This window comes from Camellia sinensis, chromosome 9 (assembly GCF_055761805.1).
Source record: "Camellia sinensis isolate YWXY chromosome 9, ASM5576180v1, whole genome shotgun sequence".
NCBI lineage: Eukaryota > Viridiplantae > Streptophyta > Magnoliopsida > Ericales > Theaceae > Camellia > Camellia sinensis.
Window position 1 is genome coordinate 49532187 of NC_138969.1, and position 72089 is coordinate 49604275.

At 39.1% G+C, this 72089-nt stretch overlaps 3 protein-coding genes and 1 pseudogene across 5 annotated transcripts; all 4 read right to left on the reverse strand.

Moving 5' to 3' along the window:
* Positions 1 to 12716: 12716 nt before the first annotated feature.
* LOC145798580 (uncharacterized) lies at positions 12717 to 14347 on the reverse strand. The gene is made up of 2 exons (XM_082886797.1): positions 13800 to 14347; positions 12717 to 13690 (listed from the first exon to the last, which is right to left on the reverse strand). Exons 1-2 carry the CDS (start codon positions 14269 to 14271, stop codon positions 12717 to 12719), a joined length of 1446 nt encoding a protein of 481 aa, XP_082742923.1. The 5' UTR covers positions 14272 to 14347.
* Positions 14348 to 26697: 12350 nt separating this feature from the next.
* Positions 26698 to 28717, reverse strand: LOC114320156 (syntaxin-125 pseudogene; annotated as a pseudogene). The gene has a single exon (XR_014339659.1). The product of XR_014339659.1 is annotated as a syntaxin-125 pseudogene (transcript).
* A 372-nt stretch (positions 28718 to 29089) lies between these two features.
* On the reverse strand, positions 29090 to 47423 carry LOC114320155 (B3 domain-containing protein Os07g0563300). 2 transcript variants are annotated; one of them, XM_082886800.1, is made up of 13 exons: positions 46813 to 47423; positions 42093 to 42174; positions 41815 to 41913; positions 41115 to 41454; positions 40637 to 40976; positions 40240 to 40336; positions 39852 to 40026; positions 39307 to 39386; positions 33059 to 33457; positions 32488 to 32537; positions 31806 to 31919; positions 30477 to 30547; positions 29090 to 30199 (listed from the first exon to the last, which is right to left on the reverse strand). In XM_082886800.1, exons 1-13 carry the CDS (start codon positions 46926 to 46928, stop codon positions 29442 to 29444), a joined length of 2721 nt encoding a protein of 906 aa, XP_082742926.1. In that variant the 5' UTR covers positions 46929 to 47423; the 3' UTR covers positions 29090 to 29441. The 2 variants fall into 2 exon arrangements, with proteins under 2 accessions (XP_082742926.1, XP_082742925.1); XM_082886799.1 differs by having other exon boundaries at positions 32488 to 32540.
* Positions 47424 to 64106: 16683 nt separating this feature from the next.
* LOC114320181 (protein FAR1-RELATED SEQUENCE 5-like) lies at positions 64107 to 66133 on the reverse strand. Its single transcript, XM_082888982.1, has 2 exons — positions 66068 to 66133; positions 64107 to 65018 (listed from the first exon to the last, which is right to left on the reverse strand). Exons 1-2 carry the CDS (start codon positions 66131 to 66133, stop codon positions 64107 to 64109), a joined length of 978 nt encoding a protein of 325 aa, XP_082745108.1.
* Between the last annotated feature and the right edge of the window lie 5956 nt (positions 66134 to 72089).

The window sequence follows — 72089 nt, forward strand, 5'->3', positions numbered from 1 at the left end:
AACACGTTCCAATGTAGAGAATGGCACAGCATTCTGAGCATAAGCGATTTTTGAAATCGAAAAAGGGTTTTTCAAACCGGGATATCGAGCCTACCACTGAACAGAGCGGAAAGGACTCAAATATAGGTACACGACCTAAACACAACGAGACACGCTCGGGAAAGACTAAAAACAAAAGACGAGACCGTCAAATGAAAGAGACACGACACACAGACGCGTAACCAAAGATGGGGGACCTCGGACCACGAGGAGCCAGTTCAATCTGGGTATTGTTTCCCACCCCTTCTTATTTGTGATTCTCACATCACTCAACTCTCAAGCTCGGATTTTCTCTCGAAACCCTTTTCCTCGCTTTTCTCTCAACTTACACCTCTCTATTCTTCATTCTCTCATTTTTCATCCCTCCCCGGGGTGATTGATGGATAAATGGAAAGGTGCGGGTTTATGCTCAACACCGTTAGCTCACGGCTATTCTTCCGGCAGGCAGAGTGCTCTTCTGGCAAGTACGTCGATGACGGGGGAGAGACAGAACGCCTGGCTCAACTGTGCCCCTAGTTCATCATTTTAACCATTTTTTTCGTTTTTGCTTTCTACTAAAACGGTTTTGATCGAAATGAGAGTCGGATTAACGTACTTGTTCGACTTTTGTTTTGAAAAGCATGCAAGTCAGGCAGCAAGCACTGAAAATTTTCCTTTTAGGTCCAAGACAATGGTCCGGTTTTGGAAAATGAAATAGTTTTCGAGAAAATAGTCAACCTCAGTAAAAATTTTCAAAAACTATTTTTCAAATAGCTGATGCTCAACAAGCATGAAACTTACCCTTCGAGATGCGCAACCTCGGATCGGAGGCAATGGAAAATTGCCCCTGGTTTGAAGGAGGGTGGGAGGCAACGGAAAGTTGCCCCTAGTTTGAAAGGCGGCTCACAGCGGCTCGTGGCAACGGAAAGTTGCCCCTTGTTTGGGATGGTGCCGCAGCAATTCACAGACAGTCTTCATTGGCGGTGGTCGAGCTCTTAGACACAGCGATGACGAAGACGGTCACAACACATATATGGACACAGTCACCTTGAAGGGTGTTGGCCACTGGACTTTGGAACGAAATTGAAACCATTGCATGGACTGAGACGCTTATGAAAGCGTTGGGGGCTGGACTTCATGATGAAGTTGCCTACGTATCCCAAACATGGGAATCAAGCCTTACGTAGTTCCGGTTAAGGTCCACTCGGGTATTTTAACCTTCACTTTGTTTGGCTCTTATTTTTGCCAAGGCGCCCAATGCGGGTTTTCGACCTTGCGAGCTTCTTTTCATTTTCTATTTCTTCTTCATTTCTTTTGCATTTTTCTTTTTCTTTTCTTTTTGGTATCTTTTGTCTTTTCTTTTCTTTTCTTCTTTTTTTGTATTTTTCTCTTGCTCTAACTTTTGCCTGGGTCGCCCTTCTGGGTTTTCGACCCAGCGAGCCTCTCAAAGGGTAAAAGTGTAGCAAGTCCATGCCAAATGGTTCCTGAACTGGAAGCCTCTCCGTGTCTAAGAGAACGGCTGTTGCACTGATTTGCGGAGAACCCATCAGGGTTACTCTACGAGCTTCTCCCGGCGAGATCTACTCCTTCTGATTCGGCCTTGATGCTTCTTGATCGAAGGCTACCTCAAAACTGGCCACACGGGCCTTTCATGGCGTTTGTCCGTTGAACTTTTTGAACAGTCTGAATGGGTTCAAAGTCGGAACGGGTTGAATCTTGAGGCTGAGAGCGATCCTAAGCTGCGCGATCTCAAGAACGATTCCACACAGGTCTTCACAAGGCCGCGTAAAATATTTGTTTTTGAAAGTTTTTAAGAAAGCGACGAATCGCTCGTGCCGAAGATAGTGTGGAACCAATCTGGATCAGGCCAGGGTCCTTCTCAGTACTCACGCCGACAAGCATGATTTCATTCATAAAAAGGCTTAGCACGCCTCTCTTTCTCTCAAAATGATCAAAATTTTACAAAACCCAAGGAATTCCTTCCTCTTCGTTTTCATCACCGCAGTGTTCAAAAAGTTTTTTTTTTTTGAAAAACTTAGGTTAATGCTATGAGTTTGGCGCGCAGGAGAGCAGGCGAGATGTACTGTCAGCCCAATCAAATTCTCTGGTCCTTATGCTGAAAGCAAGCATGAAGTTGAGATAGCAACAGCTATTTCAATCGGCTCTGTTGGTGTAACTGGCCCCTCGGCAGGAACAGACTCAAAACAAAAACAGATAATAATAAAACAAGACGGTGTTCGGGACAACAACCCCTGAATCACCGGGTATTATATACAACGGGGACTGACTCGATACAACAAGACAGACCCTTAAGCAAAAAAAGACTGACTCAAGACAAAGAGACAGACTCAAAACAAAAGACCGACTCGATATCCAAGCCAGAATTTACAAAACTCGGTTTCACCGATGCTCAAAAATGCGTGCCAAACGCTTCATCAAAAAATATACCAAATGTTGCCCGCAGGCGGTTCACTTTACATACTCGCAGTATCTGAGCCCTCGAAATCCAACAACTGAGTGGTGACGGGCTTGCCTGAGGTAGGTGGTAGGATAACCTTATTATCAATCAAATCCTGCACTTCATGACGAAGGCGGGAACATCCATCGGTGCTGTGACCGGACTGTTGATGGTACGCGCAGTACAAGGTAGCATCATGGGTGGCGGGGAGATTCTTCGGGAGCGGTCGGGGCTCCAAAGGCTTAAGATGCCCATTCTTCGCCAATATCAACAATGCCCTAGACAAAGGCATGTGGAGGTCGTGAAAGACTCTGCGCCCTCGAGGTAGGTACTTTGCAGTTTGAGGATTCTTGCCAGACGCGCTGGCGAAAGGATCAGCTGGCGCTGCCTTGGCTTTTTGAACCTTTCCCGGTGCAGGGTTGGGAACAACAGGAACTGTTTGGGCATGACGGGGCCCATCCCGGTTTTCTGCCTGGCTTGAACTGCCTTTGGTTGGAGCGGGGAAAGCATCATCTATAGCTTTGGTCACTATTGCGGATGTTTGTTGCTTGTTCATCCCTCTGGCCTTCAGAGCCTCGACTGCCCACAGCAGTTGTTCAATAGGGTCGGCATCTACCTTTGCCTTGTCCTTTCCTTTGGCCTCAGCCTGATCGAGGGTCGGGGTTAGTGCTGACATATCGTGGCTATAGCCAGAAGCCATCTCTGGCTGGCTGAGCTCTATCACAATCCGCCCCAGTAGCGGGGGCTCCTGTGGTACAAAATTCCCGGCATACGGTGCCGCTGGTGGTGAAGCCGACATTCCATAGGCGAGGTCTGCCACAGACCTTTGGAGATCGCCTATCATCCCCATCAATTCGAAGGTGGTGGGCTCACGAGCCTGGTATAACTGGGGAGCCCAAACCGGGTGCACAACGGGCGACCTGGGCGGATATGACATACTGATGCTGGCTTCATTCTGCGGAGTGGTTCCCTGCTCCGGTGCGGCTGTCATAACCACAATTTCTTCTGAACTTTGTGTCGCCATAAATCTTGCCTCAGCAAAGGGGAGACACTGGCTGTTCTGTATCAACTCTGCAACTCTCTGAACTGAAAGAAAAACAGACAGCACTTCAGCCCAAACTGATCAAACACGGGTGTAGCCGAACAACTGTTCCCTACTGCTGATCACTGTTCCCAGATTTCTGTTCCCCAAAATACTGAATCTGATACCCGCGGATAACTGATTCTCAAATTCTGATACCCATGCCCTTAGGCCTGATGCCCCAAACTTGCAAACTGGTATGTACATTCCTGTAGAGATACACTCTAAAAGCACATAGCAAGTAAGAGAGAGCCAAAACACCCCTATGTTGGGGTAGGGTTTCCCTGTCCTATTTTGTCAGGAACTAGGATTTCACTACGCACGCAGCGGTTTCAAACAACCTATAATCGGGTAAGCAACCTGTCCTAGCTTGGAATGGTCACAATGGATTCCGAATATGCACTAGGTCGAATGGTCAAAAAGGGTGCCCCGGTAAACCGGGGTTTGTGTTCCCATGCTGTCAGAGCCCATAGCCGGTCAGCCTTATGGACATGCCTTGACAAGACAAGCCTCCGGCAAACCGTTCAGGAATGGCAGATGGCAAACACTGTGTTCCTAGGCGCACCAATGCACATGCAATGCAAAGAAACACATAAATGAGATCAAAACAGGATATCACGAGTTCAAGTCAAGCTCTCTAAACTCCCCAGCAGAGTCGCCAGAAACTGTAACAGCGCCCGCGTGGGGACCTCGCTACAGCTCGGACTCGACTTTTCGTAGTCACGGTTCTAAATCTGAACCAAAGAGTCCAAATCTGGCAAATCGTTTTGAGAAACAGATTTTTTGAAAAAGTAGTGCCAAACATGGACTGCTTTGCCAGATACAGAGTCGCCACCTAAATATTTTTTTTATGGGAGAATTTAGGAAACCCTGACTCGGTGCCGAAGGCCACATGTCCGTCATCACCGGAGTTGTCTCGGCTCGGGAGCTTGGGTACGATCGGGGAAGGTCAGCTATGAGCACCCCCTTTCGCCCGGTCCGAAGACCGGCCTCTACTAACCATGATATCCGTTTTTGAAAACTTTACGTGTTCTTATTCCATTTATTAGCCTAGAATTACTATGTTATGCGCACAGCAAACAAGTATAGACTAGATTGCCTAATTTGGAAATAAACATTGCATATCCGTTTGGTTTGAAAATGCTTTGGAATTTGCTACTCGCAAGTAGGCTAAAATACGGATTTCAACGAGTTTTTCCAACTCAAACAACCCAACCTTCACCCACAGGCATTCAAAACAGTTTAACACATAAGCATCTAGCCACATGTTAAGCATGCTGTTATGGCAACATTCACACTCATGCGATATGCTAAAGCGGAAATACTTACATAGTACTCCGCGCCAAAACAAAGAACTTGTTAGTAATCATGCATGATCCAAGTCCATGTGAAGTGCCTAATGCATCGCATACAAAATGTCGCTAAGATAGGCTCGGCTATCCTAAACATGCCATGTGAAAATGCACAATTATCACGTATTCAGTTTGAAAATTGAAGTATTGATGCAATTAGCGTGATGTACCGAGCCTAATGCATGTAATACAAATGCATGGATGCACACATGCATAGCATAAGGTATGCTAAATTAGACGTGACCTAATACTAACCATCAAAGCAGGTAAGTAAAAGGGAAGAAAGACGTGAGGTTGGAAGACATACACACACTCACGCACACTTATTACAGATTTGCCCTCGCTCGGAGGGACCAAATAAATATTACAAATTAATTAACTACGCGAGCTAATTAAATATTACAAATTAATTAATTAACAAATTAACTAATTAATTAAAGCAGGAAAGCGTCTCGGGAAACGCGCCACCATGCGCAAGCTGCCTCTGTTTTCCTTCCTTTCCTCCTCTGGAGGTTGTAAAAACCTCAGGACTACATCCTTGGACAGAGGGTATCATCACCGGCTGAATGAAACTTCCACCGGCAGTGTAGTATAGCCATCGGCACAAAATAGGGTCTGTCGGCAGAGAAAAATGTGCCGGTCGGCACACTACACTGCCGGTCGGCAGAGTATTCCTGCAGAACCTGCAACTCACAGCAACAAAGGGCAAAACAAGGCATGGTAGCATATTTCAAGGCATGTATGCATCAACCATGTCTCTTATCATTGTGACGACTCAAAGGGACATGTGCCTCGGTTCTCGGACCACCAATCACGCATTTCCATGCATGATGGCCCAAAGAACCAAGTATGCAACTTTGGTTTCAAATGCAATGCACACCAATCAAACAAATTAGGCCCAATTCCTATCACCAATTCAAGGAACAAGGCATGCATGCAAAATGCAATGCAACCTAGGCACACAAGCTAGGAATGCAACATGGCATGGCAAAACACTTATGCAAGCATACAAGCATGCATATGGCAATGCAAATGGATGCAAAGATGGACTTAAACATGAATTAGGCGATTCTAAAATAGGCCTAAAACAGTAGCCAAAAGTGCTAAAGAGTGAGAGCTAAATGGCATGCACACACACATGCTCATAAGGACCAACACTTAAGCATGAATCAAACAACATTCAAGCACACTTGAAAGAAGGAAACATGGACAAATTAGCATGCAACATGAGCCTTAAAATCATGTTATAAAATGATGCCAAATCAAATTATAAACCAAGTCAAGCATGCAACAAAAAGTCCAAGTGTTCAAGGCAAGTTGATAAGGCATTGAACTACACTTATCATGACCAAACATGGCATGCATTAAACAACTAAAAATAGATTTTTAGCATGTTAAAACAAGGCCAAAGGACTCCTTAGATGGCATCTAAGTGGCCCAAATTCAAAGGCATGCAAAGGCACCAAAACATGGAACATTGCAAAACATGCTTTCAAAGCATTAAAGAGGCATGCGAGGCAATCAAACAAGCATGGAAATGGGACTGAAATGACATGTAGAATGATCCCAAATCACCAAAACAATGCAAAGATTGCATGCTACACATGCACATACTCAAGGCCAACAAACCTAAATGCAAAGGAGCCTTATAATGCATGCTAAAATCGACCCAAACGACTATGGACAGATCTAAAACATGGCAAAATAAGCATATAATCTTCACAAATACAAGCCTAAAACATGCTCCAACAAAGGCTAACAACCTAGACATGTTAAGGCACAAATATGGCATTACAAGGCAACTATGCTAAACATGCATAAGGTTCCAAAACCAACTTGAAATCATGTTATATCATGGATATATAAGCATGAAAAACAAACCAAACATGCTCAACACACACTCAAGCATAGGCTTCTTTAAGAGGCCAAGATGTGCCCTTTTCAAGGACAACAAGGAGAGGGGGTGGCCCTCTCCTTCTTGGGACTTCAAAGGATCATCTTCACCACTGAAATCCCTCAAGATTTCAGTGGTGAAGAGACCTCAACACCAAAATCCCGGAGCTAGCACAAAATGGCTCAAAATGAGGCCTTTTGGGGCCTAAGGGTGGTCAACACCCCTCAAACAACAAAACACTCTTAATAAACAATAAAGAGGGCTTAAAAATAGAACTTTTTTATGTTATACAATAATCACAAAAACAGCTCTAAGATAGGTATAAAATTGATGCAAGAATGGGGAATAAAGGTGTAAGTTTCTTACCCTTGTAGTCCTCTTCAACAAGGATGCTCCAATGGCCTCCTTTGGCTCCAAATCAGTCAAGAAGTTCAAGAACAACCCCTTAGAACTCTAATCTTAAGAGGAAGGTGAAACACTAGGTGTTTGTGTGCAATAGTAAGGCACAAAACACCTAGTGTGCAAAATGGGAGGGAAAGAGAGATAGATTGTGTATGTCTAACCCTAACCCTAGAAAACCAGAGCTCTTTTCTGTCTTTTTTTTCTCTCTAAAATGTCTAAGCCTCCCTCCTCTAAGCCTTAGAGAGAGCCCTCTCTATAAGCCTCTTGTAAAGCTTATTCAACAAGCTTTGCAAGAGGGAGATCCCTCCATACACGTGTATGGAGGGGAGAAAAAGTTATACAGCTGTCCTAAAATATCTGCAAAAGCAGATGAACAGCAATCGGCCGGCAAAAAATGCCATCTTGGCCAAACAAAGTGCCGACCGGCACAAAAAAGTGCTGACCGGCAACAAATAGTGCCGACCGGCAAACTATTTTGCCGGTGGCAGCAAAAACCAGCCGGTGGCCTCTAGCCACTGCCGGTGATGGGTGGGGATGGTCTACAAGCCCTACCCTGCCCTTCCAAGGCAAAACACAAGTGTTCGGTGCAAAACCGGACACTGAACGGTCAAGTTCGGAGATTCTGAGGTAGGGCGCGAGAGCCAAAACCTCCGGGAACTCCAAACAAACACAAACAAGGATAATCACCGAGTGTTCAAGCGGTGACGTCCGAGTCTTGAGGACGGTCAAAAATGGGGTGTCTACAGCATGTCGACTGAGGGGTCTATCCCGAGGAAGGCAAAAGAGCAATCTAGTGCCATTACTTTCTCCGAGGCTGATCGAAAGTATCCTTTTTCTCACAATCGACCGCTTTATGTGACTGTTTTTATTAACGGGGTTGAGTTCAAAAGGGCCTTTCTAGATCTATCAACATTATGACTCGCGCTACTCTAGAAAAAGCCAGAATCTCTGAAGAACGCATTGTGAAGCAGCCGACAGTCATCACCGGCTTCGGTGGAGAAAGGAGAGTTACTATCGGATGCGTAACAGTTGATTTAGCCGTTGGAGAGATTCGCTCGGCCACCAAGTTCCATATTATTGATTCTGAGGCAAATTATCACATCATTCTAGGGAGGACCTGGATGCATAGATATGGGGCTGTACCATCAAGTTATCATCAGTGTGTTAAGGCTAAATGGGGAAAGAAGACGGTGACAATTCAGGCTACAGAAAGGCCGTTCGAGATCCATGAAGCTCATTATTCTGATGCCATCTACTTCACCGAACTGGCTGTCGAAGAAGTTCCCACCACCTCTAAGCCTCGAGGGGTCAAAATTCCTCGTTGGGAGGATATCAAAGATGACAAGGAGCCAATGACAGAATCAAGTAAGCGGGCGATGTCTAGACCAGAAAGTCCGCCTATTCCTCGGAAGGTGATGAAAGTTCGAGAATGAGGCAAGATGGTGTATTATTTATGAAGGTGCGGGGAGTCGGTTTCTTCAGTCACCGACTCCGAGTCAAAAGAAGAGCCTCCTGACAATGATATAGTAATAAAGCCTGAAGTGGCTCCAGAATGTATGCAAGATGGGCCGAAGCCTCAGCCCGAACAACTTATTGAAATAGATCTGAGTGATGGACAAGATGCACCGAGGCCGGTATTCGTAAGTTCGAGCCTTAGCCCAGAAAAGCGGGAACAGTTGTTAAAGTTGATAAGCCGATACTCAGATGTGTTTGCTTGGTCATATAAGGAAATGCCCGGACTAGATCCTGACCTAGTCTCCCACTATCTTGATGTGTTCCCAAACTCCAAGCCAATTAAGCAAGCTGCTCGAAAATATCATCCAGATCTCGAAGAGAAGATTAAGGAGGAGATTGAAAAACTTCAACAGGCTGGTTTCATCCGGCCAATACAGTACCCCACGTGGTTAGCAAACATCGTGCCAGTAAAGAAGAAGAATGGCCAAATCAGAGTATGTGTAGACTTTCGAGATTTGAACAAATCTTGCCCGAAGGATGAATTCCCTCTTCCTCACATCGACACCCTCGTGGATACTACCTCGGGACACCAGATGTTCTCATTCATGGATGGATTCAGTGGATACAATCAGATTAAGATGGCTGAAGAGGACGCAGAAAAGACTGCTTTTAGAACACCTCTCGGAAACTTCTTCTATACAGTCATGCCTTTCGGACTCAAGAATGCCGGTGCAACTTACCAAAGGGCTATGACTGCAATCTTTCATGACATGATCCATCATGAGATGGAAGATTATGTTGATGATCTAGTGGTGAAATCCAAGAAAGAAGAAGACCATCTCCGAGACCTTGAGAAGGTATTCAAGAGGTGCCAGAAATTCAAAATGAGGATGAATCCTCTCAAATGTGCTTTCGGGGTGACGGCCGGGAAGTTCCTCGGGTTTCTCGTACATAGGCATGGTATCGAGGCAGATGAAGACAAGGTCAAATCTATCAGAGCAATGCCTCCCCCGCATTCTCAGAAGGAGTTAAAGAAGTTCCTCGGGAAGGTGTCTTATATTCGGAGGTTTATCCCAGCACTGGCAGAGATCTCTGCGCCTTTCGGCTCTTTGTTAAAAGGAGATGTCAAGTTCGAGTGGAACCAAGAGCACCAAAAGGCCTTTGAGAGAATCAAGGCGGCCTTGACCTCGCCTCAGACCATGATAGCCCCGCAGCCCGGGGTGCCTCTAATGTTGTACCTAACTTCAACCCCCAAGTCCATAGGGGCATTATTGGTCCAAGATGTAGATGGAGTAGAACGCCCGGTGTATTACATCAGTCGGAAGATTCGAGGAGCAGAAGTCCGATATACTCCAGTAGAGAGACATTGTTTAGCTTTGGTATTCACTGCCCAAAAGCTCAGACATTACTTCCTAGCACATCAGATTCAGATTGTTACTAAAAGTGATCCAATCCGATACCTCCTCAGCAAGCCTGCTCTAACCGGGAAGGTGGCAAGATGGTTGTTAGCACTGGGTGAATTCGAGATCACATGTGTAGCCCCCAAGGCGATCAAAAGCCAAGCCTTAGCTGATCTCCTTGCCCAATTTCCAAGTGGTGACTATGAACCAGTGAATGAAGAATTAAGAGGAGAGGTGCACGCAGCTATGGCTTCCGAGGAAAGCTTCTGGACATTGAGCTTTGACGGAGCAGCAGCCGGAGGGAAGGGAGGAACCGGGATAGTCCTTACAAGCAAAAGTGGGGAAAAGTTATATTTGTCTTATAAACTGGATTTCCATTGTTCGAATAACGAAGCCGAGTATGAGGCTCTTATTTTAGGCTTGATAGCAGCTGAGAAGCACAGTATCAAGAAGATTCGGATCCGGGGGGACTCAAAGCTGATAGTGAAGCAAGTTTCAGGACAGTTCGTCTTAAAGGAGCCTGCCTTGGCCACATATCGAACAACAGTCCAAAGGCTTCTTGACAAATTTCAGAAGGTCGAAATAGAGCATGTGCCTCGCTCCGACAACAAGTTTTCAGATGCCCTCACAACATTAGGGGCAAGAGTTGACATTCCAGAGGAAGAGGCAACAATTGTTATCAAGAAGAGAACAGAACCTTCAATAATACCCGAAGACAAAGGCCTTCCAGAGGACTGGAGAGGAGAAGTCCTCGAGCAACTCAGAAGCAAAGTTGGAAAACTGACTATGGCCAAGCTTGCCCAATTCACAATTATTCAAGGTGAACTTTACTTCCGAGGAGGTACTGGATTCCTAGCCCGGTGTATTGGCCAACAAGAAGCAAGCTTCCGACTACAACAGATCCATGAAAAGTCTTGCGGGGATGGGGATATCAGTCTGTATAGAAGAATCCAAAGACAAGGTTATTATTGGCCCGAGATGGAGAAGGACTCAAATCAATTACAGAAGGAATGCCCCAAGTGTCAGTCATACATCCGGGAGGATGAGAGTTGCTTTGAAATTGATACCCCTGACTGGAGGCAAGTCTACGTTGACTATCTCAAAGAGGGAACACTACCTGAGAGCCCGAGGGACATTGCACACCTCAAGAGGAGAGCGAGGCGGTACTTTCTTGATCAGGACAAGCTGTATAGAAGAAGTATTGAGGGCACTCCCCTGAGATGTCTCTCCAAGGAGGAGTCAGATCTAGTCCTCGGAAGAGCCCACGAGATTGAACATCAAGGAGGGGCTCGGCTGTTCGAGCAACTTATACACCTTGGGTATTACTGGCCGACCATGGAGTCAGATGCATCCCATCACGTGAAGAGGTACCAGACTTGTCAGAAACACGGAAATTTGATCCACGCTCCAGCTGTAGACCTGCATAGTATCCGAACGCCATGGCCGTTCCATACCTGGGCTTTTGATCTGATAGGGCCCATCTCCACATCTTCTAAGGGGTACAAGTGGATTCTCGCAGCCACAGAATTGAGTACAAAGTGGGTCGAAGCAATTCCTCTAAAGAACGCTACGGGGCCTGCAGTCGCGAACTTCATCAAGGAGAATATCATTTGCCGATTTGGGGTACCAAACACCATCCTCTCGGATAACGGCACTCCCTTCATAAACAAATATGTGAAGAGCCTCCTAGAGACTTACCAAGTGAAGCATCACAAATCCACACCCTACTATCCAAAAGGGAACGGGCAGGCGGAAGCCACAAACAAGACACTGATAAGGATTCTGAGCAAGATGATGGATGAGTTTGGGGGGACTTGGTCCGAACAGTTGATAGTAGCCCTATGGGCGTATCGCACTTCGAAGAGAAAGCCAACTCAAGCAACTCCTTACTCCCTTGTGTATGGGTCCGAGGCAGTGTTACCTATAGAGTTGGAAACGCCATCTGCTCGAATGGCTCTCGCCTCGGGGATGGTATTGGAGCCTCGAACCACCAGATTGGAAGCATTAGAGGAAAAGCATGACAGAGCTGCAAAAGTCATGGAAAGGTATCATGAGTCCATCGCCCGAGCCTATAACCAGACTGTGATACCAAGGAAGTTTGAAGAAGGTGATCTAGTATGGAAGATTGTAGACCCAATCATGCGAGGACAGCCTTTGCCCAAGTTTTCTCCAAAATGGGAAGGGCCCTACAAGGTGGTTCAGGCGAGCTCAAGCGGGTACTACAAACTTGTAAGGGTTGAAGACGGCTTCCGAACTGGCCCGCTCAATGCAAAGTTTATCAAGCATTACTACCCATAGTTGGACTCATCTATGATGAAATTCATTTTCACTTTCTTACTTTGTCTAAAAGTTGTATTTCCCTTACGTTATGAAGAAGCTGGTTTTCTCTATGGTGCATGTTTTATCCCATCACTTACAGTGAATCTATTATACTTTTGTCAAGAAAGTTGAAGAACTAATGAGAATATTTCAGCTTTTATAAACATGTGCATATGATTGTTCTTTCCATTGTATCATTCGAAATAAATATTTTATCAAGTAGAATGAGAAAACAATGCGAAAATATCCAAACAACAAAAATTTTGTCATTTCATTGCATTGTCCTAGATAAAACATTTTTATCGAAAGGGGCAAGAAAGTAATGATAAAAAAAAACTCAATCTTTCCTAAAGACACCCTCGAAGAAGCTGCCCGTCATATCTACATCTGGAGGACAAACAGCAGAGTGTGCCTCTAAAGTCTCCAAGGCCAGAGCATAACCCGACTCAAGTTCACGAAGAGTTGCCTTTATCTCATCTATAGAGGTGCGATAAGAGGCAAGCACAGACATAAGTTCCAGCTGATGACTGGCGTTCGAAGCTATATCCAGGCGCTTCCGAAGCCATGATAAGTCCACTTGGTGACGCTCCATGTCAGAGATCCCCTGATACGCCGTCTCGACTACTTTCCCATTAAGGTCACACAACCGTTGCCTGTCCAAGCTATATAAGATAGTGGCAAAAGACTCGAGAAGAGCAGTCTGAATGAGTGGACACTGGCAAGCAAATGAAGCAAAGGTCTCCGGGTAACTTGAATGCACAAGCTGTAGAACTAAAGCAAACTCAGGAGCTACCCAATAATGGAGAAATGATACTTTGCCAGAAGCTGAAGGAGGAATTGGGGTCGGAAAGCTGCTAGTCTCAGGAATCTCCCCAATGTCTATCGGGTTAGATGAACCACCCGGAGGGGTAACTCCCGGCAGAGGTCCCGAGCTTGAGAATGCCGAACGATAAGGGGAAAGACCAAAAGCATCACTATCAATGTGGAAATCACTAAGATTCAGATCCAAAATATTCGAAGGCACTGGCGATGAAGAACCTCTGGCAGTCGTCTCAAAGGCAGGTGTTCCCCCTTGAGAAGGAGAACCGTGAGGAGTTACAAAGAGAGTCGGAGAAGAGCCCGAGGCAGGTGAAGGCAGGACCCCGGTAGCAGCTAACACTGGAGCAGAGTCCGAGGCAGGTGAAGGCAGGACCCCGGTAGCAGCTAACACTGGAGCAGAGTCCGAGGCAGGTGAAGGCAGGACCCCGGTAGCAGCTAACACTGGAGCAGAGTCTGAGGTAGGTGAAGGCAAGACCCCGTTAGCAGCTAACACTGAAGAAAAGATAAGAAGGCCTTATTAGAGGTAGGGAACAGGAAAGTCATTTAAGTAAAGATTTCTCACAGATATAAGTAAATGACAAACTTCAGAAAGAAAGATTACCAGAGGGAGAATCAATATGCAAAGCAGGGGCAACTGAAGGACTCCTAGCATCAACAAAGTCACTTGGTCGTGTAGAGACCACCTGATCGATCTCAATGTCTGACGAAGCTTGAACAGTAGCAGTCATCCCTGAAGAAGGAAGGAGGGCCGGAGGATGAGAATCACCATAAGTGCCAGAGCGAGTCTCAGAGATTTCTAGCACATCCACCTCCACACCATTCCCAGAGGCGCACCTCGTCTCTACATTGCTTCTAGAAGCATGGCCTACGGTATCAATTTCTGTGGCATCAGTCCCTCCAGTAATCTCAACATCAGAACGGTGAGCCCCAATAACCTCGTCACCAAGATAGCGCTCCTCCTCAGCTACAGTAGGGCAGTGACGACGCATGCGTGGAATAAGGTCACAAAAATGGTCGGAGGACTCAGCCTCATCATCGTCATCATCTATAACTGCTATACGAGAGGTGCGCATCTTCACAAGTCTTGCAGACAAAGGGAGGGTGTCGTCCAAGTCTGAGTCCGGCCTGGGGGAGGCAGCACGGCCAGGAGCCACGGTACTAAGAACGTCAACAACCGCAGGATCCTACACAACATGGGCAAATAAAAGTTTTCATTTTAGAAGGTATAGTCGCAAAAAAGGAAAGTAGCTTCAAATCAAAAATTTCGGGTACCTCATGAAGCCTTTTGGAAAGGCGAGGAGTGGAAGGACTGGCATCAGAAGTCCTCTTGTGAGCCATCTTCTTAAGGCGGGTCGTCCGAGGACCAGAGGCCTTATTCAAAGGGACTGGCTCCGGAGAAGTAATCGCCAAGCTAGAAGCAGATGCCCGAGCAGAAGGGTCAGTTGGAGCAGATGAGGTGAAGAAACTCTCGTACATGTGGTCAGATTTTCGGCTCTCGGGTAGCCGAAGAGAAGAATCCTTCTTATAAATCGGCGGAGGCAAACATACGGTCGGTCTGCTCTGGACAAATGCAATAAACGCATCGATATTCTTCTGCCAATACCGCCTGAAAGAGGAGGTGAAACTCCCTACTCGACTCAAGCCCGGCATCGTCAAAGAGCCGGATATGGGAAGCACGGTGTGTACAAGCCCGCGACTGAAGCGCCCGTAGCTCGCTGAAAATGATAATAAAGGAGGTGCTGGCCCCGGGACACATTGATCAAACCCGAATTGATATGCTACGCGGTCAGGCCTATAAACGGCACTATCAACGCCTTCCTCATGCCATACCGGTAATGAACTCGGACGGATCATAATCAGCATATCAACAAAGGGTGCAGGGATGTTCTTCGGCAAAGGAAAAGACGCCGAGCGGGAGGAACCATGATAGATAAGCGGTGTGGCCACACCCACAGGTGGGCATACATACGGCCGTGCCACAAAGCGTCGGGGATCATCCACCAGAGTATTCAAGGATAAGGTGGAAATAGTACGTGACCAACGTGTAATCAACGGCTGGCAAGACTTCGCTTTCTCAAATGTCCGAGACCCATCAGTATCGAGCATGGGGATGCCATCTTTATCCACTATCTCCCGAAGAACCTCTGCCTCGAATACAGTCGGAGCAGGGGCAAATTTTGGGAACCTCTCGAAGAAGAAACAAAGCAGGAACTGGCTGTGAATGAAGGAGACAGGCTCATATCGACCCACGGAGCGAACCATATCTCGATGTAGCAGATCCAGCCGATAATAGAGATTCCCAAGAAATAGGGGAGCCAAAGGGATCCGATCTCCTCTGAAGAGCCTGACTGCCAAGGGGAAGACGAAAGGATTGAGGGAATCCGGAGGTGTGCTCGGAAGAATGAAGAATGAAAGGAAGCAAGCCAGAAATCCCAAGAAATAGAGCCTGGAGCCATACATCGGACCGCCCTCATACTCCCGAGAGTCAGGGTCAGCATCTCTGGCCAAGGGCTGAAGATCCTTGAAGAAGTGGCGGATCCATGCAGTATAGGAGGCACGGTCTGTCCTTACTCGACTAGTCCTCCTCGCTGAACCATCGAAAACGGAACTCCACCGACCACAAGTTTGAAGATTTAGTTTCAGAGATTGGATCAAAGAATCATCTTCAGGGGGTGTTTGCTCAGGGTCGAAGGCATCAGGGCCAGTCACTTCCAGACGCAGCACCATGAACACATCCTCGAGGGTGGGCCCTGTCTTGTGCTGGCCAAGTATAAAGGTGTGTGTCTCAGTGCTCCACCGAAGAGCCATGGCTTCCAGGCTAGCATTGTTGCGACGGATGGATAGAGATCTAGATATTTTCACCGGGATCAATAGCCGGGCCTCTTGAAGCCGCTGACAGAAGCTTTTGTCCGAGAGGACATCATCGACCCACTCCTGCCAACCAAAAGGGGGGTTTGAGAAGGCCTTGAACTGAGGATAACAGTATGGAAAGTCCCCCCGCTCAATCCGAAAGCGTAGCACCGAGGAAGGAGAAATGAGGGCCTCATGTCCAGAGTCAGTGTCCTCAGTGAGACATAATGGAGCCCCCTTCGGAGATAGAAGAGAAGTGGTGGAGGTAGCCGCCCGCCAGAAGGGGTCTTTCCGACCAAAATAAGGAGATTTCCTCCACTCAGATGCCGGAGGTACATCCCTCTCTTTCATGAGAGCCGGTTCTGATGACCCCGGAGCTACGGGTTTCTTTTGAGAAGACATATGGCTGAAATAAACAGGTATAAATAGTAAGAAGTTGACCGTATTAAAATTCAGAATATTGGAATTAAAGCAACACATTCGAATGAAATTTCGGCATCAACTATTCGTTTCTCTGAAAGTCCATATTCATAAGCCCAGGATTTTCTCTCTCCATGTCAAAAATGGAGCTCAAATACTAGTCAACAAGTTATATTCGGCCTTTCCTCGGTGATAAAGTTCAACAAATTATGTTCAAGCCAAGCACCTCAATAAGGTTTCAAGTGCTAGTGCATGTTTCCATATGGCCAAAATCACAGTGTTTGAGCTAAAAAAAAATATCATTGGGATTGCCACAAAAATTGAGTCCATATTCAGATTCAGTTTTTTTTATTTATTTATTTTATTTTTATTTTCATCAGATTGCTTGAGCCCTCTACATTGCCACAAAAATATATTTATATATATTTAAATATATTTACATTCGGAAGAGGGGGCCGAATTTCATACTTACAAATTTGGGCAGTTAGAGAGGTGAAGTCTGAAGCCGATACTGGAAATTTAAGCTGAAATCAGAGAGGCTTTACAGACTGTAATCAACAAGACTGGGCTAGGCTTGGCAGGACCACACACGTTGCGTTGAGAGGGCGAACGTGTGTGGTGTGCGTTGGAACCGTCGAAGTCAACAGTGATCGGAACTGGAACCAGTGAGTATGCAAAAACCGAGATTCAAACTCCGAAAAAATAGCGCCGGGCTGTGAGACTAACGAGCTGGATGGTGTTAGGCAAAAAACCACATATCGCGTTGAGTGGGCGACGTGTGGTTCGCGTTGAACAGCCGAAGACGAAGGCAAAGCATCGGGCATCCACTATTTATCTTCCGAGCATCTACAAGATCGACAAGACAATAATTAATTATTCAACATCAAACCTGTATGTATGTCAAAATTATTGTCAAAATTATCGGCACAGGTTCAAGGTTCAATAGCATGGATTCAAGACAACAAAGCCAGATTTCTTCAATAAAATTAGCCTCTGGGATTTTGTTTCAGAGTATCAAATATTAGCCATTAATTAAGATGGCCATTTTCCATGGAATTCTGTTGCTCACAGTCCTATTATTCGTACCGATGGCTGCAGCAGCTACAGTTGGGCTCGGAGGAGGAGCAGAAGAACAAGATCTTGAGTGCTTACCAACAAGGTGCAGAGAGCATCACGGCCCTGAAATCCGATTCCCTTTCAGGCTCATAGGGAAACAGCCCGAGCACTGTGGCTTCAAAACTTCAACTTATCTGCCTCTCCCTTCCCAGAATATCACGGCTGGTACTACGACCTTAGCTTCGTCAATTGTTCCCGGACACAGGATCTAATTTTCGATGGTGTGATTCGGATTGCTTGCCTTAGTGACCAGAGTCACCAAGTTTATGCCATTCAATCTCAGATGAAGCCGGCTTTATCTTGCACAAAGATGTATAGCATCACACAGCGCAGGCCGTAAATCAAGACAGGGCAGAGATGGCGCAAGCCGCATGCACGAGCAGTGGACGAGCGAGGCCGGAACCAGCAGTGATGTCGCAGCGGAGTTGGTGACCACACACGACGCGTTGAAAGGGCGACGTGTGTGGTTGGCACTGGAGCAAGCAGCGGCGTCGGCGTCGGTGCTGGTCAGTTGAAGAAGACAATGGCAGTAGAACCACGGAAGAGTCTGGTGTGGGCTTGACAACGTTGTCACGACACCGATGATAGCCGAGGGTGTAGCCGCCAATGGTGTGCAAAATAACGATGAACAGACGAAGCAGGAGCTTGGTCGAAGTTGGCGCAAGTTGATGGCTGGGTTGCGACGCCAGGACAAGTCAGTGACGGATCTGTGGTGTCTGTAACAGTCAGAGCTGGGTCTTCAATGACGACGGCGGCGGCGACGGGACTGGAAGTTGCAATGGAGGTCTGTGCAAATGGCAACAGTGTTGGTTTGTTGAAGAAGAAGAACACGGCGGTGACCTCTGGCAGTGCAGAAACGAAGCTTTCTTGAGGATGAAGTTGGGTCTCTCGATATAGAGAGAGAGGGAGAGAGAAGGCTGAAATGGGTGTGGCGGCTGTGCAAAATTTGTAAGGATTAGGGTTTTGGCACTTTCCTTAAATAAAAAAAAAAAAAGAACATTATCCGTGTGTGCCAAACAACAAAGGCACGTGTGAGCCTTAAAAAAAAAAAAAAAAAAAAAAAAAAAAAAAGTACAAAAAAATTAAATTTTTGCTTGTCAATTTTTTCTGTAAATTGAAGTGCGTCATCAACTTTATCCATAGGCTCTGTCGTGACAAAATGTTTTTTTTTTTTTTGGGGAACGTGATGCGAAACAGGGCCGAAGAAATGACAGTATGCATGTCTGAGAAATTTAAAATTTCTCATACACGCAAGGGGCAAATGTAAGAGGGGCTAATTTGAGCCCACTAAATTATTTAGGCCCAATAGCCCAAGATTAGTGGGCCCGAATTTATTGCAAGTCCAAGAATCGGTGGGCCCAGATTTATCGCCATCAAACGGGCTAAATGGCTCTAAGCCTCGAAAGGGTTCGGATCCACGAACCTAGAGACTTACTCGGGCCCGGACTCGAAAGGGTATTAAGCAAGCCTAGAGATCCGAGGCACTCGGACTCGAAAGGGTTCGGATCCACGAACCTAGAGGTCCGAAATACTTGGCTTCGAACGGATTCAAACGCAATCTAGAAGTCGCTCCGTTAATGAGTCCCAGAACACTTGCGGGCTCGGAGCTTTCCGGGATCTACGCACCAGAACCATGGGCGTAATGGAGTTCGAACAAAGGACCCGATCCCGAGGACGGTGAGTGGAGATAAATTCACTCTTCGGTTAAACTAGCCTATACCCGGGTCGAGGTGGCACGACCCCGGGGGGTCCATGAGACTCGGCAATATTTTGCGGCAGGACGTCCCCTGGGACTACCCCTGACCCTTTGGGATGATTGGGGATCATTGGTTAGGTGTGGCTAAGAAGAAGGGTTCGCCGAGGGACTGATCTCCTCTTCGGGGTTTTCTCATCCTTGGAGAAGTCACCTCCTCGGAGAAGTCACCTCCTCGGAGAGGTCACCTCCTCGGACAAGGTGGTTAGAGAGAATATCCCCCATGTGCCTTGCACATGGGCTCCATCCTACATCATGAGGTGCCTATAAATAGCACCCACCCATAGCTTTACAAGGGATGGATTTTGGAGATTTTTAACTCTTGGGAAAGAACTAATTTCCCTTCTCCATTATCAACCTTGAGAGTGAAAGTGGGAGATCCATGGGAGAGCCTTGCCATTATTCTATTCTCTAGCCATTTTGCCTTCTTCTTCACCCAATCTCTTATCTCCATCATCTCCTTTGTTGTCGTGTTCCTAAGTTGAGATTATTGAAGAATCTAAGCCTCTCATCATATTCTAGAGAATTCGAAGTTGTTCTTCAAGGATCTTTGAAGATCTTCGAATTTTCCAACTCCTTTCTTGAACCCATTCCTACAGAGTCATCTTACAACTCTTTCATGGCAGCGTTGCCCACTGCTGGGGCTTAACTGGTTGCGTGAGCTTAATTATAATTAAAAAATAAAAATAAAAATAAAAAATAAAAAAGAAGAGGGAGAGAGATTGGGGTAAGTTTGTAAATAAATGGTCAGGAATTTGTTTCATTTCAATTGGCTCTGATCTATCTTACAAGTAAAATTACTCTCTATATCATGTAGTGTTTAGTGGTTTGATACAGTATATTGATTTCAATTTCTTGATGTTGTGCTGTATCCCAAAGATTGGAGAGCTCTTGTCCTACAGCAGTTTTCATCTTAGTAGATAACCTAATGTAGACATTTCATTGATTTTGTATGTGATAATTTTTGGTGGAATTTGATATGCCTATAACCTGAATTGTTTTTCTTGCTTGCTTGTGATCCCTCATTGATGATTCTTATGCAGTACATGGTTTTTGACTGGTTGAATTCTATCCTCCAAGTTGCTCCCAGCTTACTTTTTCTCCATACTGTCCTTTCTCTTGAATGATTTTTTTACCATTTCCCAATAGTTTCCTGGATCTTATGTCAATTACTCTTTAGAGAATATCACTGGGGTTATTTATGAGAAAGCAACTAATCAATCTACTATTGTCAATGTGTTTAATGCGATTATTACCATAGTTTTAAATATCGCCCGATCCGATGCAACCTCAGTTGATACTTATCAAATGTCTGCCCTTTTGATACTGCAACAACGCAATCAATACAGATTATATCCCAATACTACTATTTAAAATGTTGTTACATTGCTTCTTCTGGAACTATAATCTTCTTCATGTCTATACCGCAACACCGCTGTCAATACAAATTTATGTTTAGATATCACTATTTAAAACATTGGTTATTACCTTTCAAAAGCGCTGGAGGGAAGTTATTTCCAACAAGTTAATACCAAGAGAGGGAAAATTCATTGTAATTGGTGTTGTAGAACTTGTATGTGTAAGCAAAGCTGGGAAAGTTCAATCATCATCTTATTCGCTGTATGGTGGCTAGAGATTTTGGTTTTGATCCTCAATATATTTGGCATGATGTGGGTGTTTCCAAAGTGCGTGATAGGTCTCATTCATTCTTGGAGGGGGGCGTTTAGTAGGGAAGCGAAGGAAAAGGCTTGGTCTTTGGCATTGTTGTGTTTTTTGTGGATTGTTTGGAGTGATCATAGCCAAAGGACTTTTGACAGGATTGAAGAACCTCTTTTCAAAAGGAAATATAGATTTTATTTGATCCATCCTTGAACCATTTTTTGGACTTTGTGGAGTTTGTTGAATAGAGAGCTTTTGTATACTAGGGGTTTTCTTTTGTTTTCCTTTTGTATAATGGTTACACCACCTTAGTGCCATTATTTATATGCTATTGAAAACAAACAAACAAACTTAAAGAGAAGGAATTGAGTTTATAAATGGAGGGGAAATGAGTGAGATGAGAATCTCAGTACTCATTTGCCTTGGTGGAACTATTCTTAGTTGAGATGAGGAGTCTATATGTGTGTGCATTCATACAGCCAAGGGACGTAACATACATGTAGGGCGTAGCGGGTGAAACATTCTTATTGTGTTGCCTTGCCTGCAATTATACCATGAGTTAGTGATCTGTTGTTTTGCGCATTGTTGCTCATCCAATTTAGTTGATTGATGGTAGATTAACAAATTCAGCACAGCTTGATGCCGAAATCCATCAGCTTTGAAAAGAACAAAAAGAATTGTTTTGGCTTACCTATGAATGAGGTGCAGCCTTGTATTTATAATGAAACAATATTACAAAATAGGAAATGAACAAAATAGAAAACGAAGATAAAAAAGGCATTAAATATGTGATTAACACAATCACAGATTTTATACACACTACCATAATTACAATATTCACTATTTCCTAATTTAACACTACCATAATTATAATGTCATTATTTCCTAATTCCAACACTCCTCTCAAGCTGGTGTAAAGATATTCAATAAACGCAGCTTGCCGATAGACGACTGGAGTAATGTTAGGCCTACAGACTTGGTAAACATATCTGCTAACTGTTGAGAAGAAAAGACAAAGGATGGTCTCACAATACCAATCCGAACCTTCTCTCGAATGAAATGTATATCAACCTCTATATGCTTAGTACACTTATGTAGGACAGAATCAGAAGACAGCATAATAGCAGACTTATTGTCACAAAACAAAGATGCTGAAGCAGTCTCCTCAAATCCCAACTTTGCCAAAATAGAACATAGTCATAGAATCTCACAAGTGCCTTGTGTCATAGCCCTATACTTAGCTTCCGCAGAAAACCTAGAAACAACTGCTTGCTTCTTACTTTTTCATGATATAAGATGATCACCATAGAAGGCACAGAAGCCAAAAGTAGAATGCCTATCCGTTCTAGATCCTGCATAGTCAGAAGTAGAATGCGTAATACTATCATTTTTCCTCTTTTACCTCATATTTTTTGGTGTACATGTTTTGTTCAGGACCGCCGTCTCACTCGCACTAAGTTAGATGACAAGTCTATTCGTTGTATCTTTTTGGGGTATTCCTCCATGTCTAAAAGGTATAGATGTTTTGATCCTGTGTCTCGTCACTTTCACCACACTCTACATGTTATTTTTTGTGAGGATCTTTCTTTTTTTAGTCCTAACCCCCCTTTGCAGGTTTCCCCTTCAAATACTCCGAGTATTCGCCCGGTCCCAATTTTAGATGAGGTTGCAGATGAGGTTGTCCCCCCTCTCTCATCCTCCACCTTCGCCTCATTCCCCTCCCTTTATAGGTATACTCTCGCCACCCTTGTGCTCAGCCCCCTTCTGCTACCTCTCCAACTCTTGGGTCAGGTAATTCTTCCCCTTTACATACATCTCCTTCCATGCTACATCTGTGTAGTACTGATCATCCCATTTCCCAGTTTCTCTCATATGCCAAGGTTTCAGACTCATATCATTCTTTCCTTGGCAAGCTTGAGCCTAAGTCTATTCCTCGGTCTGTGTCCGAGTCTCTTCAAAATCCAACATGGATGGTGACCATGCAGACTGAAATGACAGCTTTAGAACAGAATCATACTTGGGATTTGGTTCCTTTACCTTCTGGTGAGAGTACCATGGGTTGCAAATGGGTCTTTGCTATTAAGTACCTACCTGATGGTTCCCTTGACCGTTATAAGGCCCACTTAGTGGCCAAGGACTTCACTCAAATTCCTGGCAAGGATTTTGGTGCAACCTTTGCCCCTGTTGCCAAGCTTACATCTGTTCATCTACTCATCTCCCTTACTGCATCCCATTCTTGGCCCCTTCATCAGCTTGATGTCAAGAATGCCTTTCTACATGGGGATCTTCTTGAGACGATTTATATGGCCCCTCCTTCTAGTTTTCAAGTTGAGGGGAAGTATTCGGGGAAAGTATGTCGACTGTGCAAGTCTTTGTATGGCTTGAAGCAGTCTCCACGAGCTTGGTTTGGTTGTTTCAGCTCAGTTATCATCTCCATGGGCTTTGTTCAGTGCCATTCAGACCATACGTGCTTCATCAGTCGTAATTCCGCAGGTCAGTGCATAGTCTTGTTGGTTTATGTGGATAATATCATTCTCACCAGTGATGACTCTATAGGCATTGATCAAGTAAAACGAGATTTGGGACACACCTTTGATATTAAGGATTTGGGAAATCTCAAGTATTTTCTAGGGATTGAGGTGGCTTGCTCACGGGAAGGGATCTCCTTATCTCAAAGGAAGTACACCTTTGACTTACTTAAGGATACCGGTATGTTGGGGTGTAAACCTGCTTCTACTCCTATGGATCCCAATGTCAAGCTCACATAAGAGTCTAGCGAATTACTAGAGAATCCAGGCATGTATCAGCGTCTTGTTGGGCGTCTCATCTATCTAACCAATACTAGACCTGACTTGACATTTGCGATTAGTGTTGTTAGCCAATTCATGCATGCACCTCGTACAAAACATCTTGATGTGGTTCATCACATCTTGAGATATTTGAAGACCTCTCCTGGCTTAGGATTGTTCTTCCCAGCTGATCCTCAATCTGGACTCTCCTGGCTTTGATACCAAATTGAAAAGCTCAGCCCACACTTCTCCTTAAAACCTAGGTATTAAGGAGAAAGAAACTAAAACCTTACAACTAGTATAAATGGGGCAACTCCAGGTGATGTGGGACACATTACAACACACCCTCCTGAACCACAACATACACTAGCCAAACAAACGGCACACCAATTACAAGCCCAATAAGGCTCTAATACTAAAAATGATGAAAAGAATTGTTTTGGCTTACCTATGAATGAGGTAGAGCCTTATATTTATAATGAAACAATATTACAAAATAGGAAACGAATAAAATAGGAAACGAAGATAAAAAAAGGCATTAAATCTGTGATTGACACAATCACAAATTTTATACACACTACCATAATTACAATATTCACTATTTTCTAATTTAACACTACCATAATTATAATATCACTATTTCCTAATTCCAACACTTTGCACTGCAGCTTAAACCCAACATGAGATTTGCTTCTATGGTGCATGAAAAGTTGGACTGAATTGAAATATGGCGGACTGATTTCAAACATGGTAGTTGGAATGATGGAAATCAATGCTGTTTGATGAATAGAGTGCCTATTGGTTTTAGTTGAATTGGGTAGGCCTTTTCTTTCAAAATTTTGAACATCCATGCTTTGATTGTTCTTTTACCTGAAATTGTTGCTCATCTTTTGGTGAAATGTGCTGGGAATTTGTGATACTAGAGGGATATTTAGGAAGCCAGAATGTGTTTAGCTTAAAATTAGTCCCATTCAACAGGGTTTTGTTGCCATTGGTGGAGTTTATAGAGGAGGTTCCAAGAAGTGTGGATTCTTTTGCAATTTTCATGGCCTTTTGAACCGAATTGATTATGAGCTGAATTTCTCAAAATGGCCTGTTCAGAGTGAGTATAACTCTGTTGGTTGACTTCTCAATTTTCTTTGAAGGGCGTGCCATCATTGTTTGCAGTAGAGGAGCAACCTTTTTTAAGGAGGGAAACTTTACTGGATATGAGTAAACAAAATAAAACGGCACAGCTGAGCTTTTGATCTTTGTTCTTTTATGTTGTGAGACTTTTACTTGTATGCAATGAATGTTGCCTGGGAAACTTTCCCTCATCTCTTTGTTGTCATTGTAAATCATAATCTTCTTTCATTCTATTTGTTTTTTTTTTTATTCAAAAAAAAGTTTAGGAGGAGGGGAGGCAACCCCATTCCAGGGCCAGGGAAAGACAAAGAACTGCCGGTAGCGGAACTCGAACCTAAGCCAAATGGGCGAAGGGAACAAACCTTACCAACTAAACCAACTCGAACTTTCATTCTATTTGTTGAAAGTTCTTCTGGTAGTCTTTGTAGAAGTCCTAGTAATGTGTTCCATGATAACATATAAAGCATCATAGAAGGTACAACTTTTTCATGGTTGCACCGTTAGATTAGTAAATAATATAGAACGAATGACTTGTAACTTCTAATTATTACTGATTATGACCAACTTATTTGCTGTTAATGCATTTTATGAGGCATTAAAGAGAGCTCGTTAATCGTATGCCTCTGCCTACTTTTCCTATTTTACTGTCACCGAATGCGACCCTGTCAATTATACAAGTAAATGTTAGGAACTTAGGATCTTACAGCTTTCTACCTCAAGGTGTAAAAGTGCTTTGCATGAATGGTGTCTTTAACTTTAAAATCAACATTTAGCCATTCATAGCCAACCTCAGTTTGTTTATGGTGGCAACTCACTGTGGCTTTGAATTTAGGAAGACCACAATTATTATGGTGAACTGCTCCATAAATTCCAATTGTGTCACTCTGTCATGAGTCTCAGGACACTAAAAAATTCTCATATCTTTATTCTTTACATGCATGCTGTTATTTTTCAGCTCAATAGAGGAATATAGATTGTAACCTTAAAACTGAAAACCCGATTTCTATAGAAGTACCAATTGATAAGATTATTGATGGCAAACTGCAGCTTTATGTGTTTTGTGGACAATATGAAAGGAGCATCATAGATCTTCTGATGGTATTGAGAATATTAGTGCACTGAAAGGATCCGTGCTCCTATTTTTAATTTTTTGTTTGGTTGAGATAGGATTGTCCCTTTCCTATTTCATCTTTTGTCTTGTTTATAGTTGATTCGTACATGCCACTGGATGCATAGCTTACTGGTTTTGTCATCATGAGAGTACAAGGTTCACGCCTTTTAAGGTGGTTTGTTTTGTTGAATGAAATGTTGTTTATAAAATAAAATAAAATAAAAAGTTTGTGTGATGAGAATTCTGGTTTTTTTACATATTTTTACTGTGATATTCTGGATTTAATCTTCTTAATTTTATCCACAACAATGTTGCCATTTATGTACAATTAGATTGGATAAAAACATGGGAGAGATAAAGAGGACTACCTGAATGCAGTTTCATTTTCTGAAATGAGAACTTCTGGTCTACAAGACCCTAGTGTTTGATTGCAAACATTCATCATTTGAATAAATAACAGCGTTTCTTTTCAAGAACAAAATTTTTTGTGCTTTTGGGAATGAACTTTTCTGTGTACTTGCCGTTTAATTTTATACACTCCATTTGTTGTCAGTTGCACACTTTCAGAGTAGCTAAAAACACTTTGGAAAAAAAGGAAAAGTAACCAAATGCAACCTTTGTCTATTAGGAGTGTTTGATTGACTTATCTTGTAAAAAAATTTGGAGCTGATTTTTGATTTTTGGGTTTCATTTACACAATTCAGTAGTGTGTTTGTGTGTGCGCATTTATTTATGGAGCACAAATTGTGGAATCTTAAATGTTTGATATGCCAATTGCTTTCATTTTGTTCCCAGGGTATCATATGGGAAATCAATTTGTTCATAGTTGCCTTAATGCGAAGCACAAATTGAGATGTTTCCTTAAATGCAGAAACATATTCTTTCTGAAGTACTATCTAATATCCTTTGTGAATACCATATGATCTAATTGTTGTCACTCTCTCTGTACATATACACACACAAATATATAGTATCCCTAGATATTAGAATACCTGTTTTCTGAGTCTCACAGAGCAAGCATTCCATCTTCTTCTTATCGGTGAATCAATAATGGTGATAAGATTGGGAAAAGGAGGACGACAACAACAACAATTCCTAGGACAATGGCAATGCAGGTACACTTCCTTGAGCTCTTTTGATATTCCCTTGCCTCTTGCAGCTCTACATTCCCTCGTCTTACAAACGAGCTTGCATGCGCCACATGACTCTCAATGTCATTGAGCTGGTGACCCTGTGCTTCCACGAGAGCTGCCATGTCGAGAAACACTTGATGCAACTCGAGTAAGTTCTTCTCGATCTCCTTTACAGCGTCGTGTCTCTCTTGAATCTCTGATATGGTGTCCATAATCTGACCTCTCCCTTGTTCTTGAATGGCCTTTTGCAGGAAGCTTTCGCTCTCGCCGCTTGCTATCAGATTCTCAATGGTGTCTTCATCCGCCTTCTGTCCCGTGACAGTGAAGTACCTTCGCTCCACTGTTTCCTTATATTCATCCGCCATTTTGCCTCTCAACCCTTGAAAATCATCCATCATGTCCTTGAGTTTCTTTCCCAAACCACTAACTACGGAAATCCGAGTTCGATCCGCAGACGACCCCGGACCGCAACCGGGAAGTTTGCGGTGACCTGCATTAGACTGTTCTAGACCTTCAAGCTTCTTCTTGATGACCTTGACCCGTTTTAAGACTTGGCCAACATCCGAGTCCATTCTGGCTCGAAGTTCCTTCATGGTTTTGGCATTGTGGACAGTTTTGCTCTCTTCATTGGATTCCTGCAACTTCTTGTAGAGTTTTTCGACGTCTCTCATGTCTTCCTTGACATTCTCGACATCCTCGAAAAACCTATCGAGGTTGCCTTCCTCGTTCCCAGCTTGTCTCCCGATCTCCACATCATCAAGGTAGGTCTGTTGCTTGAGGTCCGTGTACTTTTTGAACGAACCCGAGAAAAGATCATTCATCTTAGCCTAATATTGACAAAAATACTCTCCTTTTGCAAATGGGTTTCCAATTCTAATAATGAAATGCTTTAGAAGAAATGGAAAAGATGATCAAGACAAAAATTCTACACATGAACTAATCTAAGTAGCTGATATTTGTTAATTTTCTGATTATCAAGATTTTAGGTTTTAGAGTTTCATCCTCCTCTTCATCTATTTGGTTGATGAGGAGGAAGAGAGATGGTGACAAATGCAAAAACAGTCACCCTGTATTTGGTGGGTATGGCCTTGATGGAGGGCCGTGGAGAGAAAAAGGCCACCCAAACCAACCTAAAATTGAACCCAAGAGGTTGTCTAAAATAGGCGTTATATCAAAGGATATGCTTATAAGTTCCTACTTTGGCATCCAACCTTAAAATAGATAGGACAATTGTTATGTTGAATTGGTCATCCTTTTCTTTACCTCCAATTCTATTAATACAATGTTACTTTTTTTTATTATATATTTATTTATTTATTTATTGAGGAATGTGACAGTTATTCTTGGTCTTTTTATGTAAGCTTAATTCCAATAAATTGCTTAGTCCTATCAATGCAATGGCACATCCATTGAATCCATTCTATTAGATATCTGAAAGGATTTAAGCACCGTTTGGTTGAATAAAATGAAAATGAAATAGAATGGCTAACCTCTATGAAATGAGTATTAATTTATAATAACAAATGATGATTTATTTATATCTTACAATTCTCTTTTTTTCTTTTCGTTTTTTTATCATGTTTATAATGAATTAAACACTACCCAAACGGAGAAGAGCTAAAATAGTCCCAAAAAAAATTATTACAATTTGTCAAACTATTCCCACTATTTTCATAAAAATCAAACCATCACTTAAAAAAATCAATTATCAAACACTCAAAAGCTCTGGTGAAGTCAAAATAGGAGAGCACTAAGTAAATTTTTTTTTTTTTTTTTTTTTTTTGCGTTTATATATATATATATATAAAGTACTGAATGGAATTTGGCGACTCACCATTTGAACTGACCCTCATAGGTTGGCATACTAATATTTTCAGCAAAAATGAAAGGATTTCAACTTATGCTATATAAATCATTGCAAGAAAAACAACTATAAAAATTAACTGCAAGCAATTTCTATTTTAGTGAAATGAGAACAAAAAATAAAAATAAAACAAACCAAAACATATATATGTAGCTTAATTACATCTTAGAACAGATTGAGCTCCCAAAAAGGCAACTAAATAGCTTCAACCCACTCCCCAGTCACTGCCAGTGCCATTCCCATACACTGGTGTCCACTTCTATTCCTGTAGAGAGAGGATAACAATACATATAAATCGGCAGAATCATCAGCTTCTACACACTATGGTCCAGTTTCTACCTCTCTTCTTTATGTACAAGTCTGCAAACGCGGATAAATGTACAACAAAAATTATCCACGACTTCAACAGAGAAATCCTGCCGTTTATCTCTCTGTTCCTGAGGTTGATGCTGATGCATTTGTAGACAAAGGTACGGAACATTCTGCTTCAGCTTCACCATGACTGCTAACAGTGGCAATACTACCGTTTCCAAAGTTCATCTGAGCCTGATTTCCAGCTGAATTTCTGTTAGAGTTCGACAATCTCTGCTGCCTCAGATAACTCTCGGTCGCATCTTGGATCAACCTAGTCACGCCGCCAGAATCTGAACCCGGTGACAGCTCCTCATCCCTCTCCGGCTGGATATTCAGATCAATCTGGCCCTTGAAAGGTGAAAGAGTCGATCTCATCTTGCTCGGATCATCTTCAGGATCATCCCTGTTTGCCATTTTCTGGTTTGGACTACTACTTCCTGTATTAGTACATAGCAGGGTTTCATCATCTGGCGATTTCTCAGGCAAATGTGGATGCGGTTGTTGATTTTGACGTGCAGTTTCAGCTTCTTTCTCAGATTGTTTCTTCTCACGCCGCAACAATAGGGTTTGGAAACGGCGCTTCACTGTCAAGCAGACATTACATGTGCATGTTTGCTTGTGCTTAGGGCCCTTTCCACTTGGGGGTTGAATGCAGACAATGCATGTACAACCAGGTCTATGGCGTGGGTGCTTTGTTGTGGCTTGCGATGATGTTGGTAGGGCCTCACCCTCTTCCTGGATGGCTAGGTTGGCAAGTGCATCAAGCCCCTCCAAAGCTTCGACTGAATCCGGGTCCTGTTTAGCAACCTTCGTTTTTTTAGCAGCAGCTGTGCAATCGCAATCGCAATCACATGATTAGTTGAGCTTGACGAAAACCAAGAAATGAAAGCATTATGATTTGATTAACATGGTATTTACAGATATTCATAGAGACACAGAAATAGTGATCAACTTGAAATTATACAACCCAAATGTGCGACCTTTTATGAGCCTTCCTCAGGTTATTCAAGGATCACACATCACATGAAATCTGGAAGGAAGAAAAAAGGAAAAACAAGGGGCAAAAAAAAAACCACCACCAAGAAATGGTTCACGTATTCATACCTTGAGTACTAGTGGCTACCAGATCTTCAAGCTGTTCTGCAGTCAATTCTTGAACTACTGAACACACTGATCTGTAGAAGGACAAAAAAAATTAACTCAATTCCTAAAGTGCTCCAACTCTCTATGTATTCAGATAGTTATATAACACCACTTCCAGAAGAGAGAGAGTCCCAAGCAGACAACTGTACTAGAGCTTCCAGAATGATATGGCTGATGATGTAAGTTCATGGTTACGAATGAAAGATAAGTACTTCCAAATTTTCTCTAATGTACAGAAGCAACTAAGGTAGCCATTTGATAAGTATTTTTTATAATAAAAAAAGCATTTTTGTGACACTTTGATTTTTGCATAAAAATCTAGTAAAAAAGGTAAATAGAGCAAAAATCTGAAGAGCTTGGATTTGTTGAGGGAAAGAAAGGGAAAGGGAAAAGAGAATTGAAGTAGAAGCTATTTTTTTTTGTTCTCTTTTCCCTCACTCAAGTCCAAGATCCAAACAAAACCAAAAGGTAACCACTCCAGCATGGTTCTGGAAAAATCTGAAGAGCTTGGATTTGTGGAGGGAAAGAAAAGGAAAGGGAAAAGAGAATTGAAGTAGAAGCTATTTTTTTGTTCTCTTCTGTCCACAAGTCCAAGATCCAAACAAAACCAAAAGGTACCACTCCCAGCATGGTTCTGGAGGAGCGAGGGTCACTGTTCATGTGTTTCCACACACAAATAAGGAAAAATCACAAAAACACATATTTGTGTAGGAGAAAGCGAGAAAGAGAGAGAGAGAGAGAGAGAATCCAATGTGAACTATTGTACTAGAGCTTCCCAATTTACATGCTGATGATGCTAGTTTGAAATTTATGAAGGTGAGGTGGGTGCTTTCAGATTTTCTCTGATCTACCCATATCAGTATTGAGAGAACATGTAAACAAAACAAAAAAAACAAAAAAAAAACAAAAAAAAAAAGGAAAAAAAAAAAAGAGATTCTTTATCATATTGAAAGTCGGGCACTCAAGAAAGTACAAGTTCATAAAGTGATGCAAGCATTACAGCCGGTCATACGAACCATTCAGATCAGTATGGCAACCCTTGGAATCACAGCACAAAGCCTTGAAACCTAAAGCACAATCATCACATGATGCTATAAAACCATTTGGGAGCAAGAGCACCTGCCCTGTATCCACATTTACATCCCTCAATGAGATGAGGAACATATATTGGCTTCATTGCTTGTTTTGAATGCAATCAACGACATAGCTCAAAACAAAAACAAAAACAAAAATTTGTATATAGGAACAAAAAGTCCAGGATTCAGAAGCAGAAATGGATACCAATTTTACCTTTCTGGATCCCACCAGTTTTCAGAACAGGTCCATCTTGAGGGAAGAAAAGCATCAGCAGGAACTTTGCGCCACTTAAAACAGTCTTCACATTGAGCCCATTGGATCTTTTCACTGACACAGTTTCAAAACAGCATTAGTATTTACTTGGCCCAAAAAGATTTAGACACAATAACAAGTCCATTAAAAGTCGTAGCAAGACCTTGAGATATGGTATAGTATTAAGAAATATAAATGAAATTCAGTTTCAAGACAAAAGAATGAAAGAACTAATGTCACATTCCTAAAATGGAGACCAAATATGAAATGAAACCTGCAGATACTTGCAGGATGCAACATTTAATGAAACTCAGGATACCATCGCTGAACATTCAATGCAAGTGAAATATTTTAACTCCGTAAAATTCATACAAAAATCAGAAAACGAAAGAAAAATATAGAATCCAGCATCAGCATTATGCAAATAATTTTATGCCAGAATAATTTTCAAATAGTTTATACAATCCAAATAATACAATATTAATTTGATTGTTCATTAAAAGGGGAAACATTATCTTGGGGTGAGGTCAATTCTGTGCAAACAAACACTTCCTCGCGCAGATAAAAACTCCACAACTAGCGTAAGAAAATAAAATCAAACTGGAAGAATTTGAATACAAGTCAGAGCATTTAAGTGATTTACCCCTTATGATCTGTTGCAAAAATCGTAGGCCTCCCAATAATCGGTGCATCCTGCTAGAGTGAATCAAGTCAGAGAACCTGTTGCCTTTGAAAATAAAGCACTATGGTAGTTGATCATCATTTGACAAAAACTAGCCTATCATGTGAATTATAGGATCAAAGGAGTTTCTGATTTTGAGAAGAAAAAAAAAAGATAACATCAAAAGTCTCAGCGAGTTACGTAGCCCTTGTTATTCTTATCCAACCCCAATTGTGCCCTAACCTTTTGGTCTGCTTTTGCCCCGTAATCAAGCATATTCCACAGCACATACCTCTACCTTCCAAATCTCACAAGATCTCATCGCTAGATATAAGAAAACATATATGGCATGGTCCTTTTGATAACTTTAATCAGATTTTTTTATATTTTTTGGATGAATACTTGAATTTTGTTATGAGAGGCAAGTACTGACTCAAAAAATTACAGATGTTGCTATATTCTCACCAGTAGCTGGAAATTGTTATTAACAATTGTAGAGAACAAAATTCGACACGAGTTCAAGTCAAACGTGAAATGAGACAAAGTATAGTACCTCATATTCTTCAAACTCAAAGCCTTCAATCACCATAACACTTGGGAGATGGTTTGGAGGTGGGCGGAGCAGTCCCTGAGCTTGTTTCCATGTCAGCTTCAGCTCTATCAGGTCCTCATTTTCAATTCTTAGGCGTTTACTCTTTGAACCCAATGTGCTATTCTTCCTCTTACCACGGAAAGAAGATTTAGCTCCCTTGGCTAAGCACCCAGATTTATCATGTTTTGGCCATGGAATTGCTTGATCTGCTGGAATAGTCTGGTTGATTGACGAAAACCCAGGTGATACCGAATGACCTTTTAATTGATGAGTTAAAAGAACTTCACCAGGTTTGCTTTTTTTTGCATTAATATTTCCGTTCATAGCAACGCCATTACTAGCATTGACAGTTTCACAGCCCTGTAAGATTAACAAAACGAATAGTTATACAAAGGCTTACATATTCTACAAAGATGCCAGAACTTATCGAGTGTGTGTCATGCTACACCCAAAGATGTGCAGCAAATTAAACGTTAACGTTTACTGGATTGCAACATTCTCTAATTTAGGAGTTTGAGATTAGGTACTTCTAAATCTCAAAATAAAAACAAATAATATATTAAAGTACAAGTAATCCACATTTTCATAAATATGCAATCATATTGTCTGGTTGCTAATTTCCAGGAATAATATGTAACAGCTGAAATGCAGTAATGACTTGAGGCAATCACAAATATCTTCTTTTTCTTTATTTTTATTTTTTAAATAAGTGACCTCAAATATAACTCCACCGGGATTATTTAACAACTCTACCGGTCCCAAGCCCGGGTAAAGGAGGAGGGTTGTGTGTTAGGTAGCCCACAGCCAACACGTAAAAAAGCCAATCGGATCCCTTATGAAAATGAATCATGCTTTGAATCAATTAAATGCTAGGTTGTTCCCCTTAAGTGAAGCGTTGTGCCTGCCTCCGAGTGTTTTGAAAAGTAAGCAAGGGGCGCCGCATCAACACTTGGGTGCAACAAAAAATAGCAAAGGTTTCCGCGTTTTTCTAGACAAGCACGGATAAAGAAGCTAGTCCAAGATTATAGGTTTAGGGTAGCCACATGGAATGTAAGAACTTTAACTGGTAAGATTATAGAATTAGTAGATGTCATGACTAAGAGGAGAGTTAGTATATCTTACGTACAAGAAACTAAGTGGACAGGTGAGAAAACTAGGAAAATAAAAGATACCGGCTTTAAACTATATTATAATGGCAAGGATAGATACAGAAATGGGATAGGAATAATAGTTGCCAAGAATCTTGTAGAGAATGTAGTTACGGTCATTAGGAAAGATGATAGGATTACATTAGTTAAACTAATTATTAGAGAGAATATAATGAACGTTATTAGTGCATATGCCCTCCAAGTAGGATTAGATAATCAGACTAAAAGAGATTTTTTAGACCAAATTGATGAAGTATTAGAGGAGATACCTGTAAGAGAGAACCTAATTATAAGAGGTGATTTCAACAGCCATGAAGGAATAAATAAACTAGGATATCAGAGGGTGCATGGTGTGTATGGTTTTGGTGATAGAACTGAGGCTGGAAAAAGTATTTTAAATTTTGCGTTGACTTTTGACCTAGTGGTGGCCAATACTATGTATAAAAAGAGAGAGGAACATTTGATAACCTTTAAGAGCCGGTCAATTAAGAGCCAAATAGATTACTTTCTAGTAAAAACAAGTGGACCGTCTCGAGATGTTGACTTTTTATGGGAAACAGTTCGACATTTAACTTCTTTTTGGGTGTCGATGAATCCTTTGTTCAAAGGAATTCCTCTTTTTATTATTGCATCAGATTGAGTGTCAGTTTGTGATATGTAGTGTCCTCTTTGTTATGAATTTCGTCTCTTTAGGCTATTTTGTCTTTTTATATGTGTTTTTCTTTATAGAGGATGCCTTATCCTCATTTCTTTTGCCTTTTTGCCTTAATAAAATCTTTGTTTGTTGCTGACAAAAATTAAAAAATTAAAAAAAAAGTGGACCGTCTAAAATGCAGCAATTGTAAAGTGATTCCTGGAGAGCATGATATCTCAACATAGGATTTTGGTACTAGATTTATGCCTTAATAGGCTACACCAAGCTAAGAAGGATAGTGGACGTCGTAGGACGAGATGGTAGGACCTAAAAGGGGATAAACTAAAAATATTTTAGAATAGAATGGATAAAGAAGATACTTAGGACTTGGAAGATAATGCTAACACTATGTGGAACTCGATGGCCAACTGTATGAGGAGAATCTCAAGAGAAGTTTTTGGAGAGTCGAAAGGAAAGTGACCCAACTCTAAAGAAACTTGGTGGTGGAGAGAGGAGGTTCAAACGGTAGTAAAAAGGAAAAAATAATGCTTTAAAAAGTGGCAGAATAATAGAACTGAGGAAAACCTTAAGAGCTACAAATTGGCTAATAAGGAGGTCAAAAAAGCAATGAAAGAGACTAAACTGAAAGCGTATGATGACTTATACACTAGACTAGCTAGTAAGGAGGAAGAGAAGGGGATATACAAACTCACTAAGATAAGAGAGAAAAAAATAAGAGACTTTAATCAGATTAAGTGCACGTGAGGACTCTAAGGTGTTGGTAAAGGATGAAGAGATTAAGGAAATGTGGAAGAACTATTTTGCGAAATTATTAAATGAGAAACATGAAGGTAGGTCAAGAGAGGATGAAGTGGGTAGTGATAAAGAAAATCAGGACAAGTTTTATCGTAAGATTATGAACTCTGAAGTAGAAATAGCACTTAACAAGATGAAATCGAGTAATGCTTTAGGACCCGATGATATTCCTATTGAAGCTTGGAAATGTTTAGATAAGAAGGGAGTGGCTTAGTTGACTAAGTTATTTAGCAAGATGAAATCTTAGTGCCAATCTATAAAAATAAAGAAGATGTCCAGAACTGCAACTACTATAGAGGCAGTGTTTTAAAAAGCCCTAGGCGCATCGAGGCGCCAAGGTCACCTGGAGCCTAAGCCCCGAGGCGCGAGGCGAGGCGCAAGTTATAGAAGTTAAGCAAAATATTAATAAAGCACAATTTTCTACATAAACAAATATTTAATATGTATATTATTAATTTTTTTAATAAGAAGAAAAAAAATAATTAATTTTTTAATATATATATATATATATATATTATTTTATTTATTTATTATATTTTTTAAAAAATGTGTTTTAATTAATTTTGTTATTTTATTTTATATACATGTGTTTATTTTTATTTTACATAAGTATATTTTTATTTTATATATGTGTGTTTATTTTTAAATAATTAATGTATTTTATTTTACATATTATCTATAAGTATATTAGATATTATATAATAGGTATTGTATTATATTATATATATAAATCAATTATATTTTATATATTATAAGTATATTGTATATAATATATTATATATTAGATATTATATAATATTATATATATATATATATATATGAATAGAAGATAAAGGGAGAGACAGAAGAAAGAGAGAGAGATAGGTCGTCAGCGCGAGAGAGAACACGAGAGAGAGATCACGATCACGATCGCGAACGAGACAGATGAGAGAGAGAGATCGCGATCGCGAGAGGGAAGGCGACAGAGAGAGCGAGACAAAAGCGAGAAGAAGACAATGAAAGGAAGAAGAGGAGAAGAATCGAACCAGAGGAGAAGAGAAGAATCGAACCAGCAGAAGAGAAGAGAACCAGAGAAGAGGAGAAGAGAGAGAGGAGAAGAGAACCTATGTTTTTGCTCTGTTGACCCACGTTTGTATCATTTTATGATGTAAATGAGATGTTATCCCATGTGGGTATCCACACAGTAAACAAATGGGGGCTGCTGAAGTGAAAAACATTTGAAGCGCATGAAGCGCACGCCTCAGGCTTTATAATAAAGCGCGCACTTCGTCGCCTAAGCTGCGCCTCGCCCATGTCGCCTCGCCTCGCCATGCTTGAGGCGCAAGGCTGCGCTTCATCTCGCCTTGGGCTTAGGCGCGCGCCTAAGCGCACTTTTTAAAACACTGTATAGAGGAATCAAACTAATGTGTCATATAATGAAAGTGTGGGAGAGAGTGATAGAATGTTGACTACAAGATATAACAAAAATGTCAGAGAATCAATTTGGGTTTATGCTGGTAGGTCAACAATAGAAGTGATCTATCTTTTGAGGAGAGTAATAAAAAAGTATAGAGAAAAGAAAAGAGATTCATATGATTTTTATCAATCTTAAGAAAGCATATGATAGAGTTCCTCAAGATATAATCTAGTAGGTGTTAGAAAAGAAAAGGTTACATTGATGTGATTAAAGATATGTATGAAGGTGTTATAACCATTATTAGATCGCTAGCTGTAGAGACAAGTGAATTTCCAATTATTGTAAGGTTACACAATCAACTTTAACTCCTTATCTTTTTGCTTTATTTATGGATGAGTTGACGAGAAATATTTAGGATAATATGCCATGGTGTATATTTTTTGCAAATAATATCATGCTAGTGGATAAGACTAGAGAAGGAGTTAATACTAAGTTGAAGACTTGAATCTAAAGGATTTAAGATAAGCAGAACTAAAATATAGTACATGAAGTGTAATTTTAATAACAGTAACAATGGAAGCAGAGAAAAAGTGAAAATTGAGGACCAAGCACTGCCTAAAAGCGAACATTTTTGTTATTTACAATCGATTATCACAACGACTGGGGAGATTGGAATGAATGTAGTCCATAGAATTAATGCGAGATGGCTTAAGTGTAGGAGTGCATATGGGGTACTATGCGATAAACGAGTACCCGTTAGACTAAAAGGGAAGTTCTATAGAACGGCTATTAGACTAGCGATGTTGTATGGGACGAAATATTGGGTAATCAAGAAATAACATGTAGATAAGATGAGTGTTGCTAAGATGAGGATGCTAAGGTGGATGTGTAGCAAGACTAGAAAAAATAAAGTTAGGAATGAGTATATTTAAGAATGGATAGAAGTACCGATAGAAGATAAGTTGAGAGAGAATAGATTGAGATGGTTTGGTCATATGCAACAGAGACCAAGTAGTACCGATAGAAGATAAGATGAGAGAGAATAGATTGAGATGATTTGGTCATATACAATTGAGACCAACAAATGTAGTAGTGAAGAGATATGATACAGTGACGGTATATAAAAGTGTTGAAGGAAGGGACAGACCTAGATTGCAACGGACTAGTATAGTAAATAGAAATATTAATCTCCTTAATTTGACTAACGATATGGGCTTGGATAGAGTCAAATGAAGAAGGATTCATGTAGCCGATCCCATTTAATGGGATTCAAGGCTTGGTTTGGTTTGATTTGGTTTGGTTTGATCTCAGATATACATACGCATCACATATTTCGAGCACATCAATTTCAGGCTGACTAGATTTGAGCAATACTGATATAGATATTGCCTATATTTGACAGTCATTTTCTGATGAGAACATGATTGACTCTACAAACATCAAATTTCAGCTAGTTGTATTTTATGCCACTAAATGCTGCAAGCGAGAAAGAGTCCGTTCAAATTCTACACCAAGCCCATGGTTATTTCATATTTCATAAAATATTTTCTGCAGTTACAAATGTTATTAAAGATTTAAGACAACACTTCTAATTCAACTATATGGGATATAGAAAATATCAACATACAGTTTCTACCCTAATTTCCACACCTGTCAATACACATTAAGTGAAAACCAAGTTTTGCCTCCACCTCGATCTCCAACATTCTTTAATTCACTTCAGTTTTAGCTTTCTTAAGTGGTTACAACTACTACTAAAAGTTTTAACTACTTAAGTTATACTACTAAAAACATGTATGACTATCAGTATTTAAAAGTATTTAATCAATTTGTAAAAGAACAAATTACAATTGCTGCAAATGCAAAGTGTGTGCCCTCTAGAATCATATTCAAAATAACAATAGTTATATCGTATGCAAAGAAAAGCAATGGCATCATCTTCCAAGCCTTTTCAGAAATTTTAAGGAAACAATCAATAATGGATGGGTGTTGAATTACCGGACTTGATTGATGCAACCGCAGGTACATTACATAACACTAACCATGTACAACTGTTAAGTAGAGATAATGGGTTACTGAGAAATGGGAAAACATGAGCATTTACATGGACAGTAGAATCTCTCCTACGTACTAATATTTGGTCAGACAGTAAATATTCTTTACAGGACCATAAAATATTTAAAAAATTAGTACTGCCTTGTTGTTATAGTCAAACCTGATCAGATGGTGGAGCAATTGAGGCCTTTCTGAATCCCATGACCAACTTCCCTTCTGGCTCTATCCGACTAAATGTTACTGAAGAAATAAAATCAAACTTCAGCACAGAAAGAACTCACTATAAATTCAATCAAACACTTCCATGGGCCACTTAGGAGAGGGAAGTTGAAGTGAAGAGACAGCAATTGAAAAACCACCAAAATGCACAAGCATAACTTTTATGCTACGTCACTAAATGATCAAGATAGGCATTAACAATTCTTTTCATCAGTGAACAGAGATAAACAATAAATTATGAAAGATATTCAAGCAATACCAAACCATGCAGACAAAATACTCCAAAGATGAAAAGGCAGGGATGAATAAGGAACAACAGTAAGCGAGGTCTCAACCAAAAGGACCATGATAGTAATATGTTACAACATTCATCTCAACCTAAAAGCATCACTCTGAGCTACATGGAAGGGAACCATTCAACTAAAGCAAAGGTTGGAATCTCCCAAAGGGTTGTTTTTCTAGCATTTAGCAATGTCAGAAAGTTACCTACGTCGCCAGCTTGCAACTGCATTGACTGTATACAAGGAGTGACCCCCTCTAGAACATACATTCTGCTGTTATTGTTGGGCCAAAATCGGAATTGAAACATCCATTCCTTCCCTTTTGAATCCTGGACTTTGAGAGGCAAACCGTCTGGCTGAGAAATTGGCGGAAAGTAAGCCTGTTTCACAGTAAGAATACACAACAACAATATCAGGAATGTTTAAAAGCTAGAAAATGTTACCATCCGTATTTATTTATCCAGTTTTATTTGAATAAACAATTTTTATTTATTTATTTATCCAACGGGCTTAATTGATTTTCACTTAATACATTTAGTAGTGCTAAATTAGGTTATCAAACACTACCCATGAAATTAAGCATGAAAACTCACCTCTGCGCATTTTTTTGGAAGCACTAAGCGCCCTATCCTCCCTGCATCACTGGCACTTAACATCTTCTCAAATAAAGGAGTAATTACAGAATTTGAACTTACATGTGGTTAAGGTTAATAAGGTGCTAAACTGCTTAATTACAAATTAGAAAAATTTAGGATAACAAGAAACTAGATTGTTTAATTGCACATTAAAATAGCCTTTTCACCAAATAAAAATAAAAATAAACTTTAGCATCTTCTGTGAAAACCAAAAAACTAAACTTCAAAGATTTTGCATACAGGAAATCTGAATTCAGAACAACCTGCTTCTACAACTATAATCTTAAATACCAATATCATTGGGTAAACATATCATAAAATCTTAAACACAGCACCATGTAGAACAATAGGATACTCTCCAGAGATTTGCTGGAGCTCTTGATCAGTTATCCTGGGCCAGTACCGGGGAAGTAACTGATTTCGTGATCGGGCATCACCTCGAGGCCTTCCATTTCGTATCTGAGTTTCCCCAGAGGAGTCGGCTCCATCATGCCCACAGAACTGCTTCCCAATTAGAGGGGGAGGAGTTGGTCGTGGTGCATGAGTGCCAGAAGCCTTTGTTTGATCATTTGCAACATTTGGTGGCACAGAAGATAGAGCCAAACTATAGTGTGAACCAGAAGTGTCATTTTTTGAGAAGGTCAATTTCTGAGGAACATTTACACATGGATTAGCTTGCTCACCACAGTTGATTCCTGCAACAAAATGCCCACATGAAGATAACCAACGACTCACTGTGAATATTAGAAAACTTTCCCCTGGATGTAGGAGGAGCATAGCAAGTAATAAACTTTCATTCATTGGATCATATATAGGTAGGAAAAGATCAATACCTGCATTCCCATTTTCAAGTGTTTCGGATGTACCAAGCTTCAGGGTACCATTCATTAATCTTGCAGATGAATCATCTACTTTCTTCTTCTCCAAAGAAGAGGCAGATGGTCGCTCACTGCTAACAAGTCTATCAATGCCACTTGGTATGTGAACTTCAAAAGGCATCCTTGGTTGCAAGTCAGATTGGGCAGCCGAAGAACTGAATAAACTGGGTGCTTGCCGCCATGGCACTGGACCTGATCCAGCCATCTGACGCCAAGTTTTGGTAGAGAGGTCTTTAATTCTTTCAGGCATTACAGGAAGGAAGAGAGAAGGTGGAGGCCAGGCAGGATTTGGTGTCTGAAACATGCAATAAGATATTGTACTGTAACATGATTTTTTGTAGACGCAGAGGAGCATAATATTATTATGCGACAGTTGAAGCAGGCTGCTAGATAATCCTTAAGAGAGAAAAGACACTAGACCTGGTCCCACCCCGTGCCCATCCATAATTTGAATCAATCATATGATAAGCTCACTTTTAGTTGCAGTAACTAGTAAAAGGATATCAAAACAATTCAACCCATAGTAGAGAATCAGCATTAATACATGGAATTTGCCTGGCAAGTTTCACTAATATGGCATTACTGATAACCCAGTGGTCGCAAAAATTAAAAAAATAATAATAAATAATCATTAAAAAAAATGTAGAAAACTCACCAAAATGAAACTTTTTCTTGCACACGTTATGCACTCAATTCCTCCAGCATCCAACAGTACAAACATATGGAATGACACGATGCATCCACAATGAATTTGCTGCAGAGAAAAAAAAATAACATTAAAAGATCTGCAATAAATTACCATATGACAAAAAAGAATTAAAATTTTTAAAAAAGTCCTCGGAAGACACAATTCACCTAATCTCATGTCAACTCTACAGAAGAAAGCACGTGAATCAACCAAACTAGCCAGGAAAAATAAAATCTTCCACTTACCTTCCCACAAGACTCGCAGCACCTCCAACCAGAAGCATCCAAGTGGAAAGTCTCACAGAACTTTCCCTCCTCATAAGCCGAACTAGAGCCATCAAAAACTATAGTCATTACCTCAAAGTAAAAAAAAGAGAGAAATGGATACATGTAAAACACATATAAAATGATCTTTGAAACAACCCAAACTGTTAAGATAACACAGGTATGGAACATTTAATTGAGGGATATGGTAGTTTTGAATTGGATGCAAACTAATATTAGCACCTTCCCCATGGGGAAAGGAAGGAAAAGAAGGTGGAAGAGTGATGAATTCTGGTAAATATGAATATCAAATCATTACACATTCGAGAGCAATCATTTTGGTAAATAAAAATATATCATCAAATCACCATACTCAGCCACAATATAATGTGTACTAGATTTGACATTGATATTAACTGTAAAAGTTTTGAGAATACTTTTCACATATATAATACTGCCAGAGAAAAAAAAAATACACACTCATTAAAAAAGTTGCAAGTATTAAGGACAGTGTAAGCAATATCACTCCCCTATGTTCACCAACACATGTAATTTGTAAGTGGTGTCCTCTGCCACCTGTTCCCATTACAAAGGAGGCAAGAGGATATCATTTGCCAACATCCAGCGCAGTTCTCACTATCATCCTCGTTGTCATTAAGTGTTTCGCATAAAAAGTCTAAAATGGTTCAAACTGAGGTTTTGTACAATTTCTATTTTCTACTACAGACCTAGTTCTCAACACCCATAGAAATTGAAAATTTGCCCAGAGACCTAATAAAGCTTGATACTCAAAAATCCTCAGGCAATCTTCAAATTTAACAAAAATACTTGGACACCAACAATAATATTATGTATCCATTGATAGACAACATATTGAAAATCAAAGCCCACTAGAGCCACATAATTTCTCCTCCCAAGAATCATTATTATTTTTTTTTAAAGAAGATGGTTGGATCACGTACACCAAAAATCTGTAGATGCAACGGGTAAGAAGAGTACTATGATTATCATAAACAGAAATGTTAGGGCGAGGGAAACATCTAAATTAACATGAGATGCAGTATTAAACAAATTATATGAATTTATTAAATATAATTGAGCATACAGCCCCTGACAAAGTAGAATGGCAAAAAGGATTCATATATAACCGATCCCACCTAATTGGGACCCAAGGCTTAGTTTGGTTTGGTTTGTTTACAAGAACATAGAAACATGATTTCATTAGGAAAGAAAATTGCCTAATCATTTCTCTATGGCAATCCTGACTCAAGTAACCATAATTAGAGGAATCAACATGTTTTCATAATGTAATGTAACTTGTAAGCTGATCAGAAGATTAATTTCAAAGTATGATTAATTCTGTTTATTTGAACTTATACATCATGAAAACAGGGATAGAAACTTGCAAATTGTAAAGTCCAATTTCAAATCTTTTCTCTTCCGAAGTGCAGGGTGCTCTCCAAATCATTCGCACTTGCACACACACACACATACACATTTTACGTTTAATTGTCATAACTAAGCCTACGTAACACCTGAAACGTAAGCCCTCGAAAAGATGACAGGATCCAAGAATTTGTATTTTCATAATTTCATGGTGGTTTAAACCATGGTTGCAGCAATTTTCTTCAATTCTAGCCCAAGTAACACTAAAAACCTCTTTGATAATCCTGCACATATCCATCACATCCTAAGCACCTATAGTTCGTGGATTTTCATATTAGACATGTAGGCAAAACTTTGTAAACAACTCTCGCCATCTCAATTTCTAATATTATACTGTCTTGAGCACGGTTCTGAAAAGCGGTTGCGGTTGCGATTGCGGGGTGTAAAGGCCGCAGCGTAACGGTTGCGATAACCGGAACCGTGAATTTTTTTATTTTTCGCACAATTTGAAAAAAACTTACCGATATGCATATTTTTTTTTCCATGATCATATTTATTGGGTTTAAAATAAATATTGATCAATTTTTGTAAATTTTTAAGTATGATCCAATATATTTCATATTTTTAAATCATTATAAACTGAGTTTTTTACATTTTATTTTAATAATTAATGACTTCATATTATACAAAAAATCAATCACTAACTATTATATATAAGATAAATAATGACAAAAATAAGAGAATAAATAAGAGCCTATATATATATATATATACATATTTTAACCAAGCCAAATAAATAATAACCACACTTTATTATTATTATTATTATTATTATTATAGACACACAAACAAAATGGTTGAGTGATAACAACTGAATAGAATAGCATAGGTCTTACAGTTTCAACAAATCAATAACATGTTCTTTATCTTCCCTCTTCTCTCTCTCTCTATCTCTTGCTCCTCCATTTTCTCTCTTTATCTTCCCTCTTCTCTCTATCCATCTTCCCCCATTTTCAGCTTATTTTTTGTTTTTTCGAAAGAAACAGTTCAAAACCGTTACGTAACGGTATCGTAACAGCCGTAACAGGCTGTTACGGCACCGTTATGACCACTATGGCAGCCGCTACAGCCGACACACCTGTGAATCTCAATCATACTACAAAAACGGCTGTAACGGGTGGCGGTAACAACCAAAACCGTTACGTAATGGCGTTACATAACGATTGCGGCTACTTTTTAAAACCTTGGTCTTAAGAGAATGTGTGTCAATGTTACAAATGGGACAAACGAAACCTACAAGCAATCCACTATTACCATTTGAAGAACTGGACCACACAACTATTCTCCAACCAACAGACTAAATTAAATTCCAACCCAGTTGTTAACTATTAATTGGCTGGTTTTTGAGATCTCCCAAACAGCTCCTTAAGGTATATAAATCACAGCCTCTGTTATCAGAATCTTACGATTCGCGATTCGATTCGCGATTCGATTCGCAATTTTTGCAAAATCGGTACGAATCTATAGGTGAATCTATTTTGGAAGTGAATCTCTAGTGAATCGCACGATTCACAATCGATTCACGATTCGATTCATTTTTTACGATTCATACAATTTTTGAAATTATTGTGTACGACATATTTTCAACTCTTTTTTTCTCCATCTTTTTAGTGAAAATGGCGTAATACAACTTTTAATAACGTTTAATACCAAAATAACCAACATATATACATGATTTATTGTTATTTTAGTGATCATGGAGTTTTTAATAGGATCCAATCAGATTCAATCAGACCTAACATATTTTTAACTTTTCTTCTCATTTTTTTTCTTTTTAAAAAATCATAATATATCTTCTAAAGATATTTAAGATTAAAGTTACACTATGAATTATCTATTATTATTTTATTAAATTGAATATTATATGTGTGAGGTCAGTTACACTTTTTAAAATGTTTTAGGTTTTAAAATAAAAGATTCTAAATAATTCCTTCTAATTATTTGCTCACTGTTACTTACAAAAGTATGTATGCTTATTGTCCAAATATCAACATTGTTGTTAATTATTGTTACTTTGAAAATTGATAGTTTGTCTATTTGATTACTATCTTTATTAAGAATGGCTGATAAGAAATATCTAAAAAAGAAAAAAGGCAAGGTGGTGATATTACATCTTTATTAAGAATGGTTGATAAGAAATATCTAAAAAGGAAAAAAAGTAATATGGTGATCTTACATAGAAACCTTTGTTAACTTCTTACCTATTAAACTACCTGATTATTATTCAAAATAACATTTTTATTGATTTAAGTCTAAATAATTTATATTCATAACATATATTTAACATCTAAATGCGTAGATATATGTTTTTAACTAATTTAGAAAAAGTAACCGAATCTTTACGATTCACGATTCGATTCAATTCGATTCGCGATTCGATTCGATTCGATTCGCAATTCGAATCTCGATTTGACAACTATGATCACAGCAATCCCAAAACACGTTGCCATCTGAACCTTATACATTTTGTAATTGACCTTGCTTTTGTCGATTTTGAACAAAATACATAACCTATTCAAAGCAGATAAAACTTCCAAGCAATACTAAAAGAATGAGCAAGAATTTCATTGTCCAATACAAATAAAAAAATCCTTTACCTACTACCCTGATTCATCGAGTAATAGCTCCCAAAGAAATTTATCAAGAAAAATTTCTCTTAAATGTATTTGAGACAATTAGCTGCAAAATCTCTCTCTCTAGTTAGTTAGCTAGTTGGTTGAGGAGAGTGTTTGGATTTATTTTCCATCAATTTCAATAGAGAAAGTACACTTTTTTTCAGTATTTGGCAAACCCTATCTGAAAGAGCAGCCCAATAGGAGAAATAAAACTCTAGTAAATGCATCCCATAACTCCACATCAATAAATGCAGAAATCTACGCATGAAATTTCACTTATCCAACACCAAGTCCTTATAACTAAATTTTGGCAAACTCTGTTTTCTCTTTAGATAACTGGGTGTCCAGTCCCGCTTCCACGCTCCTCGACTAATCTCAAAACTCACAAGTTAACAACCGGGCAAACCTTGGGTTTACAAATTAGTCCATTACCACTTAACTAAACATCCACTAAGATGCTACCAAATCAAGCAATTGAAAAAGAAGCACTACCCAAGCCCTAAAAGCACACACTTTGCTAATTTTAGCTGATAGAACTGAAGAAGAACAGGCATTAAACCATTCCACAAATCCCAAAATACAACAAAGATAGAAACAGAAGATGAAACATTTTTAGCAAAGTGAAGTGAAAAATTACTTACGCGCATCGATCACAGAGGTCGGCAAACTCGCCAGTCCGACGACGCCAACCTTTCCTCGACCGTTCCAACACTTCCTTACAGTTCGAATTGAAGCAATTCTTCAACGACGAAGACATCGAAAGCTTTGAAGAGAGGAAAAATAATTTAAAAAAAAAAAAAAAAACCCTAACTCAGTCTAAGCGAGAGAAAGAACGAGAGAGTAACGTAACAGCGATTCCACATATGTAGAAACGACAAAGCATAAGCCCTAGGCTTAAGCTAGAGAGAGAGAGAGAGAGAGAGAGAATGGGTGAGTTGAGTTGGTGGGTAGTGCTTGACGAGTGATGAGAGAGAAGGGAAAGGGGGAGTTGCAGAGGAGAGGAGTGAGAGAAGAGATATATATATATATGTGTGTGTGTGTGTGTGTGTGTGTGTGTGTAAGGCTTTGGAAACACGTCGAGTGAGGAGTCTTTAGAGCCTTTGATGGCGTTGTCGTTTCTCTCTCTCTTGTTTCGGTGTCTTTCTCTCTCTTGTTGCTCTCTTTTTATTGTCGTCGTCCCTGGTCGTTGACGACGATAATTGGATAAAAGCCCGTATCATCTGAAAAAATTAAAAATTATATACATCTTCTCAAGCCCGTCTCTCTCTTGTTGCTCTCTTTTTATTGACTTTGGATCTTCGGCTCCTCTTTCCTGCAGTACTCCCAACAAAATTACAAAATGATATCATTTTGTATTTATTTTTTGCTTTCTTTGCTTTTTGTTTAGTTTTTTCCTTTCCTTTTTTGAACCCTAGACGTAGAGGCGACGATATAAGACGAAGGAGAGGAGACGATCTGGAAGAGTGAGGCGACGATACAGGACAAAGGAGAGGAGACGATCTGGACGATCTGGAAGAGTGAGCTGACGAGGTTCGTTTCTCTCCCTTTCGATTTTTCCATAGATTTTCCATTCTTTTTTTTGCCCCTACTCTTTTTGGTTGATGAACATAGATTCTGACAATGGTTGATGAACATATGTTCAGAATCTTTAACATTGTTGATGAACATAAAAATATAATTTAATGTGTTCAGAATGTTTAACCGTTGAACTATGAACATAGATTCCATTCTTAAATATGAACATATTTCAGAACCTATTCTTAAATATGTTAACTTGGCAATGTTAACTTGACTTCTGTTTTGAACATAGATTCCATTCTTAATTTAATCTATGAACACATTCTTAATTTAACAATGTTAACTTAACTGTTGGAAAAATGGTTTAAATAGGCATATTTTTTAACCCAAAATTGAGTAGGTCCCAAACGTCTTTTGGGGTGAGTTCGAAGAGGTGACGTGTTCCTTGTCGCGTGGCAAGTCACACGGTGAAGACGGAACTTCAAAACCATTTATGAGTGAATGGGAAATTGACGTCGTTTTCGGGTTTAACATTAATTTTTTAGACAAAATTTATTTGAATTTTTCAATAAAAATTATTGTGGGAATTTAATTTAAATATAAATTTATTTTTGGTTTTTTAAAATGATTTCCTAAAAAATGATTAAACTATTTCAAATAGTTTAATATTAGTATTTCATTTATTTAGAAACTTTTCCCCTTTAGCTTTTTTGAATAAACTATTCAAATTATTTAATGTTTTATCCCAACAGTTCCAACAGGTACTGTTCCGTCTTCGGAACCTTTTTCAATTTGCTTGAATATAAGCAACGGTCAGATTCATTTTGCAAACAGATCTATTCATTTGAATAAGGCACACGTTGATCACTTTTACACCGGTTTGGAGCTTTGGAAATTTGCCTATAAATTCAGCCTTGATTTCATCAGTCGGGGGTGTCAGAAAAAATAGTCTGAAATTTTGTCCCATTGTTGTCCAAAATTTTCTACTTTTGCATTATTCTTCATTTTAGTTTTAGAATAAATTAAAGAGAGTATTAGAACACAAGGTTTGGTTCGCCGAACAAATTGTTTGGAGTACTACTACAATTTGTGAAGATCATTGTATCCTAGGAGATAGACGCCACTCATCCGTAAGTACCATAGCGGGGCGAATCTGTCTTAAGGACAGAGTGTCACACACTCAACTTGGTCTTAATTTTTATTCGGTTCGATAAATAAATCTGGTATATTATTTATTTATTTTGTTTGAATTTATTTCAAGTTATTTTATTTACACAGAAGATTGTTCCAACAATCTTAAGATATATTCGAATTATTCTGTTTACAGAATTTTTCGTTTGTTTCCTTTTTTTCATTCTTCGTAAATAATTTCGGAATAGAATTATTTTCTGTGGATTTACAAAATAATATTCTGGTTGGAAAAACAAATAGTGATTATATGCTATTTGACAGATAGTAGTAATATACTGTCTCTTTTCTTTGACAACAACTAGTAATACGATACTGGTGTCATTAACAATTCAGAATATATTTTTGTGGAATTTTTTCAGAAATTAATTTTGGGTTTTAGAAATTATTTTCTGAGTTTTCATTAATTAAAATTCTGTTTCAGTATTTTAATTATTGAAGTGTTACTGAAATTAATTTTCTTGTGTGGAATTAATTTGGTTAAATAAAATTTTATTTTATTTCCAAATTAATTGAAAATAAAAGTTATAGTTTTTATTTCTTTTATTTTTACAGAATTTAATTTCTTGTGTGGAATTATTTTGGTTAAATAAAATTTTATTTTATTTCCAAATTAATTGAAAAATAAAAGTTATAGGTTTTATTTCTTTTATTTTACAGAATTTAATTTTCTGTGTGGAATTAATTTGTTTAAATAAAATTTTATTTTGTTTTAAAATTAATTGAAAAATAAAAGTTACATTCTTGTTTCTTTTAATTTTACAGAATTTAATTCTGTGAATTTGGTTTAATTTTCTGTGTAGTATAAATTCTAATTATAATTTTGTTTTATATATTAGAATTGATGGCTACTGAAACAAATGCCCAAACAAGTACTACTGTGGTGGCTGCAATGACGCTAACCCCCTCTCCTGTTGTAACAGTACCGATAAATCACGGTGAAAAGCCAGAGAAGTTCTTAGGAACTGACTTTAAAAGATGGCAACAGAAAATGTTGTTCTATCTTACAACTTTGACCTAGCTCGTTTCCTCCGTGAAGATGCTCCTATCCTGAAAGAGGATGAAACCGACCGGCAAGTGGTTGCTGCGGTTGATGCTTGGAAACATGCCGATTTCCTTTGCCGGAATTACGTCTTGAACGGACTTGACAACACATTATACAACGTCTACAGTCCAATCAAGACAGCAAAGGAACTTTGGGAATCGTTAGAGAAAAAGTACAAAACGGAAGATGCCGGCTCAAAGAAATTTGTGGTTGGCAGATTCTTGGATTTTGTAATGGTTAATTCAAAAACTGTGATCAGCCAAGCTCAAGATTTCCAACTCATTCTGCATGACATTCACGCAGAAGGTATGTCTCTCAGTGAATCCTTTCAAGTTGCAGCCTTAATTGAAAAATTACCAAAAGGCTAGAAGGAATTCAAGAACTACCTCAAACACAAGCACAAAGAAATTTCTATGGACGAGTTAATTGTGCGTTTGAGGATTGAGGAGGACAACCGCAATTCTGAAAAACGGGCTGGTAAGCTTCCTATGGAGTCTAAGGCAAATGTGGTGGAACATGCTTCAAAAACCAAGAAACGAAAGTCTTATGGAGAAAGTTCATCACAAGGCTCTAAAGGAGGGGAAATAAAAAGTACAAGTTTAATGGCAAATGTTACATCTGTGACAAAGAGGGACATCGGGCCAAAGATTGCCGTAGCAAAGGCAAAAGCAAAAGAAGAACAAGCAATAAGCCTGCTCAAGCCCACATGACTGAAGTGGACAATATTTCCAATGGTGTCGATGACATCAATCTTTCTGCAGTTGTTTCTGAGGTAAATCTTGTCGGAAATCCTAAAGAATGGTGGGTGGACACTGGTGCTACTTACCATATTTGTGCCGACAAAAAGATGTTCACATCTTATTCTTCAGTGGACAATGGTGAACAACTTTTTATGGGCAACTCCTCAACTTCTAAAGTTGAAGGACAAGGAAAGATTATACTCAAAATGACATCTGGAAAGGAACTCACTCTCAACAAAGTGTTGCATGTACCGGACATTCGCAAGAATCTTGTTTCTGGATCTTTGTTGAGTAAGAATGGGTTTAGGCTAGTATTTGAGAGTGACAAATTTATACTTACTAAGAATGGGATGTATGTAGGAAAAGGTGACATGTCTGATGGCCTTTTCAAGTTAAATGTAATGACCATTGTACCCTCAGTTATTAATAATACTACATCTTCTTCTTACTTGCTTGAGTCTTCAAATTTATGGCATGGTAGACTAGGACATGTTAATTATGGATCTTTGCGTAGATTAATTAATATGGAATGTTTACCTAAATTTAACATTGATTCAAATCATAAATGTGAAATTTGCGTTGAGGCAAAATTATCTAAAACTCATTTTCATTCAATTGAAAGAAGTACGGAACCACTTGAATTAATTTATAGTGACATTTGTGATTTTAAATCAATTCAAACCAGAGGTGGAAAAAAGTATATAATCACTTTTATAGATGACTATACTAGATATAGTTATATTTATTTAATTCGAACCAAGGATGAAGCTTTGGAAACTTTCATTCAATATAAGAATGAAGTTGAAAATCAACTTGGTAAGAAAATCAAGAAACTTAGAAGTGATAGAGGTGGTGAATATGAATCACCTTTTGGTGAATTTTGTAAAGAACATGGAATAATTCATCAAACCACCGCTCCTTACTCACCTCAACAAAATGGAATTGCTGAAAGGAAAAATAGGACTTTAAAAGAAATGATGAATGCCATGTTAATCAGTTCTGGATTACCTCAGAACTTGTGGGGGGAAGCAATACTTTCTGCTAATTATATACTTAATAAAGTACCCCGAAAGAAAGTGAATCAAACACCTTACGAATTGTGACATGGAAGAGTACCATCCTACAAATACTTAAAAGTGTGGGGGTGTTTGGCTAAAGTGGCTATTCCTAGTCCTAAAAAGACTAAGATAGGTCCTAAGACCATTGATTGCATTTTCATTGGTTATGCCAAGAATAGTAGTGCATATCGGTTTTTGATTCATAAGTCAGAACATTCCGAAATGCATGTAAATACTATTATTGAATCTCGGAATGCATCTTTCTTTGAACATGTATTTCCAAAGAAGACTGGACAAGAGACTAGTACTAATAAAAGATTTTTTGATGCTATCACTAGTCAGGATCAAGGCACATGATCAAGAACAAGAGTTAGATCAAAATGAGAAAGAGGAACTTAGGCGTAGTAAACGTGCTAGAACCTTAAAATCTTTTGGTCCAGATTTTCTAACATATTTGTTAGAAAATGAGCCTTTAACTTTTAAAGAGGCTATGTCCAGTCCTGAAGCTCCTTTATGGAAAGAAGCTGTCAACAGTGAAGTTGAATCCATCTTGCAAAATCACACTTGGGAATTAGTGGACTTGCCACCAGGTTGTAAACCTCTTGGGTACAAGTAGATTTTCAAAAGAAAATTGAAAGCGGATGGATCAATAAATAAATACAAGGTAAGACTTGTAGTCAAAGGTTTTAGACAGAAAGAAGGTCTAAATTACTTTGACACATACTCACCGGTTACTAGAATCACATCCATTAGAATGCTAATTGCCATTGCATCTCTATACAATTTAGAAATTCATCAAATGGATGTAAAAACCGCTTTCTTAAATGGTGAGTTAAATGAAGAAATTTACATGGAACAACCAGAAGGGTTTTCTGTTCTAGGAAAAGAAAAGAAAGTGTGTAAATTGGTTAAATCATTATATGGTTTAAAACAAGCGCCAAAGCAATGGCATGAGAAATTTGATAAGGCAATGATGTCAAATGGATTTAAAATTAATGAGTGTGACAAATGTGTTTATATTAAAAACACAGATAAAGGTTATGTCTTTATGTAGATGATATGCTCATCATTGGTAGTAATAATGACATGATTAAAACTACCAAGAAAATGTTGAATAAACATTTTAACATGAAGGACATGGGCATTGTTGATGTAATACTTGGTATGAAAATTACCAAAATATCAGAAGGATATGCTTTGTCACAATCTCATTACATTGAGAAAATACTTGACAAATTCAGCAAAGATGATGATCATCTTGCTAGAACTCCTGTAGATGTTAATTTGTATTTTTCTAAGAATATACAGGAAAGTATTTCTCAATTAGAATATGCCCAAATTATTGGAAGCTTAATGTACTTGATGAACTGCACTCGCTCAGATATAGCTTATGCAGTAAGTAAATTAAGTAGATGTACGAGTAATCCGGGAGTCGAACACTGGAAAGCAATTATAAGAGTTCTAAGATATCTCCGATTTACTCATGATATTGGGCTTCATTATACGAGATATCCAGCAGTACTTGAAGGATACTGTGATGCAAATTGGATATCGGATACTAGAGACTCGAAGTCCACCAGTGGGTATGTCTTTACTCTTGGTGGGGCGGCTGTATCTTGAAAATCTTCCAAACAGACTTGTATTGCTAGGTCTACTATGGAATTTGAATTCATAGCTTTAGACAAAAGCTGGGGAAAAGGCAGAATGGCTTCGCCACTTCCTTGAAGATATTCCAATATGGCCAAAACCGGTGCCTGCTATATGCATACATTGCGATAGTCAATCAGCTATAGGTAGAGCACAGAGTCATATGTATAACGGTAAGTCACGACACATTCGTCGTCGACATAACACCGTGAGACAACTCTCTAATGGAATTATTTCCATAGAATATGTTAAATCTAAAGACAACATAGCGGATCCACTAACCAAAGGGTTAGCAAGAGAGTTAGTTGAGAATTCATCGAGGGGAATGGGATTAAAGCCTATTAAATAAGAGTTACCACAACGGCAACCCAACTTAGTTGACTGGAGATCCCAAGATCTAGGTTCAAAGGGACAATCGAGTTGTGATTGACTCAGAAGGATCACTGTGGAGTCCAACTCCTACCCATTTCTATGATAAAATAAGTGATGTCTACAGCGTTTGAGGTTAAGTAAAATTTTAATGATTCTTATATCTAGGTAAACCTAGTGGAGTATGGCAGGATACTTTTCATAAGAATCACCTATGTGAGTGTGAACTAGGCCGGTTCTATAAGATTTGTGAAGGGCTACAAGTCTTTAGAACACTCATGAAAGACCAGGTTGTTCCGGGCCAAAATGAACACAATAGTGAGAACTAAACTGTGTCTGGGAATATACTGTGTGAGTTCTATTGTCTTGGTTTACACAAACGGCTGAACAGTTCAAGACATCATGTTCACTGGTTAGCTAGTAAATCCGATAGTGTCTCACAAGGGAAGGTTCAAAGCCAAAAGCTACCTATCCTTTGCAGAATATTTCTATTTTCTGTACTCTTTGTAATAGATCATGTTGTTGCATTTTCTCTCCGTCAAATTCCATTCATGTGGGGGATTGTTGGAAAAATGGTTTAAATAGGCATATTTTTTAGCCCAAAATTGAGTGGGTCCCAAACGTCTTTTGGGGTGGGTTCGAAGATGTGACGTGTTCCTTGCCGCGTGGCAAGTCACACGGTGAAGACGAAACGTCAAAACCATTTATGAGTGAATGGGAAGTTGACGTCATTTTTGGATTTAACATTAATTTTTTAAACAAAATTTATTTGAATTTTTCAATAAAAATTATTGTGGGAATTTAATTTAAATATAAATTTATTTTTGGTTTTTTAAAATGATTTCCTAAAAAATGATTAAACTATTTCAAATAGTTTAATATTAGTATTCCATTTATTTAGAAACTTTTCCCCTTTAGCTTTTTTGAATAAACTATTCAAATTATTTAATGTTTTATCCCAACAGTTCCAACAGGTACTGTTCCGTCTTCGGAACCTTTTTCAATTTGCTTGAATATAAGCAACGGTCAGATTTATTTTGCAAACAGATCTGTTCATTTGAATAAGGCACACGTTGATCACTTTTACACCGGTTTGGGGCTTTGGAAATTTGCTTATAAATTCAGCCTTGATTCCATCAGTCGGGGGTGTCAGAAAAAATAGTCTGAAATTTTGTCCCATTGTTGTCCAAAATTTTCTACTTTTGCATTATTCTTCATTTTAGTTTTAGAATAAATTAAAGAGAGTATTAGAACACAAGGTTTGGTTCGCTGAACAAATTGTTTAGAGTACTACTATAATTTGTGAAGATCATTGTATCCTAGGAGATAAACGCCACTCATCCGTAAGTACCATAGCGGGGCGAATCTGTCTTAAGGACAGAGTGTCACACACTCGACTTGGTCTTAATTTTTATTCGGTTCGATAAATAAATCTGGTATGTTATTTATTTATTTTGGTTGAATTTATTTCAAGTTATTTTATTTACACAGAAGATTGTTCCAACATTAACTTCTATGAAATGTGCAAAATATGTTCAAAAGTTGGAATCTATGTTTAACAGTTGAACAATGTTAACTTGACTTCTATGAAATGTGCATAATTTAACAATGTTAACTTGACTTCTATTTTGAACATAGATTCCATTCTTAAATATGTTCAAATAAAACAGAATTTGAGAAATAGGTTTGATTACACAGGGTGAACATAGAACATATTTCATAGAATAAGAATATTTGTAATCAAATATTCCATTCTTAAATATGTTCAAATAAAACAGAATTCCATGCTCATATTTCTTAACATATTTAAGAACAGGATTACAAATATTTTTATTTGAACAGGGTGAACAAATTCTTATTTCTCAGAACATATTTCAGTTGAACATAGATTACATATATTCTTTTCCTGTTTTGATTACACCCTGTTCAAATATTTGATTCTGTTTTGAACATTTGACTTCTGTCATTGAATCTTGAATTTGAGAATGATTTGTAGAACATATTTGATTCTGACAATGATCTTGAATTTGAATTTGAATTTGATAATGATATTGAATTTTAAAAATGGAAAAAGTATATCAAAATGGGTTATCTGAATTTTGGATTTCAAATGAAGGGATTTGAAGTTGAAACTTTATAGAAAATGGTATGAGAGTTAGCTATTATTAAATGGAATCAGAAACTAATGAGGAAGCCCGTGATGCTTATAATTGTAATAATGCAGATTAAAGGAAAGTGATTTTATTATGATTTTTTTGTATTGTCTATCATAACCCATCATGGTAAATCTCTCAAATTTTATGTTGAAGTCCGTATCTAAACTATCGTTTCTAAATTTGAGCTATTCTCATTGAACAATTAGTGCCCAAATTATTCTTTGTTATATGCGAATGGACCAGTGTGCCAAAAATGGGGTTAGTAGAATAGATAATCTTAATCACAACAAATTTCTTTCTATTGTGATGCTTATGAGCTTCAAGGATTATTTTCCTTGAATTACATAAGGTTCTGGTGCTTCATTTGCTGCAGAGAGATCATGCTTATGAGCTTCATTTGCTGCAGAGGGATCATCCACTTGAACTCTACCATCCATGTTTTATTTCCTTTTCTTTTCTTCTTCTCTATCTGTTTTTGGGAAAATCCATTTGGTAGTGATGGCTTATTAATGTACAAAACTTGAATTATAGCTGTATGTAGGAATGATATGATTGAAGTTGAATATGTATATAACTTTACCTATGAATTGTGTGCATAATTTTGCAGATGTCAAGTTCAACTGTTAACGGAGGTACCTCAGATCAGTTGATGTTCTGCAACAGAAATTGCCCTAAATGTCATAAGAAAGCAACTATTCAAATTTCAGAGACAGAACAAAACAGAAACAAATTATTTTATAGTTGTAAAAATTGCGGCGATGTTATGGGATGGTGCTTGCCTACAAATTCATAAGCTAGAGGTGAAGGAATAATGCAAATGGAAAATATGTCAACTATCACCGAATAACAACTTCGACTTATGAACGAACAGCTTCGATTTCAAAGCGAAGAACTTCAATTTATGAGGGTGAAGATGCTTAAGTTGGAAACAGACATAAATCAAAATTCGAGCTGTGTGTATCTTGCTGTAGACGCGCCCTCGGGTCTCATGCTACAGTTCAGACTCGATTTGTGTTGGTTCTTAATCTGAACCAAAGAGTCCAAATCAGCAAATCGTTTTGAAAAAAACAGATTTTTAGAAAAGAAGTGCCAAACATAGACTGCTTTGCCAGATACAGAGTCGCCACCTAAATATTTATTTTTGGGGAATTTAGGAAACCCTGGCTCGTTTGCCTAAGGCCATGTGTCCGTCATCACCAAAGTTGCTTCGGCTCGGGAACTTGGGTACGATTGGGGAAGGTCAGCTATAAGCACCCCCGCTCACCCAATCAAAGATCGGCCTCTACTAACCATGATACCTTGTTTTGAAAACATTATGTGTTCTTATTCCGGTTATTAGCCTAGATTTACTATGTGATGCGCACAGCATACAAGTATAGACGGGATCGCCTGAATTGGAACAAAACATTTCATGTTTGTTTTGAAAACGGTTTGTTACTCGTAAGTAGGCTAAAATACAGATTTTGCCACCCTTGAGTGGGCATAGAAAACAAGGTTTTGCCACTTTCAAGTGGGCTTAAAACTCACAATCAATGCATTATTCCAATTCAAATAACCCAACCTTCACCCACAGGCATTCAGGTAGGTATATCACATAAGCATATAGCCTCATGGTAAGCATGCTATCATGGCAGTCACTCACACGCATGCAAGGATGTTAAAGCATAAACACTTACCGAGTACTCCAAGCCAAAACAGAAACTAGTTAGTAATCAATACATGATCCTAGTTCATGTTAAGATGGCTAATGCAACAGGTGCAAAATGCAACTAAGATATAGGCTCGACTATTCTAAGATGGCATATGAGATGCACAGATAACATGTATTCAATTTGGAATTGAAGTACACTGCAGTTAGTATGATGCGCCGAGCCCGGTGCATGCAAGACAAATGAATGATGCAAACATGCGAGCATAAGTATGCTAATTGAAACATGCCCTAATACTAACCATTGAAAGCAGGTAAGTAAAAGGGAGAAAGAAGTGGGGGTTGGAAGACATGCACACACGCACCCACACTTATTACAAATTCGCCCTCGCTCGGAGGAACCAAAAGAATATACAAATTAATTAATCTACAAACTAATTAATTATTACAGACCACCTAACTAGTAGAAAGCAATAAACAGTCACGGGAAGAGGGTCCGATGCATGCGTGCTCGGGTTTGCTCGGAAATCCGTCACCATGCACAAGCTGCCTCTGTTTTCCCTGCTTTGCTCCTCTGAAAATTGCACAAGTCCCAAGGTACACTCCATGGACACTGTGGAACACCACCGACCAAGGGGAATCACCACCGCCCAAAGGAAGTTGGTCATCGACCAATTATGGAGCTCTCGGCCACAAATATTTGGTCGGTCGGCAGTATAGATGGTCGGCCGGCCAAAGATTCCTACAAAAACCTGTTTTGACAGCAGCAAAGGACAGACAAGGCATGGCAAAGTATTTTCAAAGCAATGTTTACACCAACACCCTCCTTATCATGTTCGTGACTCAAAGGAGGATGGTCCTTGACCCTCAGACCACCAATCGCGCATTTCAATGCGTGATGGCCCAAGAAGCCAAAGCATGCAATTCAATAGCCCTGTTTGGTAGAGCTGTGGGAAAGTGCTTATAGATTATGCCTAAACAGCTTATAGCTTATAACTTTCAGCTTAAGCTGATTTCCAGCTTATTCTTAAAGCATCTCCTGCCCTACTCAAAGAATAAGCTGATTTCTGACTTCCACAAAGCTATAAGCTATAAGTTATAAGCTAAACCAAACACATCAAAATAGCTTAAATTAAGCTGAAAGCTGAAATAAGCTGTAAATAATTTCTGCCAAACAGGCACAATATTAGAATGAAATGCATACAAACAAATAAGGGGCCCAACCTCAATCATGGTTAATTAAAAGGCAAGGCATGCATGCCAAATGCAACCTAAGCATGTGAGCTAAGTATGCAACATGAGCATGGGCGCAAGCAATGTATACTAGGCACACAACCGCAAGGCACAGAACCAAGCCCAGGGACTTAAACTATGGTCATGTGACACATGAAGCAAATGACCAAAGTGAAACAAAACAGCCCCAAATCATGCCAAAACAAGGTCAGAGACACACCTAGATGGCATCTAAATGTCCTAATTCTAAAGACATGCAAAAGAGGCCAAACATAGAACATAAGACACCAATCTCTTAAAGTACTAAAGGAGCATCAAATGCAAGCAAACAAGCATGCCATAAGGACTGAAATGACATGGCAAGGGGTTCCAAACCACTAAAATAATGCAAATAGAGCATGCTAGAGGGTCCAACACTCAAGGCCTACAAGGGAGATTACATGGTAGCTATACAAAGCAAAGCATGGATGACCCAAACAACCAAAAACAGTCCTCAAGCACACTAAAATATGCATAAAAGCTTCACAAAGCCAAGCCAAAACAAGTAAGCATAGTGGTCTAAATACTAGATACATGTTAAGGCAATTCCATGGCATTACAAGATAAGTATGCATAGCAAGCATGGTGTGTCTAAACCAACTTAAAACAGAGGTAAAACATGGCAAAATACTACCAAATACCTACTAAGACATGGTCAACATGAACTTAAGAATGATGCTCACACATGAGACAAAAATGGCCAATATTGAAGGCAACAAGGAGAGGGGATGGCCCTCTCCTTCTTAGGAACTTAAACCACCATCCTCACCACTAAAATCCCTCAAGATTTCAGTGGTGAGGAGGCCCAAACAAGGTGGTTCCGGAGCTCACCAAAATAGCACAAAATGGGGGCCAAACAAGGCCTAAGAGGGGGTAAACAACCCCAAACACAAAAGTGGTCCTAAACAAACTTCAAAAGCATGCAAAAATAGAGCTTTTATCAGTTATACACTGAGCTCAAAATAGTGTGAAAGATAGGCTAAAAACTTGTACAAAAACGGGAAATAAAAGATGGAGAAACTCACCCTTGAAGACTTTCTTCAAAATCAGCACTCCAGCAGGTTTTTCTGAGTCAAAACCAAGTCTTGAGTCCCCACAAGACCCTCCAAGAACCTTAGATGAGTGGTGGAGGTGTGTGCTTAGGAGTTGTGGTGCAAAGGGGCCAAGAACTATGGACTTTGGAGCTTGGAATGTAGAGATATGGAGGGAAATGCATGGTTTTTGCCCTAGACAAATTTCTTGGAACCCTTACAATGGAAGATGGGCTCTTCTTTTATAGAGAAAGAAGGGTCCAAGCTTCTCTTATAAGCTTGGAGCAAAGGGGCCAAGCTTCTCTTAGAAACTTGGAGCAAAAGGGCCAAGAAGACCAAGCTTCTTGGAGAAGCTAGACAAAAGGGTTCAAGCTTCTTGGAGAAACTAGAACAAAGAGTCAAAAGGTTCAAGCTTCCTCAAGAAGTTAAAACCAAGGGTTCAAAAGGTTCAAGCTTCCTCAAGAAACTAGAACCAAGGGTTCAAAAGGTTCAAGCTTCCTCAAAAGGCTAAAACCAAGGGTTCAAAAGGTTTAAACCCCCTCAAGAAAAGGTCTTGGCCAGAAGAAGTGGCCGATTGACCAAAATCAGTGGCCGGTCGACCAAACACAATGTCGACCGACCATCAATAGTGCTGACCGGCCATCACCAATGGCCGGTGGCAAGAAAACAAGGCTGGTGGCCTCAAGCCATGGCCAGTGAGGTGTGGGGATGGCCTACAAGCTATTTCCCACCCTTAGAAGCAAAACAACAAGTGTTTGATGCAAAACCAAACACAAAACAAACAAGTCGAGAGGTCTTGAGGTAAGACGTGTAGCCGAAACCTCCGAGAACTCAAGATGAACACAAACAAAGGTAATCATCGAGTGTTCAAACGATGACGTCCAAGTCTTAAGGACGGTCAAAAATGGGGTGTCTACACTTGCTTGTAATTGGGATCGTGTTAGTTATAAAAATGTAATAGTTTTGTAATCTTTGTGACCCATGGGAGCTAGTGGCAGTTTGTATGGTTATGTGGTTATGTAAACTATATCTTTGTATGGTTAACTGGACTTGTTAATTTTGTATGGTTATATGGTTATGTAATGGCACTTGGTTATGTTGTTCATTTTGTCCAGCAGAGCTGTGTAATCTGTGTAATCAGTTTGTATGGTTATGTTGTTCACTTTGTATGGTTATGGTTATGTTCAACCTGTCCCAGCATCTGTCCATTATAGGGTGTAATGAAAACAGGGAATAAGTGTATTCTGTCCATTACAGGGTGTAATCAAAACAGGAAATAAAATCAAGCCTGTCCATTACAGGGTGTAATCAAAATAAGAAATAAGTTTAACCTGTCCATTACAAGGTGTAATCAAAATAGGAAATAAGTTTAACCTGTCCATTACAGGGTGTAATCAAAACAGCAAATAAGTGTAATCTGTCCATTACATTAAAAATACATAAAAAAGATGTCCATAAAAAATATCCAAATCCCACCAAACATTAAAAATACATAAAAAAATGTCCATCAAAAATATCCAAATCCCACCAAACATTACAAATACATAAAAAAGATATTTATAAAAATTATACAAATCCCACAAAACATTACAAATACATAAAAAAAAATTGTCCATCAAAAATATCCAAATCCCACCGAACATAAAAAAAAAATACACCCAAATCCACAAATATAATAAGATCATCGTTCGGTGCAAGCCTTCCCGGGATGTCCACCCACATGACTGTCAACAGGACTATGTGAGGCTTGTGACAGTTGGACTACAGTAGTATCTCGAAGCAATTTCTGAAACGATGTCGGAGTGGGATACACTAAAGGCATTGAATCAGGCGGCATTGACTGAGGCGTGTTATTTCCCTGCAATAGTGATACATGTATTAAAATATTTATAGAATCTATACTACATTTTCAATGTAAAGTATGTAAGCAATTACAACTCACATCATATGCAGGATACATGACATGATGAACACTTGTACGACCCATGACAAATGAAGGTTGAGATTGGGATTCAGATCGAGATTGGGATTGAGGTTGAGAAATATAGATTGCACAACCATGACCCTAAAGTAAACCAACATACAAAAAGAAGAAGTGAAATGAAAAATAGTAATAATGCATTTTCATTTTACAAAACATACAATATGAAATATTACCTCAACATAATTAGTATGACCCATGGTAAAAGAAGGTTGAGATTGTGATTCAGGTCGAGATTGGGAAATATAGATTGCACGACCATGACCCTAAAGTAAACCAACATAAATAAAAGTAGAAGTGAAATGAAAAAAAAAAATAATAATGCATTTTCATGTTAAAAAACAAACAATATTTTATATTACCTCAACATAATTACTACCCATGGCAAAAGGAGGTCGAGATTGACCTTGTGGAGTGTAAACACCCTAAAGCAAACCAACATAAAGCAAAGAATAAGACAATGTATGGCAAAAAAAGTTCATAATACATTTTCATGTTAAAAAACAAACAATATTTTATATTACCTCAACATAATTACTACCCATGGCAAAAGGAGGTCGAGATTGACTTTGTGGAGTGTAAACATCCTAAAGTAAACCAACATAAAGCAAAGAATAAGACAATGTGAAAAAAAAAAAGTTAATAATGCACGATATGTTGGTTCCGTATGAGGTTCAATTTCCCTAACGTCTATGCATGTCAAAGGTAAACACCCTAAATTAAATATTACCTGTATTGAATGATTACCCATGTCGGAAGAAGGTTGAGATTGACCTTGATAAGTAGAAAAAGAACCATCCTACATGCATCACAAAAGACCAAAAATAATAAATATAACACTACTAGTTGCAAGAATAATCAATCCAACAAATTAATACAAGGTTGCACACAATAGTAAAAATTAATTACCTGACTAGAAATATTACCCATGGCAACAGGAGGCTCATATTGACTTTCAAGAGTACAAAAACATCACCCTGCAAACAACCAAATTATTTAATAAATTATTTTCCTAACACACATAACACAAAATTGATAACACATAACAATCACACATAACTTCAATTAATTACCTGCTTAGATTGCATTATTTTCTTCTTTGCAATACATTTTTCCATCCCGCCCTTGATCCTCCTTCTTCCCTTACTAGTTGCTTGTCTTTTCTTCAGTCCCTTGGCTTGGATTGGACAATCTACTTCATCACTCTGTGGGCATGTGTTAGCTGAGGAATTTCTGAATTCAATGATCTCCACTTGACCACAAGTGTGCACACTTAATTTGTCTTCAACCATGACACTCAGTTCATCACCTTTTGCAAGTGACAAATGATAAGTTTCTTCACTTTCGGCGGCTCTACTTGCTATAGCTCTAAACATATTCATCAATGACCTATATCGGTCGCTTTGATGTAGTTTGACATCAGCCTTCACATCATACCCACGCCTATCTTTCACACTTTCAGCCATTGCTTTTTTAGTCCATCGTTTGAGTATGTATTGTGCAGGAAGGTCCTTTGCATTGATTATCTCTCTAAGCCCCTTTAAACAATGTTGACACACTAGGCCCTTCACTTCAAACTTCTTGCAACTACAACTCAAAAAACCATCTCTATCCTTTGCCACATTCTTATCTTTTTTTCCATCTACATCTGTTTGAATTGTGAATATGGTACTCTCACAATCATGAATAGTGCCTATAATGGACGCTTCAATGGATTGCACGTATTCATTTTGGAATTCCTCAAAAATTGTTTTGGTGTAAATATCTGCCATTTGCTTTAACATCACAGTTGGAATGGAAACCCTTGGCAATTTTTGACACAAATTATACTCGGCTTCCAATTCTTTATACCTCTTGTCATAGAGCACCCTCTCAAAATGTTTGAAAAATTCCATCAAGTTATGATCACAATTGAGATAATCCTTCAAAAATGCATTGAATGATTCGCTTAGTTGAGTAGTACTTATTCCAGCTGCCCAAGAATTCATAATATATGGCCATCCCCATTTCTCCTTCACACCAAAAGTTTGCGCCAACCAATGATTGTTGTGTGCATCATACTTATCAAGCATTTGGCCCCATTGTATTTTGAATTCTTCTTCATCATCAATTTGATGCATAAATTTTGAAAAGACACCCTTTACCCCAACATCTTGAAAGAGGGAACTCACATGCTTCACAGCATTTTGCATCAAATGCCATGTACAAAGTCGGTGGTTTGTACTAGGCATGACAATTGGAATGGCCTTAGCCATCGCAGCATCTTGATCGGTGAAAATAGTTTATGGAGCTTTGTTTGACATTGCCTCCAAAAAAATCTGAAATAACCATGTGAATGATTTGGCAGTCTCATCATACATCAACGCTGCACCGAATACAACAGTTTCTCGATGATGATTAAATCCAACAAAGGTTCCAAAAGGTCTATGTTCATTATTTAATTTGTAAGTAGTGTCAAAGGTCACTACGTCACCAAATTGAGCATAGTCTATTATCATTTGTGCATCCGCCCAAAATATGTTACTTATTTGCTCTTCACAATCTAATTGGACTGCATAATAAAAGGATAGATTTTCTAAACTTTTCTTACGAAAGTATTGCAACACACTACCCGCTTCTCCATATTCCAAATCTTTTTGTCTCTTCGATCTCAAGTAATTTTTTTGGTCCAATTTGGTGAAGCCAAGTGATGCTCTTCCACTAGATTCCCTACCAAATAGCTCATAAGCAGACCTAAGAGGAATTCCAGATTCTGAAGCCAATTCTACTTCAATTGCTTGGGTGGTAGATATTTTTCTTTGGGATGGCAACATATGAATGCACTCTTGAGGCACAAGATCATGATTGTGATGTTCAACAAAATCAATGGCAACATATTTTCCTAAATTTCTATCTAACTTGATACTAAATCGAGCACCACAACCACACCTCACCTCTTGTCTCGGAAATTTTACTAGTGGATCTCGCTTGTCAATACCCCGAGTTCCCTCTTTGTAACATACAAAAGTCTGTGAAGTTATTTCCTTAGTATGTTTGTTCTTGTGTGCATATAGCTTCTTAATACTAAAGCCCACCTTTCCGCCATAGGTATTGTAAAAATCATATGCAGCTTGTTTAGAGTCAAATGACATGCCCAATTTCGGCTTCCAACCAGAATTAGCCAACTCATTAACTACATTATTTTCTTCGATTACCTGCAATTCAATTTATAGGTTCAATGAATTAATTTATATTACTTCGATCTATGACTTGGATTTTTTTGGAAAGATATGTCAGTTTTTTGGATAGGTATGCCAGTGTTTAGATTTTTTTTTTTTTTTTTAAATGATCATAAGTTCAAATCAAAGTTAAAAAATTACAAGTTTCTACATCCTTTCAAATGAATGGACAACTTGAATCTAAAGGAAGACAATAAAATGTTTTGAGCATAATGCACTAGGGAATTGACTGCTTACATGTGCTGCCCAACTTCTTTTTTTTTTTTTTTTTTTTTCAGTAGTTACAATACCTACCTATCATTCATCATATAGGCATTAATAAATTTGATGTGCTAGGTATACTTACAGTTCATCTACTCATGTCACTTGTACTAGTTTTCAAGCTAAAGATGGGGAAAAATAAAGATAATAACAAAGAATAAGGCTCAACAATTATACTTTTTTATCTTATTCAGCATTGACTTAATTTCTTTATGCAAGCATATCAGTAGTTTGAGGCATTAGGCAGCTATCAGCAGATTTAGGTAGGTGATACACAATTTTTTTATAAAAGAATTAGCAAGACCATATTTTTGAAACCATTTTCAAAGAAGATTCAGACTCCATGCAGCTTCCACTAGTAAACAGAGGAATGCAAACACAGATTACAGCATAGATCACAAACACAGAGACTGAAATAGATAAAAAATATATCTAAATCCTTAACAAACTCATCTAAATTATAAATAAAAATTATATCTAAAAATTAGTAATTTCTGAATTAACAAAATCCTTAATTATATATAAATCCTTAATTATATATAAAAATTAATATAGAGAAATGTATAGAGAAAAATTAATATATACAAATTAATTATAGCACTGGTATATTTGTAATGTCTACAAATACAGAGAGATTGAAATAAAGAAATAGACTGAAATATTTCTAATGTCTGCAAATACATGTATATATTGATTATCCAAACAAAATGTAAATATAGAGACTGAAATATACATATATACATAACACAGAGACTGAAATATACCTCGTCACAGCCGGACTCGCGTCCCTCTGCCAACCTCTCTCCATTACCGTCGCCTCTGTCCACCATCATTCTCAGTCTTCGCAGATGGTGCCGAGCCCCTCTCCGTTCTCCAGCGCCTCTCTTCTCTCTCTCTCTCTATCCAGCTGCGTGGTTAGGGCAAAACAGAGGAGAGAGGGACAAAGATGAAGCCAAAATAAGGGTTCAAAGTTCAGGCGGGAAATTCGAATTTTGGGAACAAAAAAATTAAAAAAAAAAAAACCAACTAAATAAAACGACGTTGTTTTTGCACTACAAAACGACGTCGTTTTGTAGTGCTGCTGGGAGTGTTGCAGGAAAGAGCGGCCGAAGATCTGAACTCCTTTTTATTACCTACATGTTTGCGTATATAGAAGCGTAATTGCATAAGTCTCAAGTTAAAATAGTCAAAATATAAAAAAATTAATCTACATTTCAAAGGAAGACTTTTTACTAGCTGTAGAAAATTGTTACTTCCTGTTGTCTATTTTGATAATTGAGTTAAAAATTAATTTTTTATTTTTTTCAGTCACATTATTTTATTATTATATATATATACATATTTTTAAAAAAACTAAGAAATTAGATTTTCTAATCTATTTCTCAAAATAGGCCAGTTCAAACGATTTGTGATTAAAAGTATAAATCAAATGGTGGATTGGTAAATCGTGATTTTCAACAAAATGACAGATTGAAAAATATTTTTAACTAATGATCAAGTATTTACATAATATATAATACTAATATATATAATATTTTTCATTTAAATAACACAAACTAATTTTATATCATCTTTTATATATATATAATTATTAATTTATGTGTGGGTGAAAATCTGACCACACTGCCCGTTTAGTGATCTGCTGGAGAGCACAGGTAGAATAGATGGCTTTAGCAACCTGTAACAGAAAGGAAAAGCTCCGGCGGTGGTTCTTCCACCCGGGGGCACTCCGACAATCAAGTCAGTATATCTCTCAAAGATAATCAAGTGCTAAACTGAATACTCAAAACACAAAATACATACCTTAGACCCATGGGGGTGCCTCTCTTTTATAATATACTCAATCCAAGTCCCACTAGAAGTATGACTTCTATGAACTCCAATTTACTGTTTACTCTGGACTCTATAAGAGATAAAGATAAAACTCCCTAAGAGCTTTATCCTTATCTTGGTTAAGTCCCCTCTTTGCCTTAGGACTCTTGTCCCTTATCTCGGATTCCGATATCTTCGGAGATAACCTCGGCTTATCCGAGATCATCTCGGCTTAACTACCAGGACATGTGGCTCCTCGGCTGACACGTCGGCGTCACCATGCCATGTGTTGGAATTCAGAAAATACGTCCCCACAACTGCCCCCTAGGTTCTATTACCTCGGCATTCTGAGGTGATGGAACCTATTCCGATATTTTGTCACCTTTTTTCTGAGTAATGGCTCAAAAACTGATTTAGCCAAGATTATCTACTTTCAGCCGACGTGTTCTTTTCGGAGAACAAGGCTCCGATCGTACATCCCCACGCGTATGAGCTGTCATGCATATCTAACCGTTTCTTTCACGTGTTTTGTCTTCATTGGAGCGTGTCGGTGACGCGCCTGGAAGCTGTCTATTCGTTCGTCTGCACCGTCTGACGCGTGCGTTGCCCTAGGCGTAATGATTGCCCTATTTTTGCCACCGTTTCACGTTTTTGACAAAACTTTTCCTTTGCCTCTATTTTTCCTTCACTTTTTCATTCTGTCTTCTTGCTCTTTCTCTCTCTGAAAGCTCCTTCTTCTCCGAATCTGCCATCGCTTTAATCTCTCTTCTGGAACTGCTCTTAATCCCTCATTCTTGCGAAGCCTTCTTTGTTGTTGCAACCAATTTCTGAGCTCGGCGAACATTGCCCCGGCTTCACTTGTTCCGGTAAGATTCATTCCCTTCAATGTTAATTTCTCTTTCTGTGCTTTTGTCTGCCTGTTGCCATTACTGATTTTGTTCGAAGCCTTGGATTTATTTGTATCTTGAATTTGTGGTTATACCTTGAACTTCTATACTTTTTCACCATTCTCTTTGCCAATGTTCTTGATTCTCTTTTTTTCTGTATCTCTATTGTTTCTGAGAGCTATACCTCTGTTCTTGAATCTGAAACTTCGTCTTTGTTTTTTTTTTTTTTTTTTTTTTTTTTTTTTTTCATCTGCCCCAGATCTGTTCCTTCAATCTTGATCTTTATAATTCTTAGGTTTGGGATTTGTGCGTAGAACCTTCAAATTTAGGGAAAACTGAAATAAGCCTTATCAGCCATTTCTTAGATTTTTACCGAAGTTCTTGTAACCTTTCCTAAAAACGCCCATCTTCTGAAACATATTTTAAATTGACATAATGGGTATGTGGAGGCATAGGGTAAATACCCCAACAAAACTTGAATACTTTAGGCAGGAATTCTCTATCCCAGCCGATGTTCATCTTAAACTAGCTGGGGACAGTGATACCATCATGCCCACAGACCATACGATGCCCTTCCCTATAGTAGCTTTCACCGAATGTGGACTTCGACTTCCACTTGATCCCCTGTTTCGCGAAGTTCTTTACTTCTATAGGCTGAACCCCATGCAACTTACTATCAATTCCTATAGGGTGATTAACGGTATTATAGCCTTAGCTAGGCAAGAGAACCTTAGAATTACCCTGGCCGACCTTCAATACTGCTATACCATGTGCCCTCTTGACCTGAAGGATAGGGGTTTCGTCTATTACCTTAAACCGAGATCTACTCAGTACAAAATCGTAGCCGACCTCCCAGACTCCAACAAGGGGGCTGGAGATGATTTCCTCATTGCTTTTGGAAATTGGGAATTTGGCCCAGATGAAGATGTCCACCTCTACCCTCTTCCTCGAACAATTACAGAGGGCAAGAGTAAGAGCCCTGAGTCAACACTTAGTTGTTTTTATTTAAGTCTTTAATATTTTTTTTTCCTAACGTCTGTTTCTTTGTCCTGCAGATCTTCGTCAGCCACCAAAAAATTTTCGTCAATCCTTCTTCCCAGGAACAGATCTAAAAACACTCCTTAACCTTCCAATCCACAAACGAAAAGCCCCACTGTTACTAAACTTCATCCCTACATACAAATCCACTTTACCCGACGTCCCAAGAAAAAGGAAGAAGAGTCTTTCTCCACCCACAGCCACGACCCTAACTGCTTCCACATCCCGAACAGATCAAGAGTCCACATCTGACCCAGCCGATCTTCCATCAACCTCGGCCCCCTACTTAATACCAATTCCTGAACGTAAACGTCGACGAAGGCTTGTAAAGACTACCGAGATGGTTCGTCCAAGGCCTGTCGTTCAAGACCTTCTCGCCGATCTTCCAACTGACGCCGAAGCCGTACCAACGCAATCAATGCTCCCACCCAAACCAAAGAGAGTAAAAAAGGCTCAGCCTAAGGCCAAGGCTACAGATGCCGAAGCTGAGGATGCTGTGCCTATTTCAAAGCTGGCAGAAAGCAAAAAATCAACCTCTGTTTCCACCAAGAGGTCAGCTGAGGGTCAACCCTCAGGGTCTACTCAATCAAAGAGGCCAAGGTCATCGTCTGCGACAACCTCGGCTTCAAAGAAGCCCGACGTCCCCTGGGCCCCTGATCTATCCCTGGAGGATAGGCCCATTATGGCTAGTGAAAGTGCTGACGACATTAACGTTGGTGTCGCCCTCAGCACTGCTCTTCTCCTTCCGAATGACTTGGAGCGAAATGCTAAGATTAGTGAGTATGAGAATTACGCTCTCATGCTCCAACACTCCGTCCAAGTGAGTATTTCTGTTTGTACTTGTGATTTTTTCTTCCGTTCTTTACTGAGAGTACTGTCTCACATTTCTGTTTTTCTGCAGGCCATTCAGCATGCCCATTCATTTTCAATGCAATCTTTTGAAAATCGTCAAAGGTTGGTTGATATGAAAAGGGAAGCATCTTCCATGAAGAGAGAGATAAAGTCCCTTGAAGCAAAAATGAAAAAACTGGAGGATCAAGCCGAGGCTGCAACTAAAGTTCAAACTTTAGCTCTTGAGAAAGCCGAAGTTGCTGAGGCCGTTAGAAAAGTTGCCGAGGCCGAGAAAAGAGAGGCCGAGGTTCAGAAGGCCCAAGTGAAGAAAGAACTCCAGCAAGCTCTGGCCACCAAAGAGGCCGAAATCAAAGAGGCCGATGAAAAGGCCTACGCCCAAGGTATGGCCGACGTCGCAGAAGATTATAAGCTTCAAGTCAGGCAGGCATGCAACAGGGGATTTTCCCTAGGTTGGATGTCCCTGATAAAGAAGCTTGATCTCCCTGTTGACTCGCCCCTTCGGAATGCTGATGCCATCCCTTTGCCATTTCCTCCACCTCCACCTGAAGGTGGATCAGAATCTGATGCTGATGCTGAGGATGAAGATAAAGAGGACAACGAAGAAGCCTTGGTGAGAAAACCCAAGGATGCCGTCGTAGCCAAGTCCCCTCCTCCTGCTGAGCAGGTTATGGACTTAACCTTGGATGAGGAGGGTGATGAGGCCAAGGAGGCAACTAGGGAAACTGCTACTGGGGAGCTATCGTCCAATCTTCTCCTGATAGAAAGAAGTGTTGAGGAATCATTAGCAGAGATTGATGCCGAGATACAAGCGGAAAAAGTGGCCGACGAGGTTCCACCAGAATCGTCCGAGGTCCCAGTCCCTGCAGTGGCTAACATTGAAGAAGCTTGACAAAATTGCCTTTTGTATTTTTTCCTTCTTTTTCTGTACTTTGCACTTTTGTACTTTTCTTAATTTCTGGACAATGCAAAACTTCTTCTTATGACCGACGTGGTTTTTTAATATGTAATTGCAACTGTTCTTTTCTATGGATGTTTTAATCTTGTGATGTTCTGTTGACTGGTTTCTGCATAGTCTTGTATTTAGAAGTTCTTTGCATGCTTCGTCATGTTGCTTCCTTTGTGCAATCTTCTCGGGGTGACATACCTCGGGTATAACTATAAAATTTAAACTTCGGCAAGATACCGTCCTGCAAACTTTTTATGAATTTCAACAAGTATAGAACATATATTTCGGAATGTAAACTTTGCAAGCTTCTTCTTAAGTTTCAACAAGTATTAAATGGTAATCTTAGTCTTACCTACTTGTAAATTGCTACAAATTTCAACAAGTAATGAACAATATACTTAGCCTTTATTTTAACCTGTAACTTTCTGTATACCTCAGCGGGTGATCATATGTCGGCTTAACATAAACTTGTAAATTGCTATAAATTTCAACAAGTGTTAAGCATCTTCCCTAGGGTTTAAACAACCCATATATTGCTATGAGAACTTAAGCAATAACCTCGGCCTATCTTCGACTTGTAAATTGCTACAAATTTCAACAAGTGAAGATAAGGAATCAGCTTAATTCCAACTTGTAAATTGCTACAAATTTCAACAAGTGAATTAAGGAATAATCTCGACTTAACTTCAACTTGTAAATTGCTACAAATTTCAACAAGTGAAGATAAGGAATCAGCTTAATTCCAACTTGTAAATTGCTACAAATTTCAACAAGTGAATTAAGGAATAATCTCGGCTTAACTTCAACTTGTAAATTGCTACAAATTTCAACAAGTGAAGATAAGGAATCAGCTTAATTCCAACTTGTAAATTGCTACAAATTTCAACAAGTGAATTAAGGAATAACATCGGCTTAACTTCAACTTGTAAATGGCTTAACTTCAACTTGTAAATTGCTACAAATTTCAACAAGTGAAGATAAGGAATTAGCTTAATTCCAACTTGTAAATTGCTACAAATTTTAACAAGTGAATTAAGGAATAATCTCGGCTTAACTTCAACTTGTAAATTGCTACAAATTTCAACAAGTGAAGATAAGGAATCAGCTTAATTCCAACTTGTAAATTGCTACAAATTTCAACAAGTGAATTAAGGAATAACATCGGCTTAACTTCATGAGTTTGATATGTCTTCAATAAACATCCATGCATAACTTTATCAATCATAAATGTTGAAAGGATTCTGAAAAGAC

Coding starts and splice junctions, on each gene's coding strand:
- LOC114320181 (XM_082888982.1), bottom strand. CDS start 66,133: ATGGTGGACAGAGGCGACGGTAATGGAGAGAGGTTGGCAGAGGGACGC. Junction 65,019..66,067: donor GCGAGTCCGGCTGTGACGAG/GTATATTTCAGT, acceptor ATTGAATTGCAG/GTAATCGAAGAAAATAATGT.
- LOC114320155 (XM_082886799.1), bottom strand. CDS start 46,928: ATGTCTTCGTCGTTGAAGAATTGCTTCAATTCGAACTGTAAGGAAGTG. Junction 41,455..41,814: donor CAAGAAAAAGTTTCATTTTG/GTGAGTTTTCTA, acceptor TGCATGTTTCAG/ACACCAAATCCTGCCTGGCC. Junction 40,027..40,239: donor TTCCAAAAAAATGCGCAGAG/GTGAGTTTTCAT, acceptor ACTGTGAAACAG/GCTTACTTTCCGCCAATTTC.
- LOC145798580 (XM_082886797.1), bottom strand. CDS start 14,271: ATGCGCACCTCTCGTATAGCAGTTATAGATGATGACGATGATGAGGCT. Junction 13,691..13,799: donor GCATATTGATTCTCCCTCTG/GTAATCTTTCTT, acceptor TCTTTTCTTCAG/TGTTAGCTGCTAACGGGGTC.